General features: G+C 39.3%; 5 protein-coding genes across 5 annotated transcripts; 1 reads left to right on the plus strand and 4 right to left on the minus strand.

Annotated features, from left to right (window-relative positions):
- Positions 1–11,001: 11,001 nt before the first annotated feature.
- LOC137835266 (uncharacterized) lies at positions 11,002–16,763 on the minus strand. Its single transcript, XM_068643694.1, has 8 exons — positions 16,570–16,763; positions 16,307–16,362; positions 16,069–16,193; positions 15,093–15,252; positions 13,409–13,836; positions 12,812–13,300; positions 12,447–12,543; positions 11,002–11,371 (listed from the first exon to the last, which is right to left on the minus strand). The coding sequence occupies exons 1-8, from the start codon at positions 16,636–16,638 to the stop codon at positions 11,248–11,250; spliced, it is 1,548 nt and encodes a 515-aa protein (XP_068499795.1). The 5' UTR covers positions 16,639–16,763; the 3' UTR covers positions 11,002–11,247.
- A 483-nt stretch (positions 16,764–17,246) lies between these two features.
- LOC137835267 (gamma-glutamyl hydrolase 2-like) lies at positions 17,247–23,824 on the minus strand. Its single transcript, XM_068643695.1, has 10 exons — positions 23,160–23,824; positions 21,846–21,932; positions 21,425–21,514; positions 20,911–21,005; positions 19,022–19,082; positions 18,703–18,792; positions 18,517–18,579; positions 18,319–18,407; positions 17,805–17,897; positions 17,247–17,728 (listed from the first exon to the last, which is right to left on the minus strand). Exons 1-10 carry the CDS (start codon positions 23,478–23,480, stop codon positions 17,689–17,691), a joined length of 1,029 nt encoding a protein of 342 aa, XP_068499796.1. The 5' UTR covers positions 23,481–23,824; the 3' UTR covers positions 17,247–17,688.
- Positions 23,825–25,800: 1,976 nt separating this feature from the next.
- LOC137835268 (gamma-glutamyl hydrolase-like) lies at positions 25,801–30,142 on the minus strand. Its single transcript, XM_068643696.1, has 10 exons — positions 29,649–30,142; positions 28,536–28,622; positions 28,035–28,124; positions 27,783–27,877; positions 27,542–27,602; positions 27,289–27,378; positions 27,107–27,169; positions 26,899–26,990; positions 26,048–26,140; positions 25,801–25,969 (listed from the first exon to the last, which is right to left on the minus strand). Exons 1-10 carry the CDS (start codon positions 29,982–29,984, stop codon positions 25,936–25,938), a joined length of 1,041 nt encoding a protein of 346 aa, XP_068499797.1. The 5' UTR covers positions 29,985–30,142; the 3' UTR covers positions 25,801–25,935.
- An 8,976-nt stretch (positions 30,143–39,118) lies between these two features.
- Positions 39,119–39,963, minus strand: LOC137834105 (uncharacterized). Its single transcript, XM_068642170.1, has 2 exons — positions 39,659–39,963; positions 39,119–39,569 (listed from the first exon to the last, which is right to left on the minus strand). The coding sequence occupies exons 1-2, from the start codon at positions 39,961–39,963 to the stop codon at positions 39,119–39,121; spliced, it is 756 nt and encodes a 251-aa protein (XP_068498271.1).
- A 13,500-nt stretch (positions 39,964–53,463) lies between these two features.
- Positions 53,464–56,578, plus strand: LOC137834107 (uncharacterized). Its single transcript, XM_068642171.1, has 3 exons — positions 53,464–53,847; positions 54,671–55,020; positions 55,987–56,578. The coding sequence occupies exons 1-3, from the start codon at positions 53,464–53,466 to the stop codon at positions 56,576–56,578; spliced, it is 1,326 nt and encodes a 441-aa protein (XP_068498272.1).
- Positions 56,579–63,364: the final 6,786 nt, after the last annotated feature.

A 63,364-nucleotide genomic window follows, 5' to 3' on the forward strand; every position in this document is an offset into this window, starting at 1 on the left:
TCCAATAGAGGGGAAATCTCGACCGGCCGGCCGAGTCAAATAAACAAGTCGTGGCTTCGGGCCGAATGATAACCTTCACAAACCGCTCCTTAAAACGCTTATAGGAAAGGGCGAAGGAATCAAACAACACGTTGCCCGGCCGGCCGACCAAAGAATGCCAAGCGGCCTTTTTTGGCGGGGTGAGAGGTATAATAAGAAAGAAAGCAAGAGGGTGTGGGGTGAAGACGCATAACGTTACACAATAGGCGAAAGGCCTGAAGGTACGCCAAGGTGTTTGGGTGAACCTAGGTGGGAGCCACATTGAGCGCCTGAAGGACGCCCATTGTAAACTCATCGAAGGGGAGCGAGACATGGATGATGGAAGAGGCCCAAGCCCATGATAGAAAAAGCCCAAGCCCAAGCCCAAATACAAGTTCAAGCTTCAACTCAAGCCCAACAAATAGAAGATATGGGCAAACTAAGCATCATTGGATGTCTTTCTTTTGTAATTACTTTTGAGTATTTTTAGTAGAACATAAAGGGAGGTGTATATATAAATATAAGAGGTGCAAATGTATAAAGCTAAGTCACACCTTCCATGTGACACAAAAGAAGGTGTAGGTATAGATTTAGGAGGTGCCAAAAATAGAAACCAAGTCACACTTCCCTTGTGACTAGGAATTGGCTCCAAATTCAAATGCTTCTCATTTGAATTTCCCTCCACTTTCTTTTGAATTTCCAGCCCTCTAAACACTATAAATAAGAGGGTTTGGCTCATGTATTTGGGAAGATTAAATTGAGTAATGTTATGTTGCCCATTTAGTGCCATACTTTACTTCTTTCCTAGCTTCTAGGTTTTAATCTTCCTTTCACCACCTACAAAGGGGCTGGCCGAACCTCCCCATGTCCATACTCTTCATGCACCTTCAAGGTCACCACACCTCCTAGGAGGACTTTGTCCACTCTCATCCATAAGCTTCCACACCATCTTCAACCAATCATCCAAGAAGAGCTCAAATGAAATCCATCAATGGAGGTCCGCGAAAAAACAAGCATACATATAAAAGAAAGGGGGGTCGGTTCCCGACCGCCCCAAGCAAACACTCTCGGTGGCTCCGCAGGGCAAAACGCTAAAGTAGCGAGAGTACTTGACCGCCTTTAGAATCGGGTGTCTGGCCAAAAATTTGGTTACAGACGCCTCAGTCTTGTAGAGGGACGAGATCTCGACAACCTTAGGGTCCACCCAGCTAAGGTCCACGAGTGGAATGGCCGACGGGGGAGAGTCCGACCGGTCAACAGCATTGGCCGGATCGTCCCCCCTAAAGACCTCTACCTGGGGGGACCCCTCGGCCACCCCGGTCGACACAGAGTCGGTGGTAGATGAAGAAGAGTATGAAGAAGAAGAGGAAGATTGCCCTAGGGGAACAGATGGGCGACCGGGGGGAGACAAAGGATGACCGGAAGAAGATGTCGGTCGGGAAGGCGTCGACATAACTAACCTTGTAAAAGGGCGAAACTGAATCTAAGGAAGTGGGCGAGATGTCACTCGGATCTCAGAGCTAAGGCGAGAGATTGCTCGGCTATCACTTAACTCACAGGGAAAAAACACAAGGTCTCGGCACTATTTATAGGGCCCATGGGCCTCGGATTCTGAAACGACGCATCAATCTCAACCGTTGGATCCAAGAGATCCAACTATCCACAACACTTCTCGCCCGAAAAACCCCTCATTATTGACAGTCACGTCACACTGCCTAGGGTCGCGTCACGCCGCTTGGGGTCACGACATGCCTCAACGAATGGGACAGCCGCACGACCAGGGAGACCGACCGACACCCACCATTGAAGACTCATCGGACATATCTGCCCTCAAGCCTGGGGGGCAAGTGTACCAATATGGGAGAGACTGACACTTGGTCTCCCTGACCGAGACCTACCTGGCTGCCCGAAACCTGGCCGGGACGACCGAGACCTGAGAGACTTGGCCGAGACCATGGAAGCTTGGCCGAGACGAGAGGAATCGCCATGGTCTGCCTGGCCGGCCGACCCATACTACCGTTAGCGCTCAAACCAAGGTCAGTGAAGCTAATTCGTCATTAAGGATTAGGTAATGCAACCCTAAGCGAGAGCCACTCCGCTAATCAGGCCCAATAAGGTAAGCCCATTAAAATAATATAAATTGCAAACATCCCAAGGAGAAAGGTACATCATTTATTATTGTACACATACCTGAGTATCTATCACCCGCTTTACTGACTTGGGCGTCGGAGTGCCTTCCGCAGGTACCCCCCATCCAGTGTTCACCCGAGACCGAGAGCCGAAGGAGAAGCACGGAGACGAGAAGAATCCTAGTTCATCACCCAAAAACTTGCCCGACCGAAGGAAAAAGACGAAGACTTCAATAGTTCTCTAGGTCCCATCTCCCTAGGAGGAACAAAATTCATTTTGATATGGACACCAACTAACTTGGCTCGAACTGGGCCTAAGCCAACTCAACCTGGACGCGGACCAACTCGGCTCGACATCGGCCCAGGTCCAGACGGCTCGAATACAGCCCAGGCCCGGACAACTCAACTACGGCCCGGGCCCAGACGACTCGACATCAGTCCGAGTCCGGATGACTCGACATCAGTCCGGGTCCGGACGACTCGACATCGGCCAGGGCTCGGACGACTTGACATCAGCCCGAGCCCGAACGACTCGACATCGGTCGGGGCCAGCTCGGCTCGACATCGAGTCGGGCCCACTCGTCTCAACATCAGCCTGGGCCCGGACAACTCGACATCGACCCGGGCCCGGACAACTCGACATCAACCCAGACGAATCAACATCGGCCCGAACTAGGACGAATCGACATTGGTCCAGACCCGCTCGACTCGACATCGGCCCGGGCCCGGATGACTTGACATCAGCCCAGGCCCATACGAATCAACATCAACCCAAAATAGAACGAATCGACATTGGCCTAGGCCTGGAGGAATCAACATCGGCCCGGGCCCGCTCGACTCGACATCGGCTTGGGTCCACTCGACTCGACATCGGCCTGGGCTCGCTAGACTCGACATCAGCCCAGGCCCACTCGGCTCGATGTTGGCCTGGGCCGCTCGGCTCGACATCGGCTTGGGACCGCTTGGCTCGACATCGATCCGGGACCGCTCAACTCGACATCAGTCTGGGCCCGGACGACTCGACATCGGCCCGGGCCTGCTCGGCTGGACATCGACCCGGGCCCACTCCATTCGACATCGGTCTGGGCTCGGACAACTCGACATCGACCCGGGCCGGGATGACTCAACATCGGTTCGGGCTCGCTTGACTCATCATCAGCTAGGGCTCGGAAGACTCGAGATCAGTCTTGGCCCGGATGACACGACATCGGCCCGGGCCCGCTCGACTCGACATCGGCCTGGGCCCGTTTGGCTCGATATCGGCCTTGGACCGCTCAACTCGACATCGATCCACAACCCCTCAACTCGACATCGGCCTGGGCCCCGAATGACTCAACATCGGCCCTGGCCAGCTAGACTCGACATCAGCCCTGGCCCGCTAGACTCGATATCAGCCCGAGCCCGCTAAGCTTGACATCGACCTAAACCCGCTCAGCTCGACATCGACCAAGGACCCCTCAACTCCCCGGACGACTCAACATCGGCCCGGGCGACTTGACATCGGCCTGGGCCCGGACGTCTCGACATCGACCTGGGATTGCTCGGCTCAACTTCGGCCCGGGTTTGCTCGGCTCGACATTGACCTGCTCGACTCGACATGGGTCCGGGCTCGCTTGACTCAACATGGGCCCAGGCCCGCTTGGCTCAAAATGGGCCTGGGCCCGCTCGGCTTGACATCGACCTAGGCTTGCTTGGCTCGACATTTGGCAGGTCCTGCTCGGTTTGACAATGGCCCGGTCCCGCTCGACTGAATATTGGCCTTGGCCCGCTTGGCTCGACATCGACCCGGACCTGATTGGCTCGACATCGGCCTAGGCCCGCTCGGCTCGACATCAGCCCTAGCCTGGTCGTCTGGATATCGGCCCAAGCCCGCTTGACTCAATATCGGACCCGAAAGACTCAGCTCGACATGGGCCTGGACCGACTCGACTAGACATTGGCATGGGCCAACTCGGCTCGATATCGGCCCCGACCGACTCGGGTTGACTCAATATCAACCACTTAGCTCGACTTGGCCCAGGGTTGACTCGACTCGACTCTGGCCCGAAATGACTTGGCTCAACTTTGCCCCATATCGACTCGATTCGACTTGGGTCCAGACGACTTAGCTCGACATGGTCTTGGGCCGACTTTGCTCAACCTAGGCCTGAATTGTCTTCTCTCAACCTGGATTGGGCCAAGTCAAAATCCAACCCAAAATGCAATTTGGATTATCCAAAAATGTATCCAATCTATATCTAATCCATATCCAATTTAATGGATTAAAACTAATATGAATTTGGATAATTATGGATTGGATTTTGTAATTTGGATTTTCTGCTCACCCTTAGTTAAAGAGTGGTATCTTTCAAGATTAATGCAATATAAACCAATCACCAAATATTTAGGCTCCATATCCAGGTTTACAATAACTAACTCAACAACTATATCACTCTTCTTTTACGCATTATCCAACAATCATCTTTTTAAATAAAAATTTCCACATATGATATGATTTATACCTATTTGAATATTTTTTAAACTTTTTATACAACGGTAAACCTAACCGTTTTGTTTTTAACATTGCAACGATTTCGATAGGAATTGAAGTTAGGGTAAAGAAGATGTAGAGGAGGAAGCACAAAAAAGAATATGAAAGTTGTATTGGACCAGAGCGCTCAAAGCTCAGCACTCGAGGGTCGAACCTCGGCACATGGCGTAGACAGGTCAATTCAACTATTGGGCCAGAATAGCGGGCCATGTAATTGGGCCTCAGATGTATGTATAAGTCCATTTTTGTATAATTAAGGTAGTCCTTCATACATAAGGACTAGGCGGCTGACGAAGGGTAATTATGGACCTAGGGTTGCGCTTAGTGTGCATGGGGTCTAGCTTAAGTAAATACTTTCTTTTAAACCTACCAAGGATCACATGGACCTCACCAAAGGAGCTTAGCATAAACCAGCACACCAACTTTTCTTTCTTTTGGTCCTCTTATAAGATACAAATATGTTGTAAATAATTTGGGCTCTCTTTAAGGGTCCAAATAGCAAAGATAGGCTATAATAAGGTGTCTTTAGCATAATAGGGGGTGTAGTTAACATTTTAGCTTGTTCCTAGCCCTTTAGTAATGGATTTTGACCTAGTTTCTAGAAGGACAAACCTAGGGTGCGGGTTTGACGTAGTCAAACCCTAAGGCTGACCCTTTTTTAGTGTTTCCCATCCTACCTTTCATGCTTGTTCTCCAAGGCTCCTTCACCTATAAATAGGAGGTCTACCTCATTATATTTTACGAGTTGAATTTGAATGAAGTAAAGAAACTCTGCACAAATTGTGTGAGCTCTTAGTGAGACTTATGTCCTCTTAGGTTTGAGGTCTTATCTCGAGTGATTTGGGAAGCTCTCAAGTGGCGGCCAACACACTCATCTTGGAGCACATCACACTCCAAGTAGCGTGACATTTCTCACCCACCATCATAAGTTTTCTCATTCCATTTTCCTTCCATTTCTCCATTCCATTTATGTTTTTGTCTCTTAGTTCTCTTATTTGTTGATCTTGGGTTTCACTCATAATTATGAGTATGGTGCATCATTTGGGAGGCCATGACCACCATTGATGTTTACCTTGTGCCCATTTCAATTCCTCAAATTGCATCTCACCCTCACCATATCTTGTTTTTCATTTTTTCCTGTGAAGTGAACCTTCACACTTACTTACCCACTTGGTTAAATTTGTGTCCAATGGGAATCTTCCTTAAGTCCTCACCATTAATTGCTAAAATCTCAACCTTAAGTAAAAGTGTCACCATAAATGAAAACATCTAAAAATTAATTCACATCAGATTCTCCTTCAAGGCCAGCAATAACCAGACTGAGTATGAAGCCCTGGTAGCTGGGATGCTGCTGGCCAAAGAATTGGGCGTTTGAAGTTTGTTGGTAAAAAGTAACTCGTTGCTGGTAACCGGGCAAGTCACAGGGCCAAAGATCCACAACTAGCCTCATACTTGAGGTATGTTACACTTTTAAGGGAAACTTTTTCCACGTTTGAGCTAGTGCATGTTCCAATGGAGTAGAATGCCCGAGCAGACTTACCGGCCAAATTGGCGAGCTCAGGCAAGGGAGGTCGACATAGGTCAGTTATCCTAGAGACCTTAAAGTCACCCAGGACTACTGCAGATAGAGCAGCAAAGGTCAATCATGTGGAGAACTTGGGGATCAACGTGGTAAAAGGAAATAGGCATCGATCGTTGACACAGGAAACGTTGAGGGTGCTCAAGATAAGCGTTTATGGTTTGTCAGGAGAAGAGTCATTGGAGGTCTTACAACTCGCCGTTGTGGAGACCTAGATGACGCCATACCAGCGCTACCTCGCTGATGGTATGCTTTCAGTGGAGCCCGTAGAGGCAAAGTGGTCAAGAGGAACGCAGGAAGGTATAGCTTAGTGGATGAAAAGTTGCTCCGTCATGGCTACACTCATCATATCCTCACCTGTGTAAGTGGGGATCAGTGTACCCATATCATGGCAGAGCTCCATGAAGGCATTTGTGGAAGCCACGTCGGAGGGCAAGCTCTTCCTTTGAAGGTCGTTAGAGTTGGGTACTATTGGCTAACTATAAGGGAAGACTGCATGAGGTATGCACAACGATGCGAGTAGTGTCAGAAGCATGCTGATTGGCATCATGCACCCCCCGAGGAGTTACGATCAATACATAGCCCCTGGCCTTTCCATACTTGTGGAATATACATCTTGGGTCCTTTCCCCTTGGAGATTCGTCAAATGAAGTATCTCGTGGTGGCGATTGAATACTTCACTAAGTGGATAGAAGCTGAACCAGTTGCTCAGATAACCGCCCACAAGGTTCAGCACTTCGTGTAGAGAAACATTGTCTGCCATTTTGGGATCCCAAGACACTTGGTGTCTGATAATGGTACCAGTTTGCAAGTCAGCAGTTGTGCAAGTTGTGAACGGAGCTCGGGATCAAACAGGTGTTTGCCTCGGTGGAACATCCTCAGACGAATGGTCAGGTCAAGTATGCCAATAGAGTCTTGCTTAGAGGTTTGAAGAGGAGGTTGGAAAAATCTAAGGGGACCTGAGCAAAAGAGGTGCCTCAAATCTTGTGGGCCTACCACACCAGTCCTCAATCCACCACGAAGGAGACACCCTTCAGTTTGGTGTATGGGTTAGATGCCATGATACCCGTAGAGATTCAGGAGAGCTCGTTACGATTCCAGAACTTCGTGATAGAAGAGTTTGACGAAGGGAGGAAGGTAAACCTAGACCTACTCGACGAAGTGTGAGAGCAAGCACGCATCAAAGTTGAAGCTTTGAAGAGAAGGGTGGAGCTGAAGCAAAAGTCCAAGCTGAGACATCGCAGTTTCAGGTCGTCGAGTGGTGGAGGTGCTCAGAAATGGAACCTACAAGCTTGAGACTCTGGAGGGTGTAGCTATACTAGAATGGGACTAATCTCAAGTTTTATTTCAGTTGATATATCTTGTCAATGTTTTATGAAGAATTTGAATATGAAAAAAAATGTTTTGTTCAAGTATGAAAAAAAAAAAAAAAAAAAACTCCATTCTTCAATTTTACACAATTCTTCTTTGAATTCTTTAAATAATAATTTCTCTTTTGTTTCGTCAAAATCCTATCGAATTATAAATCTTACTTTTCCCTGCTCCGTTGAAAAAAAAAATTATCCTTTTAATTTTTTTATAATCATTATGATTTCAAAAAGAAAAATCACCATGTTCAATGAGTTTTTCCTTCAATTTTTTTTTATCTTATTAGAAGATAATTTTCGATTATTATAATGACAACAGGGAACAATATTTATAATATCTTAGCTTATCCCCGCTACATTATGGAATGTAAATTTTACCTGGAACAAATTGGAATCTAGTGTAGAAAAGAACACTTTTTGGCCCACTTTTTCATCAGCTTTTCTGTCAATTTTACACTTGTTTGAAAATTTGATTATAAAAATTAAAGACTCGTTTGATATAGAAAGATGGACAAAGTTATTCGTGAGTGAATTTTTTTATATGTAAATATCTACAACACAATTTTTTGTATCAATCTTTCTCTGTATAAATTATTATACAAATAATATTTATCACTTTTTTATTTGCTTACAAACTTTTATACAAACTTCTGAAATTTGAACATCAAGTTGATTCAAATAAATGGTCATTCCTTTTATATCTGCATAAAAAAAAAATTGAAATTTTCTCCCGAGCCACGTTTATAAACCAGCTATACTATTGGAAAATAATAAAATTGGGCTGAATATATTCTGTAAGAGCTTTCAAGGCTTATTAAAAGACTAAATCCTTTAATATTATGTCATTTCCTGTTAAAATTCTCGTTACATAACCCTTGTTGTTGCTTTTAGCGAATTCGCACAGTTGTCTATTCCATGTAGCTGTCTAATGTAAAAGCAAATTATTTGTAATTAGGAAAACCGGGTTATGAAGCACAAAGGTTAAATTCGTCTTCCAATCTTCAGATTCTACTGTGACTGTACTGTGTTTAAAGCAAAACATTTGATGTAAAACTAGCTTCTTTTGGTTTTTTATTTTTAGTTTTGTATGTTGCAGAAGAATGGACTTGAAAATGATATCAATGGCTGAATGAAAGTGTGGAGAAGATGAAATGAAGAGGGGAAGTAGAGGCTTAGAAGAGGTGTGACCATCTTCTAAGAAGATGCAAGCAAAACACTAATAGAAGTGCAAACTTGAGAGTGAGAATCTGAAAACAAATGAGCTAGCAACTTGAGCTGCATTTCATTATAAATTCAAATCTCCTTTACTAGGGGGCTAGCACTTGTATTTATAGTGCTATGGGCAGTCAGGGTGCAAGTTTTAACCTTAAAAACTCTTCACTCATAGAAGGACAACTGACTCTCTCTAATTGGAGCAAATCCTCTTAAATTAGAGATTGACAAGTGTCCTCCTCTAATTGGAGAGAATCATTTCCATTCCCATGAAGAGAAATGTCATTTTGGCATTTGTGTGAATCCTCTCCATTAAGGAGATACATGTGGACCTTCATGCCTTCCTTGTCACCCCATGCTTTCTATTTGCACTCTAGTAATTTATTTGTGCGCCCTAGATGGTCTAGAGTTGCATTGGGTCCAAGGAGACCGAATTGTAACTCTAACTAGACTACTTTTTTTTCTAATTACACCCTACTCTAATTGGCCCAATACATGGCCCAGGAAAATTGGCCCAAAACATGGCCCAAGACAATGGCCGAAATACAAGCCCAAAATAAAGCCTAACTACTTTCTACAATGTTTATAAAACTAGATAAAAATGGAAGAGTAGACAACATTAATTCTCCCTAAGATGAAAGTCTTCTAAGATCCTTTTTCTGCTTCCAATCTTCTTAGCCAAATGTTGAGACAAGAAGGAATTAAAGACAAAGAAAAAAAGAAAGAGAGGAGAACAAAAGGAAAGATAGAGAAGAGAAAGAAAAGATAGAAAAAGTGATGATGGAAAAGAAAAGTACAAAAAACTCTTTTTCTAGAGTTGAATTAGATATCGATAACATTCTATCTTCTCTAGAAAACCCTTGTGAGGATGTGCTTGAAGAAAAATCTATGTCTGAATTTAAATCAGATATAGATATAAAGGTTTCCTCCATAGAAAATACAGAAGAATGTTTGATTGAAAAGGAAGAAAAGGAAACCAACAAAGAAGAGTCTTCTATGACACCCCTGCAAGCATAGCTGAGAAAGAATCCTTAAAGGGGGATTGCAATACTTTGAACTCTTCTTTTCAATTATATAATGCACATTCTTCTTCAGAAAAATCTAAAAAACCGCACTTTGTGAATTTGCCTAGCTTGGGCAATAAACAACATAAAGTGAACAAAAATATTTTTGAAAAGGGCTCTGTAGTTTTTTTTTCAAAACTTTTATAAAAATAAATGGTTTTATTTCTGTTCAGTTTTATGTTGTTTTAATTTTCTTTTAAAAAAAAATTATTTCATGTTTGTTTGATGTTTATGGTAGATTGACATTTGACCCAGGAGGAAAACATCAAATAAACAGAGATTTTTGTCATTAAGCATCATTCATATCTGAGGCAGATCCTTTTCAAGAGGGAGAGAATGATGAAAACCATCTGACCTCAAAACTTTCAGCTAAGAAGATAGACGAAGATCGAGACTTACTAAAGATATTGTAAAGTCTTTTTCTTATTCTTAGCCTTGTAAAAATTATATAGAGTAGTTAGGAAATTTTGGATCTTATATTTTGAGCCAAAGTAGAGAAAGATGTAAATAGAAAAGAAAGTAGGGTGTAAAATAGTAAAAGAGGGATCCAAATAGAAATGTAGGCAAGGAAGACATGATACTCTACATGTCTTCTCTTCAATGGAGATGATTTGTACCAATAAGATGGTGACACTTGCCACACTCTCATTTGAAAGGTTTTGAAAGACTTTCCCCTAGACATGATTTGAGTAATAAAATGTTGTCCAATTGAGACACTTTTACTTGTTCAAAGTTCTCTCTAGAGTTGTCTTCTTACTAGACAAATTTCTAGAATCTTTCTAGTAGTGACCTCACTTAGATTCACAATAATATTTTTTATCTCTTCTAAATTTGTACAATTCTTCATACTTGTGCAATAATCTTCATCATCCATAAAAGATATTCAAAACAAAACAATGAAGATCTACAAGTGAAGATACAACCTAGGATTGCATCATTAGTTATATCTTAATTCACATCGTTTTCTACCTACAGCAAACGAAAATAGTTAAATAAAAATGATGATATGGTTAGGCTTTGCTCTACCAAAAATGATTTCACTTTCATTGTATTTTTTACAGTTTCATTTGACGTTTAGAACCTAAGCTACCAAAACCAGTAGTTACCAATAACAGCCTCATTCATAGCGTCCAGACCTGTACCTTAACTACATATATTCAGAGAAGAAAGTAGCAGTCTAACAAATGGTGCGTAAGGAGAACACAACACGTCAAGGTTACAGTGAAATCAATCCTGCATCCACATTACAAACCAGTACATATGCAATTTCTTTACATCATGAAGGAACTAGCATTGATGAATGATCCTTTAAAAGGATCTCTTCTGAACATGTAACTCTGTCAAGTTCTCAAACTTTACTGAAAAAAGAGAGTATATTGCCCTGTTTGGGATCCTTTTTTCCTGCTTTCTTGTTTCCTCCTTTTCCATTAATAGCATTTGAATTGGCTGGTGGCTTCTTAGTTGCCGGAGCACTGGAATTGCAATGAATAAAGTTAGTCATGATCATCAAGCTAAACCTCATTTAAGTAGTAATATTGTGTTTTAAGAAAAAGCAAAATTTGAGTTTAAAAAATATAACCAGATTAAGGGAGGGGGAAGTCTAAAAGTGTTATTGGTGGCTAGAGAGGACAAGCATCTTGTAAGCATGTGCAGTGAATTCCAGGTAAAAAATTACACTACCCATTTGATTCCTGTAAGCAAATCAGTATTTTTTTTCTGTTGTTTGTTTTAAAAGGATGTTGGGTAGAATATGCCTATCTTCTTTAAAAAACGTTTCAAACTCAAAAAGTTAAATTTTCTTTACAATTACTGTTCTCAAATGTTCTAAGTACTGTTCTTGACTGGCGGCTATTATGCTAATAAGCCAGCCAGTGATCCTTTTTTCTGCAATTTGAAAATAACTTGAGTCACTGGTATTTTTTTATGGCAATAAAGTAGCTAAAACTACTACTAGAAGATAGGCCACTGTTCAAAAGGGCCAGTCATGGTTTTAGTTAACTACCTTTTTTCTACTCAAGTTTCTAGAGAACTAGGAAAATGGCCAAGGAAATGAGTACTAATTTACATAGCTATTGTGTTTTACCACCAAAATCCAAACAAACGTTTGAATCCTGGTTTTTGAAAACTACTTTGCTGAAAAAAAACTGAGACCAAAAGCAAACAGTAATGGTCTTAAATTGTTTCCAAAATTTAAATCAAAACCTAGCAATGTCTATTCCCAATATATGGAGGAGCAATGTCCAACAAGCATAAACCTTAAAATGCTTACAGGCCAAGTAACTCAGTCACTATTTTTGACACACAAGTCCTGGAAATATTTTGCATTAAACTTAAAAGAACAGGCTAAAGTACATATTTCAATACATGAAATCTTGTGTCAATGGGCGATGAAGCAGTTCAAAATTACTTAGCAAGCCTCAAAGCAAACTTAATGAGGTAACCCTTTATGCTTCATTGGACAACAAGTGTCATTTTAGCCATTGACGTATAGGCAGTTTCCAGTCATTCATTTCAAATGCATGAAGGATAAGGAAGATTATCACAAACCTATTGGCAGCATTGGTTTTACTGTCAGTATTCTTTGTTGTAACCTTGTCAGGTTTCTTCACTCCTGTCTCCTCCCCTTCCCAGACTACTTCAACTACTGAAGAGATCAAAACAACATTAACAAAAGAAAAATACGAACATATAGCACAAAAGAGCTTTATGTTCAACGAGATTCACCAAACATTTTTAATATGAATCACCCTCAAATCATGCCAGTACAGTGAAAAGTTGATGTTTATAAAGAACTAAGTTCAAAATAGAAGTTCCAAAGTAATCTATTATAGTTGTCATACATAAGCTTGTATGCCATACGGAAAATAAAGAAGCCCATTGAGTAAAAAAAATAGATTTCCAAATGTAAGTACCTTCTCTCCCTCGTTCATCAATCCTGGTTTTCATCACTTTTCTCTTCTTAGGTGAACAAGGATGGGCCTTGTTTACAGTATCCTCATTTACACTAGGTTCAGAAGCACAACTATGCAACTTCTCAGAAGATGATTTGCCAGTATTTGTGCACTTGCTGATAGCTGATACATTATCTCGAAGTGGCAGGTGAGCCTTTTGGTCAGTCCCTCTCTCTTCCTTAACCCTAGATTTATTTTCTTCCTGCGAGTCAAAATTCAAAGTGGTTTTCTCTGACGTGTTTTTGTCATTTTGTCTAGAATCTTGAGATGATTGTTTATTTGGGAAATCAGGTGAAGCTAAACTGACAACATCATCTTCATCTTCATCTGTGAAATCAAAGACAACCCTTCTTTTCCTGTTGGATGACCTTCTGAAGGAGACATTATGATTATCATCATTACCACTGTCACACTCTTCTTCACATGCAGTTTGGGCCTTTTCAGGAGATACTGAAAGAGGCAATAAATATATTGGAGAAACATTGTTAGGTTATTTTGCATTCACCAGGAGAAAAATGAAAATCAAAGCAAATGGAATAAACTGCAATGGAAACCAACCAGCAGGATTTGAAACTGTATTGTTATGTTCTACTAATGGGGTGCAAGGCTTGGGTTTTGCAGATGCACGGCTCCAAAAGCTAGCTAATGAACCTCCAGCAACAGAACCACTTTTATCAGCTGGTACTTTCTTTTTGCTTGTGGGCAAGGGAAGGGCCTTTTCTTTCTGTTCTGCAGGTTTGTTGATGTTATCAAGAGCTACAGTATTCCCTATACCATTGATTTCACTTTTGACTTCCTTTATCCCATTCTGTGGTTTGGCATCAACTTTGTCAATAGAATCACGTGCTATATTTTTAGGAGATTGCTGAACTGTGTTACTCTTTGTTGGTCCCTCACGTACTGCAGATTTTGATAGTGGAGCTGCAGAAACCACTGTCGAGCCATCCACATTCCGTCTTACAAAAGAATTGGAGATCCCACAGAACCTGCAAAGTAAACTAGTTAGCCACAAAGAAACCCACAAGCATAATCTCTATGTAGTAATGAAAATATTACGTCTTATTCATGACTAATATACTGATGCATGCAGGTCTCGTATATAGATATAACTATTTTCATTGACTACATTAGTGACCATTGAAGAGAGTCTGGAAATTAAATCTTGCAGTTAACTTAAAAGTGTTACAACACTAAAAGTGGAACTGCCTGCAGGTTGAAATCTTGGAACAGGCTAACTAATTTCACATCAATGCAAAAGAATTGAAGATAGCCAAATCAAATCACCCCTTTTTACCTAATAAAGAGTCAACATATTTTAATGCCAAAGATTCTCCAACTAGAAAACATATCTGAACCACTTGAAACAAAATCTTCAAGCCAAATTTCAAAGCAACTTTTTCCCCACTTTTAATGAGATAACAAAATCCAAGACATATAGAAGAAAAGAACACTGAGAGGGCAGGGAGTCTTCCTATCAACCAGAACATTCAAATTATCAATGGAAAGACTTCCAATCTTTCTTTATAATCCTAAACTAGTATTGTAGTTCCTGAAAAGTTTTCTTTTTGACAAAGTATATACTAAATAATATCGAGGATGCTAACTCGCTGAGTACTTCCCCTCAAGATTTTCACAGAAACCTTTATTAAATAGTTTCTAGTCTCAAATCAGGTGTACACATACAGAAATACGATTGGCACCAAATCTCTTGTACAATTTTCATATAGAATCAGAATAGTTAACGGAAAAGTATTCCAACTAATATCAAGACTTGCTTGCTTGACATTTTTTCCAAGCAACGTCTCAACCTCCATTTTTCTGCCCTTTGTTTCAGTAAAAAATATTGTATTTCTTAAGGAAAATAAATTATTGTGACCTGCTATAGCTATAAATGATAAGATTGATGCTCGAATCTTAAACCATCCAATATCATTTAACAGACCTTATATTCTACCCTTACTGACCCATTAATCTGAAAATAATGACACAACCAATCTAAACTAAAAGATTTTTTTATCCATAAACAGATCTATTTGATGTTTTAAATACTAATGCCAAACATCATACACAATTTCTTCAATCGACCCAGAAATAACTTGGAAACATCTTCATGTTGTAATGCACATAAACATATGTAGAAGATTCAATGAACTGAAATCAATAACTAACTCCAAACAGTTTAAAACTTTCACAATGTACACTTTCCATCACACAAACAAATTACATAGACATTCTGAAGTACCTATTATCCCTCAAACAATTGTCAACAGAGGATGGCTGCTTGAAGAGCTCCTCTGCTTGAATAAATTCAGCATCCCAAAGCGAAGCTGGGTCCTTTGGAATGCTAGCTTGCACACTATATACCTGAACTGAGCAATCCCCATCAAATTCTTGTTGGGCTTCTGCATAAAAAGTCGGAAGCAGTTTCATGCTACCCATATTATTTCTGTATGTAAGCAACTTCATATCAAAGAATTACTGGCAAAATTTTTGGAAACCCATTCAATAACAATGTTTGTCAAAATGTAAAACTAAATAGATTAACTGAAATGCACACATCATACAGAAAGTGAAACTTCCTGATTAGGGAATCTTCCAATGTACACAAACTGTTCATACAAGATAGCTAAGTCAGCAACACTTCAATTTGAGCATGTCCAAGTTTCAGATCAGATAATTACAAAACACGAAAAATACAGGCTTTGTAAAATGAGATACTAAATCAGAACTGCTATTTCACTCGAAAAACAGATATCTTCCAGTTCTGTTTGTTCTAAACTTAGCAATGAATGCTGGATACTGATTCTGTTTGGCAGGAGACTGAACTGCCCAAACAGACTTTACAAGTAAATATTAGAAGAAAGAACAAGAGGGAAGATTAGTGGGAAATCCAAAGTGAAAGGAGAGTGCTCCTTTGGGTACACTTGTGTACATTCTTTTGCTTGTTCCATACACATTTTTTCTCATAATTTGTTCTTGGAAATAATTATTTCCTTTTCTGAAGATAGGATCCTAACAGTTTCCATTAAATTAAATGAATAAGCACAAACTACACAGTGACTCAACTATGAATAAAATACACTAATCTTTTTCTGGATTTCCCATAGGTATCTCTTTTGGAGGAAATTTTGTTCGGTGCCAAGAGCAAACACTACTCTAGATCAGCCAATTTCTAATCATTGTTATTATTTTCACACAAAAAAAAAATACCAAAGTACCTGCAAGCTTTGGCCCAGTAACAAGCCTTATGTGGTAAATAGGATCCTTGCTCTTTAACCAACCAGACAAAGCATACACCATCTCCAACCCACCCTCATGCTTTTGCACAAACTCCTGAAGGATCCTATACATACAACAAAATTTGCAATTATTCATTAAACCATAACATAAAACAGAAACTAAACAGCAAGTCTAAGAGTAAAGCTTTTCACCAATTTCTTTTCAACAAACGCCTACCTCTTCGCTTCATCGGACGATACCATATAATTGCGACTCAACCATTTGTACGAAACCTGAAAGAGAAAACAACGCCATACGAGACCAATTATTTGGCTTGAAAAGAAGGGAATATTCCGACCAAAATGTCCGAAATTCAAGTGTAGAGAAAAAAACAAAAAATTACGCTGCCAAATAAAAGTAACAAATAACGGAGAATCGAATGTATGAAGTTGCGAGAGAGAGAGAGAGAGAGAGAGAGAGAGAGAGAGAGAGAAGTGTACCACTTGAAGTTTATCGCCGACGAGAGATTGGATCTCGTGCATGAAGTTTAGAGTTTTGCTCTGCGCCATGGGAAGTGAAAAATGAGAAGATTAGAGCTAGGGCTTTTTGTTCTTATTTCCCCCGTTTCGTTTTCCCGCCAATGTATCTCTCAGAATGAGATGAGAGATAACTCACAAATCACAATCAAAATCAGCACTCCTCATAAGTCTAGTTTGTTATTATTTAAAAACCTAACTTAAATTTAGTCACAAAATAATTAATTTATTTTCTAAAATTATGTAATATTAAGTTAGTTACTAAATTTAATAAATTAAGATTCTTAAAACTATTTTTTTATTTTTCACATCCTCCTTCATCTTAGATAATATTACATGTTATTTTAAAATATAATTTAAATTTTGTTTGCTATGGGAGGAAGGTAAGAAATAAATGGCATTTTGTTGATAAGATAAAAGGGAACAAATATAAAAATAGAAATTAATTTAATTTATTAATTTATTACTTTCAAAAGCTAATTTAAAATCGCCAGGACCAAATCCACTCCAACTTTATTCGCCTCGTGCAGGATAATAATTGATAGTTCTCATATTTTTATTTACAATGAATAAGGTATCCATTTTTATATATATATGTGAGTTGTGATAGAGAAAAAAGTGCTTGAAACACTGTTAACATCTTATTGCGTATTCAAACTCATTTATTTATGTTATAATCAAATACATTCCTTTAAATAATACACTTTCTTCTCTTAAACATCACTCTTTATTCCCCATTAGGTGTCTTCCAAAATCCAAAATGCAATGCTTTGCACACCCTTTATGGTGCATGTGCCAAATCATTCTGCAATGCAAATTTATACTTTTGGCCCGAGAAAATAGTCCTAAAAGCTCTACAAGTCATCTTCAACAGAAAATAGTCTAAAAAAAAGTTAGCAATTTTCGCTACAAGCCATCTTCTGCCATGTATTAATTCTAGCAGCGGCGAAGGCTAAACACCTGTTAATAATAGGATGCAAAGCATGAATGAGCATAGCTCTTGGAACAATGTTAAGCATTTTACTCTCATTACTCTGCATCAATAATGATATTTGCTCGTGCATACAATATATTTTCCAGCATTTAGGCTTGAGCAAATAAATAAACTTCATCATATCCTTTCCTACAAGAAGCATAAACACATCATCATCAGTAACTTCACATATAGACAAATTGATGTCAAAGTTTTAAAGGCATACCCAGCTTTCCCACCATAAGTGGGACTGTAATTGTAAACGAGATTGTCTAGCACTTCTTGAGTAAATGGTCTGTTTATGGATTTCCTTGCTTCACTGGCTCCACACATGTGAAAGTGGAAAAATGTTAGCCACTGGTAAGTTCACAAAGACAGAAAAAAGCTCAATCATTTCATTATTCGTAGGTAGCAACGACCAAGAGTGTCTTAAAAATTATTTTCTGAAATGTAGTTTAGTTGGGATTTGCAATAAGTAGCTATTAGGGTGATGAGACTATAAGGGTAATCATAAAAGCTTTCACTCCACTAGAATGGGTTAGATAATAGATACCTAGTGCTTATTGCATCATATTTCACACCAATATAAGCGGTAAGCAAAGATTGCTTCATTCTGTATATTCACAACTCTGGATAACTGATTAAACTTTTTAGATAGCCAGTTTTCAAATAATCATCTACAAGTGTTGCTGCACGAGGAGGAAGTAACGAACGACAATGTTATCACATTGAGCACTGACCTGACCAAAAAATTTGCAACATGCTGAGTTATCTGAACGGCATCCTCCGTGTGTGGAATTCTTGGTGAACCCCATTCAAAGGCATTTTTCTGCAGAATCATTTATGAAGGACATTACAAAGCTGAAATAGGAGTTTTGAATAATATTTAGGATAAGAAATGAAATTCACGATACTGCAACAGAAAACTTATCAATCACCTCTGGATGCCATTGGAAGCCAGTCACAGGATAGTTTCGTGAACGTACAGTGGAAACATAAACCTAGAAGAATTACACAGGCTATTAGATTTCTTTTACGAGGGAAGCCAATTAAATGCCATGATTATGCCAAAAGATTTATTTGTACCATCATTACTTCTAAAGATAGGATATAACATTGAGTACCTTGTCATCTTCATCCGAGCAAGTTGTCAAGATCTCGAAAAAACTAGATAACTTACGATTATCCAGAAGCTTTCCAGGAGAAATACCATACTACACATGTGAAATCAGATAAAAAATTACATTACCGAATTTCAAACATCTAGGTTTAGCATTTCTCAAATCAATTTTATCTGAAAATCCGGACCAAACATTTCATTTTGCCTATGGTCAGGTTGGTTAGAGTAAAATACTATAATTGAAGACAATTAAATTGTTGTCAGATCATAAAAATCAGTAAAGCCTCATGCTGAAGAATAATTTATTGACTATATAAACTCACACGATGGTTCTGCATGACAAGACAATCTGTAGTCATCTTCCTTAACAACTCTGGAGGAAATCTGCAGTAAAGAGAAAGTGTCAAAGTGATTATTACATATTTATTCTATGACAAATGCTTAATCTATAAATTTAACACTTTAAGATACACCACCATCATTTTGTAGAGGAAGAAAAAAATCATTAATGGACAGAGACTAAACAAGTCTGGAGGCAATCTTCAGGAACGAGAGAAATTCCTATATGGTGTCACTGCTCATCTTCTGCCTTCTCTTCCTGTCTCTCTCTTGCTCCCTCCTCTCAGTTTTAGTTATCCCTTGGTTCTCCATATTCATTCCTTTCATCAATTTTTGTTTTTGTTTTTAGATAAACAAAGATACGTAGTACAATACATTTACTTTGTCACTGTCATCTTCTCATGTTCCACTGCTTGTGAAAGAAAAGACCAAAAACTATCAGGAATGCGGTGATGCTTTATAAGGCAAGAACTGATTAGGCTTTTCACTAATGAACTTTAGAATTTCATAGTATAAAAACCTCTAGCTACAGTAGCATCCATCTTTGCCTTAAAGCCTTTTTTGCATTTGACTACAGAAATGTGCTGTCCAAGAGAAAGTAGTCTTACAAATTGGACAAACTTGATAGGGTACAAAGCAATCAGTGACGAAAGTAATGAGGTAAGGAATTCAAAATGTAAATTCAAATTTACATTAGTAAGAATGAATAAAATGAACAACATATATAGAGAAAGGACTACGAAACTTTTGTCTTAAAGTTTTAAGTTTGACGCGTGTTTTGATGGGAAGCGTGTTTTGATATCTTATACAGATTTATTCATGGTTCTGTTAGATCCGTGTCAATACAAGAAAATTTCAATCTCAAAATGAAAGTAGGTTTGATATATTCTCTCAGTGAAAGAGATAAAACAAAGATATGGAAATAACATTTTTTATTTTTATATATAAACAAAATTCATTTATGGTGAAGAAATGTACAAGAAATTTGAAAGAGAGATATTTTATGTAGAAAAAAATTGCTAAATGTTCTGGTTCAAGGAGTCTCTGATTATTTGTTTATCACTAATATCAGTACACTTGTATCACTAATATCAGTGCACTTGTATGACCAAATACAAATGACTTTTTTCTAGGATTTTTTATCAAAAAGTCTCTACTCCTTTCTTTCTTTCTCTTATTTGTACCCAAAATGGCCGATGTAACATTCATAACTAACTCCCATAGAGTTTGACTTATGTTGTGGGAATTCCGTCAAGAATATAAGTTAGTTGCATGTTGTGAGTGGTTAGGAGGAATCATCCTACGACCGACTTAATGTTATCACGGCATTCATACAAATGCCGACTATCTTGAATTACCCTTACAGGCAATACCCGAGTGTCCACACCTCCTCAAGAAATCGAACAGGATAAGACGGTACACAATTTCCAATCTCAAGTCGAGTAAGCGAAGAGACTTCAACTGTCATCGGACAACTCCTATGAGAGATATCCGAATACCTCTATGTCAGATACGTCATGATAGAACGGTTAAAAAAAACACTGATTTAGATCAAATATCAATGAAACAAAATTGTCCAATCCTCTACATAAGTTCTTAAGGTGACCTCACTTTTCCCTAACAGTAGATGGTCAACCAATTACCTTCTGTGAAGGCTCTGTATTTATCTTTCCTTCACTAACATAATGATAATTTTCTCTTTTTGAGCTTTTCTAAAATTTTGTTCGGCCCAACTTCTTTTAAAGAGAATACATGCCTAAAAATATTGGCCTAGTGCTACCTAAGTTCAAAGCTCAGTTCGCAACTTCATGATATGTCCATTTAGGGATCAAAGTGCAACTTCAGAAAAACACTATTAGCATAAATTGTTCACCTTTGAAAAAGACTTTCTTCGATATTTGCACTCTCCACAAATTGAATAGTACTTGCTTGATTTGAGGCAGTAAACTCTTCAAGAATATTATTGTCCTATTGTAAGGGAGAGAAACAAATAAGTAAAACTTGAAAAGAAACGAACAAAGATAATAGAACTAGAATAATACATTGTCAAAAAGTTCTCAATTCATCTCACGCTCTCAACACTCCATGAATATTGTTAAAATTGTTTAACATAGAATCAACAAATAAAATTTGCCAAATCGATATAACAGAAAAAATTTCAACTGTGCGTGTGGTGAATTTGAAATCCAAGAGAAATTATTAATGACAATGTTCGCAGTAGAATGCAACATGGTAAGATAACATAAATACTGTATTCACTTGAAGCAAATAATGCAGAAAATTATACTATGGTTCCTAAAAGTCATTCAACATAAAACTTAAAATACTAACAAGTGACAAGTACCGGATTTATCTGCAGATATTTCCTCTTGGGAAAAGAAGCTTACCTCACTTATGATCATCGTTATGAGTTCAAAACCTAAGCAAACTGCATATAATGGGAAATGATCTCCAGCATCATTTTTCTCTAAAATTTTCTGCAGAGAAAAAGATAACTTGATGCATAAAGTTCTAAAATTGAAAAAGTACATGTCTTACTAAAGCAATCCTCAACATCTCGAAAACAAATTTATCAAACAAAAAGTACAAATAAAATACATGCTAACAAGCAGCTAAGAAACTAACTATCCATTCCTCAGTAATCATACACCGATTATTCACATTCCAAATTCTACAAGTCTCAATTTTACTCGGATGCAAAGAGAATTTCCAACAAATACATATTTGTTAATTAAAAAAGAAACAAGTCACTCTGACATCTGCATCCATCACCCACATAATGAGCATTAGAAAAAGATAAACAGATACCTTAAATATTTTCGTAACAGTTTCAAAATATAAACCATTTTTAGCCCATCCACCAGTGAAGAGAACTCCATTTACCAATTCGAGTTTCTGCAAATGAGAGCAAAACATCACAAACATTTCTACATTGTTAGTGAAAGAAATAGGGGTAATGTTGCATACATCTATAACAATTTTTCTTTTCTTTCCCATGTTTGCAATTTCATACCATACTTAAAAATAGGAAGAAAATGTAAGTTGGCAGGTTTTTTTCTTGCCACAGAGAAGAGAAATGAAAGAAAAGAAAATGGACACATAAAAAGGACCGAAAAGATTAGTAAGATTTTTATTTCCTTTGCACGCTATTTTTTTAAATCCTCAAAATATCTTCTTATTCTTATTCTGAATTTTATTATCATGTTACTTTACTAATCCTATTATGACATTGACTTAATATAGTTCATTTGTTTGAGAAGTGTCTAAACCTCTTATTGTGATAAATTTTTTTAAATAGAAAATGCCTTTAAGACAGATTAATACTAGATCGTTAATTAATTATGAAATAGGCAACAAAGTTATTTAGCCTTGCATAAGCATGGCATTTACCCAATAATTTGTTTTTGATACAAACACATAGAAAAATTTTCCCAGCTCCATTTATTAATAAAGAAACTATACACATGATTTTGTATAGTTTAAATAAATTTTAATCAATAAAAAAACAGTACATTAAAAGTAGTTGTTAAAGACAGTATATTTCTGACGGTCCTTGTTATTAATTATTTACAATAAATAGTAAGGAGTGTTAATAACACTTATTTTTCATAAATTCTTTCTACTAAACTTTTTATTATTTGTTAAAATTTATTACAAACTTATAAGTCTGATTTATTAAATACACACAAATATGGGTAACTTTTAAGAATTTCACCCAATACCAAAAAATGTGTTGTCTTACTCACAATATTCATATATTATTATTATTGTTATCATCTTTATTAATTTAATCTTCAATCCTTTTAAATTTTTTCTTAATTATAACAAAGGCTCGCTTACAAATGTTCTTTTCAATCTGAATAAAAACAAAAAATAACAAGCTCAAATTAATTAAAAAAAAGTTGGTTAACATCGTATAATATACCGATCTTATTTGAAAATAAACATTTTCTTAAGAAATTTTTGTTTCAAACTTAATATCAAGAATAATTTAACAATAATTAAGGAAAAATATATGTATAAACTTGAGTACTATCCTGAAAGGAATAGTTATAAAAAAAAAGTGAGTGAATTTGTTGGTTAGGTTTTAAAGCGGTAAAAGTAACGACGATCAGCTTTTACCTTCAGAAGCTTCTCCGGCGGCTCGTTGTAGATGAGGGGAACAACTCGGGCTCCGGCGGCCTCCACGAACTTCACGTAGGAGGCGGCGATGTAGGAGACGCCGGTTTCATTGCTAAGGCGGCCGGAGGCGCCGTCTCCGGGGTGGCTGACGATTCCGATGACCGGCTGGTAGTAGAGATTTGGATCGGGAGCGGGGCAACTGGTCGTCGAGACACGGCGGAGTTGACTCGGGAGGACGATCTCCGAGCGGACACCGGCGGAGGGAAGAGGGCAGAGGGAGAAAGCGAGGAGGAAGAGGACCCAAACGGCGCCGCTTGACATGTTGGAGAAGCGAGTGAGTGAAGTGAGAAAAATGAAAATGTATTTATCTACGGAATACTCACGATGATAATAGGAACTCACTATTAAACTTTATTTAGTTGATGATTTTATTGTTTATTAAGTTAAATCAAAGGACCAGATTCGTGCGATTTTTTAATTATTGTAGATGATGTTGTTCAAGATCGGATTGATGTAGCATTTGGGGAGCGGAGAAGATGGTGAATTTGGTGGGGTCCACTTTGCAGTCTTCATGCCAATGGGAATGATCATACACTAACCAATGAGTTCTCTCTGCAACTCCTCTGAACAAAAGGTGTAATAAGGTTTATTCCTTCCCAATGGTTGGGAGTTTTTAATAAAATATATTTGTAAAATGGAATTAAAATTATTTTTAATTTAATTGTGTTTTCAGTGAATACTATTTTTCTTTAGTTTCATTATAGTAAGATTATTTATATGCCACGATACCCATAAAATTGATCCTGATGGACAATTTAAACGATATATTACGGTAAAATAAAATAGGTAAGTCAGGTAAACATGGAAACGGTTCACCTATTTTTATAATATTTTTTTATTTACATAATGATGGCAAATTTTATGAAGATCTTCTTGAATCATGTAAGATATGGTGCGAAAGCTATGTATAAGTGTGTGCAAGATCCTCCTAAGAGTGGTGTTGATCTTGAAGGTGCATGAGGTATATGAATATTGGGAGGTTCGGTCAGTCCAAGGAGAGGTGAAGGATGTGAAGTTTAGAGCCTAGAGTTCTAGGGAGAAGCAAAGCTTGGCACAAAATGGCAGCATAACTTTACTCACAATAAACTTGAAAATACAAGGTGTAGGCTCCTTCTTTTATATGCTAAGGAGACCCATAATGCAACCCTAATACTAGCCAAATGAAATGTAAATGTGAAGCACATGGGTGCACACGGCACATGGGTGCACAAATGATCACATGGGGAGGGGTGTGTCTAGTTTTTATGCTCACCCCCTCCATGGGCTTTCTAGACCGGCCTTGGTAAATTTAGAGGTTTTTTTAGAAACTCTTATCTAGGTTGGTGTTTTAGGTGCCAAAATTAATTCTAAGAAAATTACAAATAAAGTTCCTATGCTAATTTTGACAAGAAATTAAAGTCTACTCTACACTAAAGTTTATGGCATTTGAACATGTAAAAGAACGTCTTCTTGGATCCTCTTGCATAACTCTATGGTTGGCCCAAATCTACCCTTTGGTGGACTTGCATGTGGGCTTGTGCTTGAACCTCTTCCATCACATAATATATAATTCAAGTTGTCCTCTTACGTAAATTCCGTTACACTCCTATCAATAGGAACTTAGTTTCAACATAGAATCTACAAAATATTATTCACAAACTTTAAGTGTTACACTCCTATCAATAGGAACTTAGTTTCAACATAGAATCTACAAAATATTATTCACAAACTTTAAGTAATATATTATTTTTCACACATTAGTTTTTTGTTAAAATTTACTAAACATCACATAATTTGTAGTCTGGTTTCTTATGAAACAAATTTTATTAATTATTTCATAATTTTAATAATATTTTACCAATAACTCTTAGTTTTTATTTGGATTAAAGAGTGAAATAAGAAGAAAATAAAAAAAAAATAGAATAAAAGAATTAGAATAGTAAAAGAGATTTTTCTTGATATTTTTGTAAGAGATATAAGAAGATTAATACATTAAGGAGTCATGAGTCATGAATCAATAGTACATCATATAAAAAATTATGATATACATCTCTGAACTAAAACGTATAATTATATGTTTATGGGTCTTTTATTTTTATAATGTAGGACTTTAAAACATATTTGGGATTCCTAACAACTTCAAAAATATATAAAAAATTTAAAATATTACATGATTAATTTGATAGAAATGAAAATGGTGGGCAATTTTTTTCTTTGCAAAATCTTAAACGCATTTAGTATCTTTTAAAAACTCTTGAACATACAATACAAAAAAATAACCATGGTGGTGGTAAATAAATACTTCCAGAAATATATATTACACAAGAACAACTCACATCAGTGATAGATGATGTGCATATACAGAAAGTAAATTAATAATGTGTATTTAACTCCGTATAATTAATATTGGGTCTTAGATAATCAAATTTGTTGTTACATAATTATGTTGGACTAAATATTGGTTATTTGCTTCTTGTTTTGTATACAAACATATCTGATGTATTTGGAAAAGCATCAAAGACAACCCCTGTTTTCAAATCACCCAAGACAAGAATAGATAAGAAGATATAGACATAAGTTTAGACAGGAGAAAACACTAAGGTTTGGGGGCAATAACATATATATCTCATTGATAAGCAGAGCATTGCCCTGATATTAAACATATAACAAGCATCACCGTGCACAAATTTTTATTCCTCAAAATGCATCCACCCTTCATAATTTATGGTGCACAAAATCACTGAAAGAGATAAACTTGATCGTATCCTTTTCTGCAAGTTGCAAAATGAAACTATGTAAAAACTTTGCTATGTGCAAGGCAATGGATACTGTGAGAAAGATTAACTTACCCTGCAGCTCCACCATAAGTGGGTTGGTAATTGTAGATGAGATTGTCTCGCACTTCTTGAGCATTAGGTTTGTTTGAGGATTTCCTAGCTTCACTGCTCCCAAAATTCATCAAGATGACACACATGTTAACCATTCACAATTACATGTTCAAACACAACCACCAGACCAAAAACAAAACATATACTATAATACAAACTAACAAAAACAATGTAAATCATTACACTAACCTTGTTGGTGTAGGCATTGTCCAATGATAGTAGAATTATAAGTAAAGATATAATAGTTTTGCACTAAACAATATCATTTATCATATTGACATTATTTTTGTATGGAGTGATTCATTGTCTATAGTAAGATTTCAATCTAAAATCTTGTATAAATAACCAAAGTCATACTTCAGCATGACACATTGATTATTTTAGAAAAAACGTTAACCACTGTCGTTAAAATTTAAATCTGATTTTTTTTTTCTTAAAAATGTCATTTTTAATGTAATCTCACTTAATAAAGAATGTATTTTGTAAATTCCTTAACTAAAACTCTTATACAATTTCTGTTAGACAAAAATAATCATAAGGGGAAGAAAGTTTAACAACTATATTTTCTCTTCTTTTTTTTGTAGAGTGTAACAAAGCTTAACCATTTCACAAGTGGATGGAGTGTATAAAAATTGGATCTCAGACTCTTAAATGACCATTCATATTAAAACTAGTGGTATGAAGAAAGAGAGCAAAAGGGGTACAACAAAAGAAAGAAAAGTAGACATAATTGCTTCAACTTTCACCCTTCTAAAATAACCACTTATACTTGAGAGAATTAAAAAATGGAAGAAAATATCATGTGTCCTAACCTCACAAAAAAGTTTGCAGTGGACTGAGTAACCCGAACTGCATTTTCTGTGTGAGGAGCTTTCAAAGATGTGGCCCATTCAAAGGCATTTTTCTGCAACATTGTTTTGGTAGAAAGGTGCAATATAATTAAAATATAAAATTGTTAAATTATGAAATTGAGAATTACTAATAAAAAAATAAAAAAGTAGTAGCAAATTTATAAATTACCTCTGGTTGCCATAGGTTAACTGTCACAGGATAGTTCTTACCACGTGCTGTGGTAACAAAAATCTAAAATCATAATTAATGATAATGTTAGAAATTTTAACCAAAAGTAATGAGAAATTAGAATATGAAGAAAAATAGGTTTAATTAAGATGAGGAGAAGACAACACTAATTTAATAAATACCTTGTCATCTCTATCTGTGGATGTGGCCAAAATGTCAAAAAAGTTTCCTAAGTTTCTATTATATTGAAGCTTGCGCGGGGTTATGGCATACTGTCATGTAAAAAACATACTAATATTACATCACTGAATTTAAAAATATATAATAAAATTATAAGGAATTATTAAAAGTGTGTAGGAAACAAGAAAAAAAAACTCACTATGTCATAATTGAAGCCTCAAATATATAAATAAGTAATTGACAACAGAAACTCACTTTATGATTATGCAGCACAAGAGTTTCTATGCTCAGCAGTGACAACAAATCTGAAGGAAATCTATAAAAGAAAAAAATTGTTAAACTTAATCTTTCATTCTAAAAAAATGAAATAGTAGTAGATCAATGAATTTATTGAAAAAATTAATTTGTAATATTAAAAAGTTTATAGCAATTAATTCATATACTGTTATTTCCATGTTTCTTCATAGATTGAAAATTTATAATGTAGATAACTTACCTTTGATACAGACTTCCTTCATCATTTGCACTACTCCACAGTTGAAGATAACTTAGCAAACTCGATGCATTAAATGTTTCAAGAACATCACCTTGCTGTTTCCATGAAAAACTAAAAACATAAATACACCACACCACAAAAATGTAACAAAAATCAAGAGGGAAAATATTAGTAATAAAAAAATGAGAGAAAATATTAGAAAAATATACATTTCACACCCCTAATGTAAAAATGACAATGAAGATAACTTACATCAGCTACAATCTTTATCAGCAGGTTTCCACCTAAGTTGAGGCCTAGTACTGGGAAGTGGTCTCCAGCATCATTTCTCTCTAAAGCTTTCTACACACATAAATAAAACAAATTCCATTAATAATTTTTAAATATTAAAGTTTAATATAAAAAAAAGTTTAATTTACCAATATGCAACTTAGTAGAGGAAAAATGCAAAAAAGAATTATGGATTATTTTTGTTGAAAAAAAGGATAAAAAATGAACTTTTAAAAAAACTTTCCTCCCATGACAAGTTAGATTTTGTGAAAAATATGGATACAATTTTGTTAGCAAATATCAATGCTCATTAAGGGTACAAAATAAAAAAAAAGGTGCCATATTTTTGTTTTAAAATCTATTTCCACAAGTCCCTACTAGTGAAAAGGATTTGATCCAGGAATCTGAAAATTAAAATAGAAAATTATGGATGATATTAATTAATGCAGTTTAGAGAGTTATTAGGAAAATATAATGATGTACCTTGAAAACATATTGAAGAGTTTGGAGATATGGACCAGATGTAGCCCACCCACCAGTGAAGAGCACTCCATTCACCAAATCCAGTTTCTGCAACAAATCAAACAAAAAATGGAACTTAGCCTACAATATCTCAACTTTATTCTTCTCCTCCAAATACATCTATTCAAATACATTTCAAACACTTTTCATTACTCCATTTCAAGAAACTAAGATATAACCTAAATGCTAAAATCTTAAAATAATAATTTTATAAATCCTTTTACTAGTAAATTCTTCATCTTAAAATAATAAATTCTTTTGCTGTAAAGGTAAAGCTCAAAAGAAATAATTATTCGGACTTGATATTGGTCTAGATTTTTTTGTTAATTTCGTACTTTTCTTTTGATTTTTCTTAATAATAAGTTTTTATTTATATTTTAGATTTATTTTTCTTCATTTTGTTAAGAAGTGGACTTTAAAACTAACTCAACCTCATAAAACCGGCTCAATGAGATGAGGTTTGCACCCACTTATCTACTATGAAAGACTCTAATCTCTAATCGACGTGGGATCTCCAACACATTTTTATAGGTTTTATATCCCATAGATATTATTTTTATTTTTTAATAATATTTTTATATAATAGTAGATAATTGTTAGATCTGGATGTATCAAAGTGATATGTCATATTTTACAGTGATATCAAGATTCTAAATTTTAATTTTGTAACATTTTCTTAATTATTTTGTGTTATTATATAATTAAAATTTATAAAAGCAAGTCTCGTTACGTTTATAAAATTAGACTCTTTAAACAAACTTTATTATCCCAAATAATTAATATCCGACAGCCAAAAGGTCTTGAGTCTAAAAGAAAGAGTAGTATTATGCATACTTTTTCATGAATTAAAATAATACACAATAATCACGTGTTGGTCATTAGGAGACACTTTTATTATTAACTAAAATTTATATTTTTTTTTTGGTACAGATTTTATTTTTAAATTGATACTCCTACCTTTTTTTGTCGATTTTTTTATTATAATTTATTTGAAAGACGAATCACGTGAATTGTTTTTTTTTTGGTATTAATTATTCCTTATGTATTTTATAATATAATTTTGACAAGATTTACCTTGTTAAGGTTCTGAGGTGACTCGTTGTAGAGAAGAGGAATAACTCTAGCACCACCGGACTCCACGAACTTCACGTAGGAGGCCGCGATGTATGAAACGTCGCTGACGTTGCTGAGGCGGCCGGAGGATCCGTCGCCGGGGTGCGATAGGATTCCGATCACCGGCCTCTGGTTAAGCTTTGAGTCGGCTGCGGCGTAACTCGAGGACGAACTCAGTGAGTTGTCCTGGTTGAGCTGACTCGGCAAAAAAATGTGGCCATCCTGGGCAATAGCAGCGACAAGGCATGTGAAGAGGGTAACGAAAAAGAAAAGGCTGAAAACGTTGTCGTTTGACATGGTGTAGAAATGGACTGATGTTGTAGCTTGAAGGAAAATGGCTAAGGAGTGTGGCTATTTATGGTTGTAATTGGCACGTGTCAATGTAATTATTTACTTTTTCACTGTCTTTTAATATTATTTTTTCAATAGACCTGTCTGGAAAAGAAGATCGCAAATCAACATGTGACAAATAAATTTATTTATTATTTATCTTAAGAATTAAAAAAATATTTTTTTAGTAGTTGAAGATTTTATTTGAATTTAATAAAATTCATCGGATCTGGAATCCATTCCCTTTTGCAATAAAATATTAATAATAATCTTAAGATTATATTGAGAATTTAAATTTTGTATAATAGATTTCATAATAATAAAAACATGTCAAAATTCGGTTTTCAGAAGCTAAATTTTCAATTATGAAATGCAGAATACTAAAAATTCACTCAATACTTCATGTTGTAAATTTAACTCCCAAAAATCGAATTCCACGAGTAATGTTCTCACATGTTTATTTGTAGAATCTTTTTAAAATAAGTTTATTGAGGAAAAAAATTGGTTCTCTGCATGTAAAAAAATGAAATCTTAACATGTTACTGAAAAGAAAAGAAAAAGCACTATAAAAAGGAAATAATTTTGTGACCACATATAGAGTTATCCTGCTTATAAATTATTATTTTTTTATTTCTTTTAATAATGTTTCTAAATTACAACTCAAAATTTATATTTAAGGGTTCTGGTGAGAGAGAAAGTAGTAGAAAAAAAGTAGTACCTGTATTTACAGATTAGGATCCCAAATTTTAGAAGGTACGATTTTTTTTATATATGTTAAAAATCGAAAATTATAATTATTATTAGTGTTGTATATATTTATATTTATTTTTATTATAAAATAAAAATAATATTTATTAATATGTTTTTCATCTATTATAGACAAATATTATTAATATATTATATGAAGGAAAACTAACATATACAGGCTTTTACTTTTTAGTCCTAAACAAACTTTTCAACTTATTTTTTTTTTTAATTGTTATAATGCTTTATGAGATCTATTCTCGTAGTTATCACATTTGTTATAATAAGATTTATTGTGGCGATTTCAAGGTCGCCAAATTGTCACTTTTAACCACTTGTTTATTGCTGTAACATGTTAGCAATGTTAGATTTTTTCAATGCTTTGTATTTTGAAAGTGACATTATTTCGTATGTCTTTTATTATTAATGGATATAATTTTGGAAATGAAAATACATATTTGTTTTATTATTTAGATTCATGTTATCAATATATTTTCCTTCAATTATAGACCAATATTATTAATATATTATATAAAGGGAACCAAACATACATTTAACATAATACATTTACCTTATTTAACTCGATAACTAAGTACTTAATACTCAAACATTTATATTATTATCAACATAACAATTTTAGTGCTTCATCAATGTTTAATCGACAAAGATCTATAATAATGAATACTTTTCACAAAGTACTTACTCAACTCTATATACTCATTTATACTCATAAATCTCAAAGATTTGTACTAACTTCAACGTTAGAGAGTTTTTTGCATGTGAATCTCCCTTCTTTCTTTGTGATGGGTCAATATCGCAAAACTCGATTCATAGAGAAGTTACATCTTTTTTACATTGTTCTCACACCAATTCTCGGTAAGAACATTTGGTGTCCACTATGGGGGCCAGGTCAAACTTTTCCCTGGTCCACAAATCTTGAAAAACTAGACAAGATCTCAACCTATTCTACAAACTCGAGAAAATAAATCCTCCAACAAACAACACTTTGACAACCCAAATTAAGGTTCTCCACTTTGACGACCCAAATTGAGGTTCTCCACCGCAAAAATAAGGATAACATGTGAAAAGCAATGGAGAGAGCACTCGACCATATGTAGGACAAGATCGATAGGGACATAGAATCCCTGAAAGAACAACATCGAGTAGAGAAGGAACAACACCAAGTGAAAATGTAGGCACTACAAGAGCAACTCGCCACAACGAACAATGATTGCCAGACTACTCACGGTGAATAGGCCGAGCACACGACCAAATCCCAACCAGCTCTTTCTTTCCAAGCACCTACTCAACCCATCAATCCAAAATGCATGTTCGGTCCCGAGGTCATCATGGAGGGAAACTCAGGGTTATGATCAACAACCCTTCAAGGAAGTCTCAACCCCTGCCCTGAACAAGACGATGAAGGCGAACTTGGTGGGTTTTCATCCTTTTACGCCCAACCTTATGGGAACCCGACTGCCCCAAAAGTGGAAGTGGCCAAGTTTAAAGAAGTACAACGGGAGGTTGGATCCAAAAGCCCACATCAAGCCCTACTCGCGGCAAACCAACTTGTTCTCAGAAGATCTGGTCGTGCATTGTAGGCTCTTTCCAACTACATTTTCGGTAGCTGCCTTGAAACGATACTACTATCCACCACGAATTCTATAGATTCCTTTGAAACTTTTCGTGCAATATTCCTAACTCGATTTACCGATTGCAAAATTATAGTCGCCACCTTGGCTTCACTACACAATGTTGTACAAGGGTAGAATGAAACCTTGCGACAATACATGGCTCAATTAGCCAAGGCGTCGTTGAACATCCCTGATTTCCATCCAGTTGTGCCCATGCATGCTCTCCTGGTAGGACTTTGTTCGAGAAAGTTCCCAGACACTCTCTTCATGGATTCTCCCATCGACATGGACAAGGTTCACAATCTGCAGCCCGATACATCAACATTTTGGAGAATGCTGAAGCTAGAAGGAAAATCATGAAGTCATTGACCCCATCCACATCGACCCAACCTTTCAAGAGGAGATGAACGAGAAAGTTTAAAAATTACACCCCCTTGAATACAAGTTAGGACGCAGTACTTCGAGAGGCATGCAACCTCAAACTACTACGACTACCTTTTTCAGCAACCAACACCCCTCCGCTGACTCAACGAAGTGGTGTAGTTACCATCAAAATGTGGGTCACACGATCGAGGAGGATTTTATGTTTGATTTGATTGAAGAACTAGAGCAATCAGGCACTCTCAATCATTTTTATGCAGCAAGCACACCCCAATCTTACAACTCAACACAATTAGTGTGGTCAAGGTCACAACCAAGGCCAGTGGCGAGGAGGCCGAGGTAGGGGATTTCATGACGAAATTCAAGGCTGAGGTCAAGTTGTCCAACATGAGAAAGAGGTTGCAGAGTTTGAGCATGAGCAAGAAAATCAACCTTGATAAGATTTAGAGAGGCGAGAGAACAATAAACACCATTATAGGGGGATTTGCAGGTGGATGATCATCAAGCTTGACCAGAAGGAGGTACCTTCAGAGTATAAACTCTGTTATCAACCGCTCCGATCTCTACCCGCCTTCACTTTCACAAAGGAAGACTTCTTCATTCGTTATCTAAAACGGGATGACCTAGTTGTGGTGACAATCATAATAGACAGTTGGTGAGTAAGGAAGGTGTTCATTGATTAGAGCAGTTCAACTGACATTCTACATTATTCTATTTTCCAAAAGCTGGACATCCCTTCCTCTACCATACAATCCTACCCAGATTCATATTAGAGAGAGTGCACACAAGAGGATACGTTGACCTACTAATAATGTTCAACACGATCAAGGCACACCAAATCGTGCTTGTTTGGTACATACTCGTTGATGCAGACAAGTCCTACAATGTTATCATCGACAATAAAACTCTTAATCAATTGGGAGCCATTGTGTTGACTCCACACATGACCATGTTGTTTTCAGGCGATAAAGGGGAAATTATCACAGTGAGAGCGAATTCGTAAACTCAAAGTGTTATGCTCAGAGCCACAAAGTCAGCCCATATTATGTGAAGACCTCGATCACAAGGGCAACGGACAAAGACATAGCCCACTCAGAGGAGTACGGGGTGTTGGGTCTATTAGTGTCTAAGTTCAAGAGGGGAGGGGTGAATTGAAGTTATAAAATTTTCGCCAACACAAACTGGTTTACAGTATATCAGAGGAAAAATAACATATTGATTTTAGAATAAACAAATTGATTCTTCAAAACACTTTAACACAAAACCAGAACTTGTTCAGATTAGTATTAAGATCAAACAAGGAATCTGAAGAACAATTGAGTGATTTTCACAACAGCAGTATGAACAAAAATTGCAATATCAGATCAAGTACAAATCCTTTGATTAAACTCTTTTTAAAGAAGATAAATCTTTATCAAGAAGCTTATTAGGAAATAGTTTGTCCTTAACCCAGATAGCACGCAGATTCAACAAGCTTTATGTACGATTAAAAGAATTGTCCTGATCAAAGAAAAATAGTTTGAACAAGCCCAGAAATAACAGATTCAATTTTTAATGAACAAATTTATTTCTTAACAGATTTATCAATTAATCAAGAAAAGAAGTGCAGGGATGAGAAGATTTATGCAAGCACGGTTTATACTGGTTCACTCATAAAGAGCTACATCCAGTTTCACCTCACTCCAAGGTGAAATACACTATAAACCAATTCCAAACAATTATAACACAACAGTTCTTGAAACCTACAAGAACAATACAACCAAAGCTGAAAAACCCTATTTCAGTACACCTTGCACTCCAAGAAATCCTATCAAAGAGTGACTAACACTTACGCCTTTTACAAAGATTGAGAATGGAGGTCAAGGAGGAGTTGAAAAGAACCCTTGGCTCCTAGGAGTGTGAAGAGTGACATGTCAGGCCTAATTACTTGAAGAATTTGATAGAGAGATTAGAGAGGTGTATACCCTAGAGAGAGAAAACAAGGAAAGCTTAGCTTGCAGTATGGCTTAGCCAAGCACCTCCATTTATAGTAGAAGGGGACAACCAAGGTTATAAAGAGATAGGTGGGAAATTTGAATTCCAAAAATTTAAAATTGGTGCCTATTCTAAGTCACATGACAAGTGTGATTGTGTGTCAACAATATGACTAATTTAGATCCAATGATCGACCTAGGGTTTTAACGCTGGCTATAATTAAGCATAATTATACCCTAAGTAGGTTTTAGAAACCTAACCCTAACCTTAATTTACTTAAGGCCAAATACAAGCCAAAAATCTACACTACTTTTAAGCAAGAAAGTTTAAATCCTATTATAGGTTAAACCACTAGGTTATAGCTCCTTCAAACATGTATAAAATAATGTATCTGCTTGGAGTATGTCCCACTCTTCTTGGATTCTTCTTTCCGCTGCCCTAGTGGTTGGTCATTTGCTGAGGGTTCTGCCATCATCCCCTCTCTTGAAGAGGATTTATCCTCAAATCAATAGTTTCTGCCTCATCATCCGTGCTACCTGCAAAAGGTGTTAGATCAATAACATTGAAAGTAGCATGTACTCCATATTCCTCAGGCAAATCTAAGTGATATGCATTATTATTTATTCTTTTGAGGATCTAAAAAGTACCATCTCCTCGGGGACCAAGTTTAGACTTTCTCTGAGTAGGAGATCTATCTTTTCTTAGGTGAAGTCAAATCCAATCTCCCTCATTAAAAACTACCTTTGTTTTCCCCTTATTATATGTCTTATGTATTTCTCATTTGCTTTTGTATGAATTCTAATCCTCTCATGTAATTTCTTAATAAATTCAGCTTTTGCTACCCATTACTTATGCACAAATTCACGTGGATTAGGTCAAGGTAACAAATCTAAAGGAGTATGAGGATTAAAACCATATACAACTTTAAATGGAGAAATATTGGTAGTCTTATGGACCACTTGTAAGTAAACTCTATATGGGGAAGGTACTCATCCCAAGATTTGTGATTCCTGTACCGACCAGTTCTCGGTCATCGACGCCAGAGGAAGACCTCAGACATCGGCGCCAGAGAAAGACATCGGACATCGGACATCGGTGGACTGATAGTAATGGTGGGCCACATAAGCTGGGTCCCACAAATAGTATGAGTTGACATGAAGTCAACGCCCAGATACGAGAAAAGGCCTAAGTTACGAGAGGATCATGCATAGGGTGTGTATGGTACATTCGGGTACGACACAAGCAAGTGTTCCTTGAAAGCGCAAAGGCCCGTTAGGGTTAGGGTTTCCAAGAAAAGACTGCATGCATGACACGTGAATACTTAGGGCACCCATAGAACAGATGGCCCTACAACAATGGTAAATGAGTTGGTACCTTGGCGGTCATACTGTTAGTCGTTGCGCTCCAGTAACGGGAAGTCTTATGTGCCAGATTACGCTAAGATTGTGTAATAGCGGCGCAAGGACGTTCTCCCAAGAACCCTAGATATGGGTAACAAGGTACACCGTTTCTAAGATGGAAACTACTTTATACACTTACTGTTTCTTTGCCCCAGTAATGACTTGAGCGTTGGAGTGCAAACGACCACCAAGGCGCCCTTTTGTCTTTACAGGTGAGAAGTTTTTCAACCCAAGGGAGTTCGATTCTCAGGTGGAGACAGGCGGGCCAGAGACAGTCGTACGAGTCAACCGGCGAGAACAATTCCCTTTCATGACTAACCTAAGCATAGTTGATAAAGAGCTATTGATGACCTTTGTTTTTCCATCAGTTTGAGGATGACAAAAGACTGGAAAATTTAGTTTAGTTCCTAGTCTTTCCCAGAGAGTTCTCCAAAAACGACAAATAAATTTTGGATCTCTATCTGAAACTATAGTCTTAGGTAGTCCATGAAGTCGTACCACTTCTATAAGGAAGAGTTTAAATATGTTTTAAGCATAATCCACTTTATGGCAGGGTATAAAATGAGCCATCCTACTAAATCTATCCACTACCACAAAGATGGAATCAAAACCTCTTTGTGTCCTAGGAAGCCCTGAGATAAAATCTATGTTGATGTCTTCCCATAGGGCACAAACAAGAGGTAGAGGAGTATAAAGATCATGAGGCATTAGACTTAACTTTTAAACATGAAATACATCTATTACAATGTCTTTGGACATATTTTCTCATATGGGGCCAAAAGTATTTTTCTTTTAAAAGATGTAGAGTTTTATCAACTCAAAATGGTCCATGAGACCTCCTTCATGTGACTCTTTGACAAAACACCCTCTCTAGATCTGAATAGACATTTCCAATCATTTCTAGGAAATATTTCAGCCTTTGATGTTTGAGAAAGGCTCTATCTCCTGCCAAATTTTCACTCTTCAGCCATGAAAATTCCAACACTTTGGGTACAATTATTTGTTTCATGCTTGTCTCATGTATGAATTTTTTCATAGCTTCATAATCTCCAGCAAACCAATTTTCCAGAATTCCTTGGCTGCTATTAGGTTGCTCTCCGGATTTCTTCTTTCTGTGTGAAGAAGATGCCATTTTTAGATCTGTTTTATCTACACCTATTCAACAAGAAATAATACCAACTAAAGAAAATGTTAGTGCCGAGTTTATATGATGGAAGATAAAACTAATAAAGTAGAAAATGTAAACCTGGAAAACTTGTAAGAAGGAAAATGTGGGAAACAACTCTTTTAAAACCAGATTTATATAGAATAATAAATTAGGTTCAGGATTCAAATGTAGTACAGAAGAGTGCATTTTTAGGTGATGCAAGAATATATTGAAAACATGTTTCAAATATCAAATAAAATATGTTGCATAATCAATGTATCAAATCAGTTAGGATTTCCACACATCAATGTCATAAACCTACTGATCAATAACCATAATAGCAGTCAATGGTCAAAGAGAGAGAAATAATTATTTCTCTTTCCAAGTCATAACTGTGATTTTGAAACAGGAAAAACAACACGTTAAAGCAGGAAACAACAAATTTAGGTTTTACTGCAGTGGACAATTTATGCTAATAACACCCAATTCATTTAGCAAAAAATTAAATCTCTCTTTAGCCATGGGTTTTGGAACAGATCAGCTAGTTGTAATTCAGTACCAATAAATTTGATCTCACAAGTTCCATTTGCAATATGTTCTCTTAGGAAATTATGTCTAATTTAAATATGTTTACTCCTAGAATGCATCACAGGATTCTTAGAAAAATTTATGGCACTAGTGTTATTACAATGAATATGTATTTTATTTAAGAGAATTCCAAAGTCCCTTAGCGGTTGCCTTAGCCACAGTGTTTGAGCACAACAACTTCCAGTTGTTATGTATTCAGCCTCTGCTGTAGAAAGAGCAACAAGACTTGTTTCTTGCACGCCAAGAAATTAGACTTGATCCAAGCATGTGGCAAGTTCCACTTGTGATTTTCCTGTCAATCTTGCAACTTGCAAAGTCTGAATCTGAAAAACCAGTTAAATTCAAGGAAACATTGTTTGGATACCATAGTCCAACATCTTTGGTTCCTTGCAAGTACTTCAGGATTCTCTTGGCTGCATTGTAGTGTGATTCCCTTGGATCTGATTGGTATCTTGCACATAAACATACAACAAAGATTAACCCATTGCATTTTGATTGATTCACTGATTTTCCTGCATGATCCTAATCCTGTTGATAGCTTGTTGAGATTGGCGTGCTGATTGCTTTGCATTTGTCCATCTCAAACTTCCTAAGCAAGTCATTGCAGTACTTAGCTTGATTTATGAAGATTCCATCTTTGAGTTGTTTAACTTACAATCCAAGAAAGTAATTCATTTCCCCCAACATGGACATCTCGAATTCACTTTTCATTACTTCTACAAATGCTTCACACAACTCTTCATTTGTGGATCCAAAAATGATGTCATCCTCATAGACTTGCACAAGTATAATGTCTTCTCTTTTCTTCTTTATGAAGAAGGTTCTATTAGATGTGTCTCGGTCATAACTTTGAGATAGCAGAAAGTCACTTAGCCTTTCATACCATTGTCTAGGGGTCTGCTTAAGTCCTTAAAGTGCCTTCTTGAGCTTGAACACGTACTCTGGATGTTTGTGGTCTTTAAATCCTGGAGGCTGAGAAACAAACACTTTTTCATTAATATTCATTTAAGAATGCAATCTTTACATCCATTTGGAATAACTTGAATCCTTTTATGCTGAAAAGTGCTAAGAGGAGTCTGATTACTTCTAGTCGTGCCACTGGTGCATAAGTCTCATCATAATTTATTCCCTCTTCCTGGTTGTAGCCCTTAGCAACTAGCCTTGCCTTGTTCCTAGTGATAACCCCATGTTCATCCATCTTATTTCTGTACACCCATTTAGTTCCTATGATGTTCATCTCGGATATGCTTTTTTTCTTCTGCCTCTTTCACCCTTCTTGCTGGCTGGTTTTTCTTTATTTTGATTGTTTGGACAATCAATCTTTATCTGACCTAGTTTACCACAACCAAAGCAAGTGTAATTAGAAGAATTTGATTCATTGGATTTAGAGTACCTTTTGCTTTGTTGAGTTCTGTCTCGGTTTTTCCTTTTTAGGAATCTGCTGAACTTTCTGGTGAGCAGACTCAAAATCTCAATATGTTCAGGATTTTCTTCTTCATCACTTGTATCATGATGTATGCTAGTCTTCAATGCAATTTCCTTGGTTCTTCTCTCCACTGTTTCTTGTTCTTTCATTCTTTTGAGCTCTAGCTCATGCTCCATCAGTTTTCCAAACAATGCCGTAGTGGAAAACTTGAATAAATCTCTGGTTTTAGAGATTATTGTCACCTTAGGTTGCCAACTCCTGTCAAGACATTTCAGCACCTTAATGTTGAGCTCTTCCCTATAAAAACCTTCCCAAGTCCAGTGAGATGGTTTACAATATGTGTAAACCATTTCTGCACATCTGCAATGTTTTCTTCTAGTTGCATCTTGAAAAGTTCATATTCTTGAATGAGTGAGTGCTTTCTTGCTCTTTTCACATCATTCGTGCCCTCATGTGTTACCTCTAATATTTCCCACATCTCCTTAACCGAGTTGCACTGAGACACCCTGAAGAATTCATCTATATTCAAGGCAGAGGTGATGATGTTCTTTGCTAGAGAATCATATTGAGCCTTCTTCTTTTCACTTTCACTCCATTCAGACCATGACTTCTTTATAGTTTCTTCTTTGACCACTGCATCCCAAATTCCCATGTCAATAGATTCCGTGAAAATTTTCATCCTAATTTTCTAGAATGCATAATTCAATCCACCAAACATAAGAGGTCTCTTGATAGACGCACCCTCAGCAAAAGGCATTTTAAACTCATACATAATGCACAAAACTTGAGTAAAGTACAAGTCCTAGTTCTTGATACCAATTGTTGGGTCTTTAAACAACCAACACACAGATTCAGATATTTACAAACAACAAAGAACTTATTCAGAATCTTTGAAGAACAATATGAACAAGCCCAGAAAAAACAAATTTAATTTTGATTCAACAGATTTATTTTCTGGCAGATTATCAAATTATGCAGAAAACGAGTACAGGGATTGAGAAGAAAGATGGACACACAGTTTATACTGGTTCACTCATCAAGAGTTACATCCAGTCTCACCTCACACCAAGGTGAAATCCACTAAACAATTCAAAACAAATTACAAAACCTTGTGGTTCTTGAACCCTTCAAGAACAAGGCACACACAATGCTGAAAAACTCTATTTCAGCAGCAAGAACACTCCAAAAAACCCTATCAAGAAGTGTTTATACAACCACCTTTACACAAGAATGAATAAGGAAAGAAAGCACCGGAAAAGAAGTTGCAATTTATGCAATTCAACAATGACAGTGTTAGGATCGATGGCTATAACAAGAGGGGGGTGAATTGTTTACAAAAGATTTTCCAAAATACTTTGCTTAGAATGAAACTTTAACAATCAACTCAAAAAAGCAATTCAGAAAGCCAATCAAATTACCAAACAGAAACAAATATCAGAAATATAATCAGTTAAAATAACGATTTAACCAGTTGTTTATGACAGCGGAAAATATCAAACAGATATGGGGAAAAGAGATAGAGAGAATTACACACAAGGTTTATACTGGTTCACTCTATCCCAAAGCTACATTCAGTCCTCAGTCAAACCACTGAGTATTTCACTATGTAACCAATCAAAAATTACACACACACCACACAAAAAGGTGACTTTGAATCCCACAAAGCCTACTCACCCTCTTTGCACACAATCAACACCTCAAGCCAGAATCACACTGACTTTACAGGATTTTACAACAGTTTCACAGAGAGCAATATGAACAATTACAAGAAACTAAACAAGGGTAGAAAACACCTGGAATCACAATACACCAAAAACCCTATTGATCAGTTCTTGAATTACAACAAAGCTCAAAAGCAATCTTGCTAAAATTTGGTAAAACACCTTTTCACAAACAGTTGGTAATCTCTCAAATCAATCTCAAATCAAAGCATCAAACTTTTCTATTTTATCAATCTTTTCACGTTTGAAAGAAGACTAGTTTTATATTACTTGAGAAGCTACCGTTGAAGGCAGATTTGAACAACCAAATAAGTTAAAACAGGTTTTCAAAAAACTGTTATGAAAACTTACATTTAATCGGTTAAAACTGCGATTTAACCAGTTGAATGGTTTTGACAGTTATACAACTGATTCAAAAAACAATTTCAAAACACCTTTGCTAGCTAAGTGACAAACAACCGGTTATCTCAAAACTTTAATCAGTTGTTTTTTCCTTTGCATGGAAAAACACTTTAATCTTTAAAATAGATTGAAATAAGCTTTGTTTGAGAATCAAGACTGATCTTACAAAGATTCTAAACCCTATAACAAAACCTAAACCTAAAACACAACACAACTTCATGCTTCATGAGGATTTGATACATCAAAGCTTCCCATCTTCAACAGACAGAACCTCAACCCTTGACTAAGGCACACAATGAACAAGCACACTTGAATTTCTTTAAGAGAACCTTTTAAGAAAACATTTAAAGCTTTTATCTCTCATTGAAAACTCTTTGATCTGTGTTAAAAAACGTGAGCACTTAGTCATTTTTCATGTGAGATGTGCCTTTTTTAAATAGAAAACAGTTTATAACAGTTTTTCAAAATAGTTGAAAGTTGTTATAAAAAGAACATGTTGAAGTTAAAATAAACGGATTGTTTTTCTAAAAAGCAAAAAATGATTTTTAAACCACTTCCAGCTTATCTTAACTTTAATAAAGGGTTGCAATAAATTGTTTGGTGCCCTAACAGAATTTTGAAAAACTTTAACTAGTTCAGAAATAAATCTATTATTTCACAAATAAACAGATTTATTTTTTGTGCAGTAACCTGAAAAATTAAGGTAGTTGATAGAAGAGTTTTCAAAAAGTTTTTGTGCTTGATCTTACAACCTTGGTTAGGGATATGAAGTAGGTCACAAAGCAAAAGGCCACCTTAAACTCATATTAACCTACTATGACCACTAATAACATCATCATTAACTTCAAAGCAAACAATACAATTTTCTACATCAAACATAGACACTAAGACTTGCTGAGAAGAAGTTTCATCCATCTTCAATAAAAGGCACCGACTAGGTGGTGGTGGATGTGTTAGCCGCATCCCTTCTTTTCCTTTTCCAACCTCCGTCAGCAACAGTTGAGGGATCGACTGCCCCGGTAGCAGATGGGTTGCCTGCTGCAACCGTCTCAAGGCTACCCCTGCCTTTACCCTTCTCGAGAGCCTTGGCACAAAAGGCCGACATGACATTGTCGGACCGAGGAGCCTCTTTTGTCATAATTTATGCACCAAGAAAAAACATTTAAGTTAAAGAATCTTTGACCAACCGAGACTCATAACAATGTAAACATACCATAAAAATTGTTCCACCGTTGGGAAGACTTCAACATGGTTAACAATTTCTGTATAGGGAGCGTTCGAGGGAGGTTGTCAAAAAGAGAATAAATCTCCAGTTCCTCAGCGCTCGGAGCTGAACGAGACCATTCCTTGAACCAGGTGGGATTACGGGTCCAATATAGAGGAAAATTGGACCGACCATCTTTGTCAAAGAAACGCCCCAAACCCTCGAGCTCAATAAAATTTTTAAAGAACTTTCCTTTGAATTTTTTGTATGAGGTGGTGAATGGACTAAAGAGAGTATTATCCGCCCAACTGACAAGTGAAAGCCAACTAACAGGGTCGGCTGGGTGGGAGGTGTAATAACTTAAGAATGTAGAAGGAGTAGGGGAGAGGCGAAACATGTCGCAGATAAGGCGAAAGGCTTGGGTGGAGGCCCATGTGTTTGGATGGAGTTTTGAATGAGTCACATTAAGCGTCCGGAGGACACCCATGGTGAAGTCATCAAAGGGGAGAGAGACATGCAAGTCAGAAAAAAGACAAGCATAAATAAAAAAGAAAGGACCCTCTGAGGGAGACCGACCCATATATACGTTATCGGTCGGTCGACAATAGTCAAAAGCCAGAATATCATCACTGGCATCCAGATTCAAGATAATATATTTTCCTATAAAGGAAGAAATGGAAGGTTCATCCATATATACAGAGGCAAATCCAATTACCCTAGGGTCTACCCAGTCAAGCTCCGAAAGATGGGATGACTCTTCAAGGGGATCTGATCGACCGACAACACCTTCTGGATTGTCAGCCCTTACAACAACCTCCACGAGGGGAAACGTCTGAATTGCTTCGACCGACAAGGGCTCGGTCGCGGAGGAGTCGAGGGAAGAAGAAGACGAAGAAAGAGAAGAGAACAGGGAAGAAGATGAAGAGTTGGAAGAAGATATGACTAACCTCTTGAGGAGTAAGGAAAGCAGCGCACTAGAACAAATAGGTTTCAGTTTCGGATGTCGGAGCAAGGAAGTAATGACTCAAAACAATGGGGAACCACTATTTATAGCCTTTGAAGAGAACAAAAGACAAATCGTCACTCTCATCTCAACTGTTGGATCTCTTTCAATCCAACGGTCCAGACGATTGGCGTTAAAATCCCTGTCATAATTATGCGTCACGTCATGCCTTAGGCACCGCCAACGTCACGTCCCACCTCGGGAAGCCCAACCATCACTACGACCTCGGATTAAGACTCTTCGAATTAACCATCATCGAGCCTGAGGGCAAATGTATTGGTAGGGTTCGCAGGAGCGAGACTTTGACTCGACACCCGGTCCAAGCCCCGGTCCGGATCGACCGACGTGACCAACAACAAGATTGATTAATGACCCATTGTTTGTGAATCTCTTTGTATTAGGCCCATTAACGACAATAGGCCCACAATAATTGTTTAAATTAGCACAAATCCCAAAAGATCAGGTATGCAATTATCCAATCTTAAATACTAAGTGTCGAGTGTTAGAATTTATGGCCTTAAACGAGAGGGGGGGTGAATTGTTTAAGAAAGATTTTAGTAAACTTTTAAGCTTAGAATGAAAAATACTTCAAGAAAACCTTGATTAAGAATTCAGTTTTTCAAAACATAAAGCAAAAGCACAATACTGGAAAAACAATCGGTTGTTTTACCGAAACAATTGGTTGTTTATACCAGTTATTAATTGACAAAACTGAATTTAAAGAGATAGGGATAGAGAAATTGTACACAGTTGTTTATACTGATTCACTCCAAATCCAGAGCTACATCCAGTCTTCTCAGAACCCTGAGGAAATCCACTAAGCAATCACCACTTGATCACTTACACCACAACCAAGAGTACCTTGAACACCTCAAGAAACGCACTCTCCTTGGCCAACACTAAGATTGCTGATCTTGAACACCTCAAGAACACACAGCTAATCTCAACAAACACAGAAACGAATTGTTCAACAGAGTACAAGGATTACACTTGTTACAGAAGATAATCTGAAATCAATACAAGCAGAATCCTATTCCAACACTTTGATCAATCACAAACTCTTAGCAATCTCAGCACTTTGAAAAACTCTTTGGAAAAACTTTGTCAAAGATTCTTAATTGTCAAATCTGTTTTTCTGAATTTATTCAAAGATGCAGTTTGTTATCAAATCTTAACAAACTCTTAAATTGCATTAAAAGATTGGTCAAAGCATTTAATGACTGGAGCGTAAGCAGTTAAAACATTTAAAGCTCAGTCAAAGAGAAAACAATTTTTCTGTTATGGTCCCAAAACAAATAATTGGTTGTTTCCTCGAATCAATCGGTTGTTTTGGTACTTTAACAGTTCAACCATTCAAAACAGTTTTCAATCTTTTTCTCAAAACACCTAAGTATAAACAATCGGTTGTTTCGACAAAACAATCGATTGTTTTAACTTAGTTTGAAAACATTTTACTTTCACAAAGATTGAGAATGCTAATGCTTTAGATTTAATCACAGGATGAATTACAACATATAAAATACCCCAGAATAAAGCTTAAACCAGCACAACAACATCAAGCATAGCAGAGACTTCAACATCCTTCAAAGGATTTGGATTCTTCAAAACTTGAACACCACAAGGTTCAACAATGCTTAAGTATGACTTGAGCGTCGAAGTATCTTTTGCAGGTACCATATGAGTTTGGAGTGAGCGAAGAGGAGGGGTGAAAAAGCAAAAATGTGAGAGTTCAATTGAAAGGAAAGAACAAGGTTCGGACTGACTAACCAACCGAAAGAGTGCTCAAATCGTTCTCTTGGTTCTAACTTGTTTGAAAACAAAAATAAATATAATTTATTTATTTATAAAAATTTAATAATATATTGATTGTTCATAAATTTATATTACTATGAATTTATATATATATATATATATTTTGTAAGTATATTTAAAATAAAATAAATGAATTATAGTCACATCTACTGTAAGAGTGACATTAATAAATGTGGTGAATGAAAAATAAAGGATATCCTAGGATTAGGAGAGACTGAAAATGTGTCCAAAAACTTTTTCTTTAGTGGTTGAAAATCTGTACGAAACTACTCTATTGCAAAAAAATTATGACACGTTTTCTTTAACCAGAGACTGGTTTTAGTCTAGGTACATCGAATCATTATTGTATAAAATGTTGAAAAGAAAAAATTAAAAAAAAAACTAAATAATTAATTTTTAATTAAAATTTATGAGGGTTCAAAAATAATTAAAAAAAATTAAAATTATTATTACTAAATATTTAATTTTCTGCAATTGTGCACAAAAATGTTGAATAAGCAGGTCTATTTTTATTATTTTATACTTACTAACTATTTCAATAAATAATTTTACAATCTTTTTTTAATTTAATAACTTTTAATTAGATTTTTAGTCTTAAGATACTAGTCTATTTTAACAAATATAACCTTAATATATGAAAAATTTAATAAATATATGAAATAATATTCTCACGCTAAAAAAGGCCAAGCGTCATAAGAGATTTTGTCTTGTTTAAATAAATATATCTTGGCAATATAAATTCTCTTGTTTGTTAGGGAAGATATCTCATCAAATAGAAAGTGGACATTGGTTTGTATTTTAAAAATATTAAAAATACATTTAAAAATAATTTATTATAAATCTAAAATTAGATAAGAAAAAGGATTGTAAGTTTAAAATATTAACAATAATATCAGAGTACTAAATAACTTAGTTTTTAACTAATTTAGAGATTTTTTTAATATATTTTTTAAGTGACGTAAGGTCATCTTTATTAAAACAATTGCATTGCAATATTATATTTTAATTTATTTTTTATAAGTCTTACTATATGATTTATTTACTTCTAAAATTTTATGATATTTTTTTAAATATAAAATTCTTATTTTAACATTTTTATAGAATTTTTTTTTAAGATGAAAATTATTTTTTTATTTCCAAAATTATAAATTTTATGTTATATTTTTATAAAATTTAGGTATTAAAATCTAATAGACTGTGCCACTTAAAAGGAAAAAAATAAGAATAAATAAAATAAATATAAAAAAGGGTAAAATAAAAAACTCTGTATGGTACAATCAGATTATAAGATAGAGAGAGTGGAAAGGAATCTTCTGTGCGTGCAGCAGCTCTTAACAGTGAGTTGTCAATTCCTGTATCAGAGTACAATCTTATCTTATTACAGAAAAATAAATTATTTATTAACTATTGTTTTCAAATAATAAATACACCCGTAACTATCAAGAAAATAACTGGTTTTTCAATATATTATTTAGTAATAATTTTTATATTTTGTTAAGTTTATTGACAATAGTTCATCTATCTTATATAAAAGTGAACATGAATGCATTCCTTACATTATTAATAATTCAAGTGATTCTCATAAGTGAAAATGTATATTCAGCAATATTATTAAATATTATAATTATTTAACCTAATTAATTTTATAACAATTTTGGAAAATAAAATTTAAAAGTTATGACATTGTCAATTCAAATAAATTTATCTGAATAGGAAAATTATTAAAAAAAATTAATTTTAAAAATAAAAAGAACTAATTATTTATATTAATATTTAACTAACTACTCATACTCATGTTTTAACTACTGTTTTTACTATTAATTTTAGAATTTAAAGTAATTAATAGTTGAAATTTAGATAATTAATTAAATATTATTCTTTAAAAGTTATTTTAAATAAAGAATTATTTTATTTTTTAAAATAATATTTAAATTAATCAATATAATAATTAATATTTTATTAAAATTATTTTTTTAATAGTTTTCTTGTAATATTTATTAATTAATTATTATTACAATATATAAAAGATAGTATATTAAAAAAATTAAAATAATTATATTTAGAATCTTCAAAAATAACAATGTTTTTTACGTGTTATCTAACGTGATGGTTTTCGAATGATTTAAATATATATATATATATATATATATATATTTACAATATATAAAAGATAGTATATTAAAAAAATTAAAATAATTATATTTAGAATCTTAAAAAATAACAATGTTTTTTTACGTGTTATCTAAGGTGATGGTTTTCGAATGATTTAAAATATATATATATATATATATATATATATATATATATATATATATATATATAGAGAGAGAGAGAGAGAGAGTGGCAGCCTTTTATGAATGAACTTGAATGGCTGGAGTGGGTGTCCAATTCACATAAAAACATATAAGAGGACCACATGGAGATAGTATTAAATATATTCTTTATAAAGTATTGATTTTTTTTTTCTTTTTATCGGTTTCTTGTCGAGCATCACACATAATTATTAGAATGCTGAACCACACCTTTTTATTAATATTTTGTTAACTTTTGAATGTAATTTTATTTTTATTTTTTCAATTATTTAGAATATGGGAATTGGAATTTACATAGAATTGAATGATAACAACTCAAAAGTTTTATAGACTTAAAGTAAACAAAATTGTAAAAGGATTATAATAATAAGATTGCAAATTTAAATAATAATAATAATAACTTAAAATATGATATATATATATATATATATATATAAATTAATTAAGATATCATTTTTCTATTTATTACAAAAGTCCAGATACTTGATAAAGATTATGATTTATCCTTGTTTTAATAGTTGAGAAGATCTCTAACTTTCATGTATATTTTTTTTAAATAAATTTTATTTTATAGTTAATAGTTAATTAGTAGTTTTCAATCCTTGTTCATTTTGTAACCTTTTATTTGAGTAATTTTCACTTTTATAGTATTAGAGAAGTTTTTGTTCGTTGTTTAGCATCAAGTAAGTTTGTTTTCTTCTTGAGTTTTTGAAGGTTATTTAGGTTTGATGAGTTTTTAGGATTAATTGTTTGAAGTAGAGTGATGCAAATATAGTGGATAGCTAAAGACCTGTGGTTTATTTTGTAAGGAATCTAATGATCAAAGTTCAAACCCAAATGACACTAAAGATCTATGTCCTAATTTGAAAAAAAAGGAAGTCTTTGAAGCATATTAAGGATGACTTACATTAATTGGTGGATATATCTTATGTCAAATAATATTTTTGAAAATTATATCGTGTGTATTCTAGAGAAAAAAATTCTTGGTGTTATGCCACTGACAATATTTTTTATTGTCCAGAGGACTCATGAAATAAGATTTTATTTATTTATGCTTGTCAATATTTTTATGATGATGAAAAAAATCAAGTTCTTAATTTATTGATAAAAAAATCTCGTTAGGTATCATATGTGCTTGAGGTTGTTGAATGAGGGATTTGAGGCGTTGTGGATATTAGGTAAACTTCATTGAAAACTTCTCATTGTTGATAAGAACATGACAATATGTTTCCTTCTTGTTAATTTTACTTGTTTTGATGATTTTAATTTAGTTCTTTTTCTCTTTATTGTAGATATCATGGCTATCACAAATCCAAAAACAAATATTACTTCAAGAAACTTAAAATGAAGTATCTCATTGTTATTGTCGAAAAGAAGAAGAATAAGTTTGAGGAAGGAACGTCTTGGTTCCAAAAAATTTACATCCTCCGCACAACCAGAGGCACAAAAAGAGGAGGTCTTCCTAAAAACATCATTTTGATAAGTCACTCTCTCTTAGGTCGTTGAAAAGGTTTCATAATCCTATTGAGACTGAAACAAGTTCCTCAACAAGTGGTTTCCTTGGTTGAAACCTTTAGCTATAAAAAAATTAGTTTTTCATTAAGTTCATCCAACAAATAGAGCTTTACATATCGACCCTCCCCAAGAATTACTAAGTACCTTTGTGGAGTTATGGGGAAAGAATGGGCTTTTAAATGGTGGAAGATGGTGCCTTGGTAGAGGTGGAAAAGCTAATAAACAAGTATGATAATTGTAGAAGTTCCTTGAAAGATGTTACAAATGTTAACACTTTCTTCACTAACAAGAACAAGGAGTTGGAAATAGTGTGCTCAAATGATTGATAGTCAGTTGTCTTGGCATGACCCTAACTTATATCATCCTCTCTCATCACACCAAGCAGGAGAGGACATAAAAGGAAGATGAGAAATTCTTGAAGGCACAACAACATGTTCTCGACCAACATGAGAAAGATTTAACAAGGTTATTCGCCAAGGGGCCTTTCCACATGATTCTCTTAAATAAAGGGAATTTTGATGTCAACGAGGATATTTAGTTAGCATTATGTCATTTAAGATGATTTTTGGATATGTAAACATAGTTAACACCATATCATTCAAGTCAATTTAGTCATTGTACCGACCTGTCCTCGGGCGTTGACCAAGGTCAACACTTGGTAGGACCCATCAGGGACGCAATGAGGTGAGAAGGGAGGTCGACCAGGTCTCGGGCGTTGACTGGCCTCGGGCATTGACCGACCTCAGGCGTTGATTGGCCTCGGGCTTTGACCGGCCTCGGGCGTTGACTGGGTTTGGGCCAAGAAGTGCTTACAGCTGGGTGGTGCCACCCCCCATACCCACGGGTGAGAGTGACCGTGGAGGGGGCGTGGAGGTCTCGGGCCTCGGTACCCCGAAAGAGTAATAATAGAAGAGAAAAGTGGTTTCCAAGCCACACCCCCAGTACCAGCAGGGAGAGACCCAACTCACGGAGTATCTGTGCATGAGGCATGGGAACGCGTAGTACGCGCCACCGTTAGAAAACCACTGGGACAGATACGGCCCTTGAAAGGACCACATCCCAGGGGGTAATCTGCATGTATGGTACGTGAGGAGGGCAGAAATACTCGCAGGGCGAGTGACTAAGAAGCTGGGGCGCATGAGTTGGCACCTAGGTAGTCACCCCCTGCGCCAGATGCACTTCGAGAAGGGAGATTTACACGCTGGGATTACCCTAAGTTGGGTTACAGCGTCGTAAGGCCACCCGCGCAAAGTTACGCTTAAGTCAGAAGGAGACACGTGGCAAAAGCACTGGAAAGGTATATAAGCTTTCGTTGTCAGCAGACTAAGGTACCTTTGCACCTTTTACACTTTTGACATGTTTTGAGTCATTTGCGCTTACACACTGTACGCACGAGTGACTTGAGAACAAGAGAGAAAATAGTTAGAATTCAGTTACGCACCTTCTGAACACAGTGTCTGTGGTGTTTTGATACGGAGGTGCACGGTGTTTTCTGCCAGTACTGACTTGAGCGTCAGAGTGCAAATGGCCGCGAGGGCGCCCTTTGTTCTCTCTATTTCAGGTATTCACGACGGCGAAGGGTGAAGATTTGGAACGAAGACGAAGGAGTCCTTGATACGCAGCTTGAAGCTACGCACGAAGAACAATCTGGTCAACCGGCAGGAACATTTGGCGCCCACCGTGGGGTCTGATCTAAAACAACAGTCCCACCGCAAGAAGTTCGAGTTTCAGTAGCGATAGCGAGGTTCGTGGAAGTTTTTCAAGATTCTTGCAAGACTCATTGATAATCTTCAAGATTCGTTCAGTTCCATCGAAGAAAGTTCTAAGATCTGCAGAAACAGTTCAAGATTCTCCAAGAAACCGTGAAGAATGAGGACTACGAGGCAGAGTTCAACAATGCGCGCAGAGAGTGATGGCATGACCTTGCAGCAGGTCATGGAGGTGATGCAAGGCCTTCAAGAGGCGATGGCGGCGTCGAAAGCAAAGCAAGAACGCATTCAGCTGGATCTTGCGGCGTCGCAGGCGAGAAATGAAGAGTTCTGCCGCGTGAACGAAGATTTGCGCCGCGGGATGCGCAACCACCCTGGGAATCGCGAAACAGAGGATCGTGAGTGTTTTACACCGCCCAGGGAGTTTCCCATGCATTTCTCGCAGTATATCATGGAGGTAGTGATCCCCCACACGTTTGTACGTCCTAAGGTGATGTTCACAGGAATGGAAGATCTAGAGGCGCACCTCACTGTGTTCCACACGTAGATGATGCTTGTCGTCGGTTCTGACGCCGTGAGGTGCAAGCTCTTCATGAGCACGTTGACAGGTATGGCAATGGACTGGTTTATTAGCCTTCCAGATGGTCACGTGACCTCCTTTGCGCAGCTTTCACAGCTGTTCAGGGAGTAGTACATCGTGAACCGGGCTCCCCCGCCGGTGTCGTATGACCTCTTCGATGTGAAGCAGTATCAGGGGAGACGTTGAAAGAATACATCAACCGTTTTTGGGCGCAGGTGGTGAAGGTTGGAACCACGGAAGAGCCAATGATCGTGTATGCATTCAGGAAGGGGATCTGTCCTGGGCCATTCTGCGAGTCAATCATTAGGAATCGCCCCAGAACTTTTGCAGAAATCAAGCGTCGCGCGGTGGAGCACATCACAACGGAAGGTGAGGTGTGCGAGAAACGTGCAAGTGTCGCACCCGCACGCCTTAGAGCATAGTCGCATGCACAACCCGCCAGGGTGAATGAAGCTGTGACAGGGAGGAGAGGCCAAGAGAGGAAGCGCCCCTACGAAGAGAGGAAGCCCCCTTACGAGGCGAGGAAGCCCCTGGCGAGGGGGCACTCAGGGGAGAACAGGCCAGTCAGGCACGACTTTGTGGTGGAGTTGAAGGACCTCATTGTTGTGCTTAACATAGCAGATATGTTAAGGGTTTCTCTAACGATAGATAAGGTGCTGGGACCATACAAGGACGCGTGGTGTGAGTTCCATCAAGCGTTTGGGCATCAGATCAACAACTGCTTGGCTCTGGGCCATCAGTTGGACGAGCTAGTCAAGAGCGGGTTCTTGAATGACTATCTGGTGGGGTCATCCGCAGCTGCGGCCTTGGCGGTACCGGTAGAAGATCAGGCTCATGAGATGCCTATCCATGGGGAGGTTCACACCATTTCTGGTGGTTTTTTAGGCGGAGGATGCACTGCCTCTCAGCGCAAGAGGTATGTGCGGTCAGTGAATTCGGTGGCTGAGCAGGGGGCGGATGATTCGCTGGACATCGACCTTGCGTTCACGAGGGCTAATCTTCACGACGTCGTCCCCCACGATAATGACCCTGTGGTGATTTCAGTCGTAACTACTGGGAGGAAGGTGCACCGCGTGCTCGTGAACCAGGGCAGCTCTGCGGATGTAATGTTCTGGTCCACGTTCAATAAGTTATAGATGTCCCCTGATCTGCTGAGGCCATATACAGTGTGCTTGTATGGCTTCGTAGGGGACCAAGTGGAGGTGCGCGACTATCTAGAGCTGAGGACGACTTTCACGGATGGTACCGCGTCGCGCACTGAGAACATAAGGTATCTAGTTGTGAATGCCAATTCGGCGTACAACATTCTGCTGGGGAGGCCAGCCTTGAACAGATTGATGGGGGTGTCGTCCACACGACACATGAAGCTGAAACTGCCTTATCTCAGTGGCAGAGTGATCGTGATCAAGTCCGATCAGCAGGAAGCGAAAAAGTGCTATGAAAATAGCCTAAAAATAAAGAGAGGCGTGTTTATGGTGGTGGAGTGCCCACCCAGCGCGGATATGCCCATGGAGGTAGAGCCCGTGGAGGAGACGCCCGCGGAAGCAGTGCCCGTGGAGGAGGCGCCCGCGGGGGCGGTACCCGTGGAGGAGACGCCCATGGAGGAGATGCCCGGGGTGGCATTGCCCATGGGGGAAGCGCCTACTGAGGAAGCATCTAGAAGGCAAGGCCTCGAGGGTGTAGCTCGCGCGGAGAACTCTCGGGATAGGCGTCCCGAGCCGGTCGAGAACATGGTGGAGAGGCGGATTGGTGGGAAGACCTTTAAACTGGGACGACTGCTGGGTCAGGAAGAGCAGGACCAGGTGGCGGCAGTAATCTCATGCTGGACGTCTTTGCATGGTCCGCCTCGGACATGCTCGATATCGACCCAAATTTTTTATGCTACCATCTCACCATGGACCCTAAGGTCCGCCCTGTGCGACAGAGGAAGAGGAAGTTCAACGAGGAAAGGCGCCTCGTCATGCAGGAAGAGACCAGAAAGCTGCTGAGTGCCGACCACATCAGGGAGATCCAATACCCTGAGTGGTTGGCCAACGTGGTGTTAGTGAAGAAGGCAAACGAAAAGTGGAGGATGTGTGTGGACTTCACTGACTTGAATAAGACGTGCCCCAAGGATTTGTATCCCCTGCCCAGCATCGACGCGTTGGTGGACAGCGCCTCGGGCTGCAAGATGCTGAGCTTTCTGGATGCGTTTTCGGGGTACAACCAGATCAAGATGCAACCCCGCGACGAGTGCAAAACGACGTTCATGACCGAGACGTGCTGTTATTGCTACAAGGTAATGCCGTTTGGTTGAAGAATGCAGGCGCCACCTATCAGAGATTGATGGATAAGGTCCTTGCACCCATGTTGGGTAGAAATGTGCAGGCCTACGTAGACGACATGGTGGTGACCTCCCAAGAGCGGGGGCGGCACACAACTGATCTGGAAGAGTTGTTCGCCACAATAGGCAAGTACCGCCTGAAGCTGAACCCTGAGAAGTGTATCTTTGGGGTCGAGGCGTGTAAGTTTTTGGGTTTTCTCCTCACTGAACGGGGGATAGAGGCGAACCCCGACAAGTATGTGGTGATTCTGGCAATGAGGAGTCCCGCCTCGGGCGGTGAAGGAGGTGCAGCAATTGACGGGGCGGATGGCCGCTCTGTCCAAGTTCGTGTCCGCTGGAGGAGACAAGGGGCACCCTTACTTCCAGTGCTTAAAAAGAAACAGTAGGTTCGTGTGGACTTCCTCAAGCTCAAGGAGTATCTGGCGGCTCCTCCCGTGCTTTGTAAACCACGAACAGGCGTGCCCCTCCGGTTATACTTTGCGGTGACCGAGTGGGCGATCAATGCTGTGCTGGTTCAGGAGTAGGACCAGACCTAGCAACCTAAATACTTCGTAAGCAAGGTCTTGCAAGGGCCGGAGGCGAGGTATCAATCTTTAGAGAAGGCGGCTCTGGCGGTGGTGTTCTCGGCCAGGAGGCTCCGTCACTACTTCCAAAGCTTTACGGTGGTGGTAATGACGGACCTCCCCATCTAGAAGGTGTTACAAAAGCCAGATGTCGCAGGGAGGATGGTCCGTTAGGCGGTGGAGCTATCTGAGTTTGATATTCTGTATGAGCCCAGGGGGTCCATCAAGGGACAAGTGTACGCGGACTTCCTGGCGGTGCTCTCGCCAGGAAGCACACAACAAGAGGAAGAGGTTGGCTCCCAGTGGGTGGGTCCTCAAATCAGCAAGGGAGTGGAGCCGGCGTGGTCCTGGAGGGGCCAAACGGTTTGCTGATCGAGCAAGCCTTGAGGTTTGCGTTCAAAGCAAGTAATAATCAAGCAGAGTACAAGGCCCTAATAGCTGGGATGCTCTTAGCCAAAGAGATGGGTGGGTGGAGCGTGTTGGCCAAGAGTGATTCGCAGCTGGTCACGGGGCAGGTGACCGGGGAGTACCAAGCCAAAGACCGGCAGATGGCTGCATATTTGAGGTATGTCCAAGTGCTGAAAGGGGCGTTCGTGGCGTTCGAGTTGGTCCACGTCCCAAGAGAGTAGAATGCCCGTGCTGACCTGCTCGCCAAGCTGGCCAGCTCAAGCAAGGGGGGAAGGCAGAGGACGGTCATCCAGGAAACCCTCAAAACGCCGCGAACGTTTGTGGCGGATAACAGGGTGGACGTCCTTCAGATCAGTGCGTTCAAGGGAAGGCCGAGGAGCCATCGGTCCTTGATTCAGGACACGGCGAGGGCCCCCAGTATAAGTGTCTACCCGGCCTCGCCAAAAGAGGAGGACCCCATGCAGGTGTGCGTCCTGGAAGAAGGGGACACGTGGATGACGCCCTATAGGCGCTACATTGCGGATGGGATCCTCCCAGCAGAGCCCGAAGAGGGCAAGAAGATAAAGAGAAATTCCGCGTGGTACCCTCGTGGATGGAGCACTGTTCAAACACGGGTTCACGCACTCGATCTTGACATGCGTAAGCGGAGATGAGTGCACGAGGATAATGTCTGAACTCCATGAAGGAATTTGTGGGAGCCACGTAGAAGGAAGGTCTTTGGCGTCCAAGGTGGTGCGTGCAGGCTTCTACTGGCCAACAGTGAGGGAGGACTACGTAAGGTACGCCCAGCAGTGCAAGCAGTGCCAATTGCATGCCGACTGGCACAAGGCGCCCCCGGAAGAGCTGAGGTCAATTTACAGCCCATGGCCTTTCCACACATGGGGGATTGACATTTTGGGGCCCTTCCCATTAGAAGTAAGGCAGATGAAGTACTTGATAGTTGTTATTGAGTACTTCACAAAATGGATAGAAACAGAGCCAGTGGAGCAGATCACCGCACACAAGGTACAACACTTTGTCTGGAAGAACATTGTGTGTCGCTTCGGTGTACCTAGGCACCTTGTCTCGGATAATGGTACTTAGTTTGCAAGCCAGTAGCTGGGCAAGCTGTGTACTGAGGTAGGCATCAAGCAAGTGTTCGCATTAGTCGAACTCCCCAGACGAACGAACAGGTGGAGTCCGCCAACAGAATCTTGCTGAGGGGGTTGAAAAGGAGGCTTGAGAAGGCCAAAGGAGCTTGGGAGGAGGAGGTGCCCAGGATAGTATGGGCCTACCACACCACGCCCCAGACTTCCTCCATGGAGACGCCGTTCAGCTTGGTATACGGATCGGATGCCATGATCCCAGTAGAGATTCACGAGAGCTCACCGCGCTTCCCGAGTTTTGTGGCTGAAGAGTCCAACGAGGAGAGGAAGGTAAATCTAGATCTGTTGGACGAAGCCAGAGAAGAAGCAAGAATAAAGGCTGAGGCCGTGAAGATAAGAGTAGAGCATCAGTATAGTTCCAAGGTGAAGCCTCGGCAGTTCCAAGTGACTGACTTGGTCATGCGGAAGGCTCATCAATATGAGTTGGAAAACAAACTGTCCCCTAAGTGGACCGGGCCCTTCAGAGTAACCGAGGCTCGGGGGAACGGGTCGTATAAGCTTGAAACTCTGGAGGGAGGCCCCATCCCGCGCACTTGGAATGCGACAAACTTGAAGTTTTATTTCAGTTAAAAACTCTATACAGTGTACAGTTAAGGGGACACTCTTTTTCCCTTTCGGGGTTTTTTTAATGAGGTCACCCAAGTAAAAATCAGTTTAAGCATACATTGTCTTAACTTTTCCTTATTACGATGTAAAGAAACGCTGAGAAGGAATGACGCGGTTCAGTGCGAAACAAAATCGTCACGTTGGTGTTTAGACACCTCAGCATGAGTGATGCAGATATCTCCTCTGGGTGTGGGCACCAAGCGAGCAAACCGCCTCGAACGTTTAGATACCCCGAAGGGGAGTGACGGGGGGCGCACTCTTCGGGCATGGACGTCAAGTGCGAAAGATAAGTATACCCCAGTTAAAATCTGGGTGTCTTGTCCCTGGGAAGGAGTTAACGGATTCCTTCAGGACGCCTCCTCCCCAGGTGAGAGCGACAAACCCCCGGTAAGGTAAGTATAACCCAGTTAAAATCTGGGCGTCTTGTCCCTGGGTAGGAGTTAACGGATTCCTTCGGGACGCCTCCTCCCCAGGTGAGAGTGACAAGCCCCCGGTAAAGTAAGCACAACCCAGTTAAAATCCAGGCGTCTTATCCCTGGGCAGGAGTTAACGGATTCCTTCGGGACGCCTCCTCCCCAGGTGAGAGCGACAAGCCCCCGGTCACCCTGATGTTTAGACACCTCGCAAGGAAGTGGCGGGGGCGCCTACTTCGAGCGTGGGCATCAGGCAGAAAGGAAGTTCGGAGAAGTGGAGAGCCATGTGCCTTGGTGCAGATACACGCCAGATAGGAGAAGCGCCATCCTTCGGGAAACCTTCTCCTTGGGCGTAAACGCCAAGTTCCTTCGGGAAACCTTCATCTTGGTGTTTAGACACACCGGGGACGATACGACACTACTTTTAGCAGGTCTCTCCTCAGGCGTGGGCACCAAGTACACTAACCGCCTTGGTGTTTTAGACACACTGAGGACGAAACGACACTCCTTCCTAGCAGGCCTCTCCTCGGGCATGGGCACCAAGTGCGAGAGATAAGGACTAGTTGCCTTGGTTTTAGACACACCGGGGACGGTACAACACTGCTTCAGTAGGCCTCTCCTCGGGCATGGGCACCATGTGTAACTTTGTCCCAGTGTCTAGACACACTGAGGATGAAACGATTTTGTTTTTAGCAGGTCTCTCCTTGATTGTGGGCACCAAGTACGAGTAAGTAGGCTTCGGCCAAGATAAGTCCTCCTTCACCTTTGAGCGATGTCGAGGCCAGTAACACCTTCGAGGGTAGGCGCCTCAGGGCCACGAGGGTTAAATGAAGATCAAGATAAGAGATTCCTATGAATTTGGAAGAGGCAGGGATCAAGCGAAAGGTATGCACGTTCGAATTAGTAAGAAAGATAAGAGGAAGAGCGCGTACTACCTATAGTTCGAGAAAGAAAGTAAGCTAAAGCGAAGTAAATCAAAGGTAAACAAGCAGAAACATCTTTGAAGCAGTAAATAGAGGCAAGTAGAAGTAAATCTTTAAAGTTAGAAGATGAAGGTCATTCAGAATGTGAAGAGTAGATAACAAAGTTTTAAAGTTACAAAGAAAAGGAAAGTCAGTCGTCTTCGGAAAATTCCAGGGGCACGACTTTCCCCTCGACGACATGGTTAGTAGGGGCATAGTTGGAGATGTCCATCTCAGGGTGTTTGCAGACCACCTGAGACAGAGCTTCCCCAAACCCTGCAGCAAAAGCATTCACAGCGTCGTCAAAGAGCTCTTTCTCAATCTTTTGAGAGTCCTCAGCTTGGGAAACCAGCTTTTTCTCCATATCCGCCAAGGCTTTAACCTTCTCAGCAAGCTGCTTGGTGAGTTCATCTTTCTCTGTTAGCTGTGTGGTGAGTTCAGTCTTCATCAAATCAAAAGCTTCATTCTTGGCAGCAAGTTCAACCTCCACCTTGCCCAGGTTTACCTCTTGAGAAACACAGCGCTCCTCAAGGGTGGTTATTCTGGTTTTGGAAGTATCGGCGGCTGCTTTCAGCTCAACGATCTTTTCATGAAGGGGCACTACTTTGGCAAGAAGTTCAGTATATTTTTGGCCTGCTTCATGAAGCCTTTTGTTAGCTGCTTCCTCAGCTTTTTGCGCCACCTTTAGAGCCTCTTTGATAGCGGCCTCTTGGTTGAACCAGCGGCAAGCCTGGTCGATTGTTTGTTCTTTCAGCAAGGCCAATTAATCTGCCAGAGCCTGGTACTCCGTGGCCTTGGTTTCAGTTTGTTGCCGCCAAGAGCTGACGCGTGAAAGGTATCCCCCAAGGGAACGAATAACACTCTCCTCCATGGCCTCGTCAGTTGAGCCTTCCGGGAGCACTTGCTGGAAGCCATTCAACAAGTGTTGGACGACCCGAGGAAGCTCTGGGGCTGGTGCAGAAGTGGGCTCAGGGGCAGTTTCAGCTCCCTCTCCCAGTGCTCTATAGTTAGGAGTTGTGAAGACACTTGGAGGATGCTCCCTCAGAGACTCAACATCCTTGTTGGAGGTGGAGTGGGATGTGGCCACTGTGGTGGTCCTCCTCCTTTTGAAGACTGGTCCCTCAACAGTATCCTCCTCGTCGCTCGAGGGAACAATCACCACCCCTTTGCCTTTGTCTAGGGGGGCTGGTGGAGATGAGGCCCCAACCATGGCCAAGGGGATGGCCGCGATGGGAAGTGGAGAAGTAGGGGTTGGTATGGTATGAAAAGAAGGGGGGGTTTTGGGTGGTTTGAGCAGGTGCAGGTGTTGGTGTGTTTTGGGCAGGGGAAGTTGGAGAGGTGGCAGCAAGAGCATCAGGGGCTGGGGGTGTAGAGGCACCAGCCCCACCAGAAGTGGCCTTGCCACGAGTGGACAAGACCTTGGCAAACCTCTTCCGTTTCTCCACGCCTAGTATCATGTCTGCACCAGAGAAAAGCATTGTGAGTCAAGCATGCCAGGAAAATAGTATAAGAACAATTTGTAAAGTGTGCAAGAAAAAGCAGTATAAATAAAGATGGAGAGTTGAGGTTAGTAAAGAAGGGATTACTCCTGATCCGATCGGTCATCGGTAGTCGATGACGTCAGCAGCAGAGGACCACGTGGACCACTCGCAGGGTGACACGTGGACCAGGTGACAGAGAGATCAGGGAGACGATCGCCAAGAGCGGTGATCGGGGGGTCCGTAACCAAGGGACCACCGACAGATCAGGCAGCAGAGAGGTCAGGGGACAGATCACCCAGTACGGTGATCGGTGGTCAGTAACCGAGTGGCCACCAACAGACCAGTTCCCATACGAACGCCTGGGGGCAGAACGCGAGAAGCAATAGAGCACTGATCAGTCATCGGGGTCTCGTGTTACACGCAGTTAAACTGGGACTGAGGTTCCCAGCGAGAGCGTTACGCATGGACCTCGCATGAGCACATCTCAGGGAATCATGCACGAGAGTGGCCTGAGGGAACTAGTAAACCAGTCAGTGATTGGTGATTCCCTCAACCCATTACGTGCGTGACACCGCGAAGGGTAAGCCGTTTACGCAGAGAGCAACGTTTGGTGAGTGTGCCTAGACCAGCCACACCTGGCGTTCTCCTAAGAGTATGCGATTTACCCAGATGGGAGAAATATCCTAAGTTACTCCGCAAGGGCGTAACTTAGGCACACAAAGAGAAGCGCTAGAGCCCTTCCAGTAAGTGACACGTGTGTGGTTAGATGTGAGTTGCAGGCCTCCACGTGTCATCATCTGAGAGGGGTGCGGTCCAGATAAAAGTGCACTCCGTACCACTAAGGGTACAGACAGGCGCAGCCAAGCGCAGAGACGCGCAGACACGCACAGACTCTCACGCTCTCACTCTACTGATTCTAGAGGTACGTTGTCGCAGAAAAGCATAACAGGGTTCTGACACATGCCAGAAAGCATAACAAAATTCTGTTAGGCCCAGATACAGAGAGAGACATAAAAGAGAATCAGGGAGAGATTGAGAGGGGGGATACGAACGAAAAAGAGAGCAAGAGTTTTTCACACACACTACTAGTTTTTCTCATTTGGTGGTTCTGTGGTCTAACTTGATCGTCGGAGTGCAAACGGCCGCTAGAGGCGCTGTCTGTGTGTGTTGCAGGTCACGTTTGGAGATCCGAGAGAAGGTTCTGAGGGTGATTTTGCAGAGAACACAGTCGCGTAGACGGGTCAGAGAGTGCTACAAAGCGATTCCTCCACGTTCGAGTTTTCGGCAGGACCATTTGGCGCCCACCGTGGGGCACGAGTGAATCGTGGTCCCATATACACCATAGTTTTTGAAGCTTACCAGAGTTTTACCAAGTTCTTTGCTAGGGAAAGATGCCAAGAAACAGACAACCATCACCTGCGCCATCTGCTGACGAAGGAGCTGTGACAATGGCGCAGGTCCTGGAGATGGTGCGTACGCTGCAGGATAACGCCGCAACGTCAAAAGCTGAACAAGAAAGGATGCAGACGGAGTTGGCCGCGTCGCAAAGCAGGAACGACGAGCTGAATCGCGTCAATGAAGAGTTGAGGAGGACGCTGCAGGCGCAGAGGGAGCACGTGGTTGACGAAAGGATGTCTAGGCAGCCGTCACCTCCAAGAGCGTTCCCCATGCCATTCTCCCCTGAAATCATGGGAACCATGGTGCCTCCCAACCTGGTGGGGGTGAAGGCGTCGTTCAAGGGGGTAGAAGACCCGGAGGCGCATCTGACGGCGTTCCACACCCAGATGATGTTGTCTGGGGGCTCAGACGCTGTGTACTGCAAAATGTTCATGAGCACGCTAAGCGGAATCGCCATGGAGTGGTTCGTGAGCTTACCAGAAGGGCATATCACGTCTTTCTCTCAGTTTTCAAAGCTCTTCACTGAGCAATACATCGTCAACAAAGCACCTGCAGTGGTGTCATTCGATTTGTTCGACGTGCGTCAGTACCAGGGCGAGACGCTGAAGGACTACCTCAACCGCTTTGGGGCACAAGTGGTTAGACTGCCCAGCAAAGACGAAGATATGCTGGTGCACGCGTTTAAGAAGGGAGTGCTGCCTGGCCCCTTCAGCGAGTCTCTCATCAGGAGCCATCCCAGCACCTTTGCAGAGATCCGACGACGCGCGGTGGCGCACATAGTGGCAGAAACAGAGGTTTCTGAGAAAAGAGGAAGTGCTGCGCCACCAAGGCCGCGTGGAGGGTAAGGGAAACCGCAACAAGCAAGGGTGCATGAGGCCAAGGAGAGGAAAAAGGTGCGGGAAAAACCTCGTCTCTATGCACCAGGCAAAGATCAGAGCAGGGGGCGTGCAAGGGAGAATAACGCACCCCCAAGATACAATTTCATGGTGGGATTGGCGGATCTCATCGCCCTTCCTGCTGTAGCAGCAAGACTGCGCGTACCGGAGAAGACTGATAAGGTACTTGGTAGAAAGAAGAATGAGTGGTGTGAGTTTCACCAGGCCTTTTGCCACACACTTCACTCCTGTTTGGCGTTGGGACACCAACTGGCAGAGTTGGTGAAGTCTGGGTTCCTAGCAGATTACCTGCGTGAGCCGCAGGGTGATCGTGCGTCGGGATCCCAGGCTGGAGAACAGCAGCATGAAGTCCCTGTGCACGGGGAAGTGCAAACAATCGCGGGAGGCTTCTCTGGTGGGGGATGCACAGCGTCACAGAGAAGGAGGTACGTTCGGTCGGTGATGGCGGTAGATGCGGAATGAGAGTCATTACCCTGAAGTAGATATTGTCTTCAGGAAAGATGATTTACGGGACGTTGTCCCGCACGACAACGACCCTGTGGTCATCTCCCTTATCACGGCTGGAAGACGAGTGCACCGAGTGCTCGTAGATCAAGGAAGCTCGGCAGACGTCATGTTCTGGCCGACGTTTAACAAGTTGCAGTTGTCCCCTGATCAACTGAGGCCGTATACCGGGTGTCTTTACGGTTTCGCAGGAGATCAGATAGAAGGTGCGGGGATACATTGAGCTGAGGACAACGTTCACTGATGGGACGACAGCCCGCACCGAAAGGATAAAGTACTTGGTGGTGAACGCCCCTTCTGCGTACAACGTCTTGTTGGGGAGGCCAACACTCAATAGGTTGGGCGCAATACCATCAACGAGGCACATGAAGTTGAAACTGCCGTCGATGGAGGGAACCGTGATAACCATCAAGTCGGATCAAGCTGAGGCAAGACGCTGTTATGAGAACAGCCTGAAGCAGAAGAGAAGTGTATGCCACGTCACCACGACACCACCCCCAGGTGTGCGCGAAGAGCGATCTGTGGTTAGGGAGACACAGGGCGCTCAGAGGATGGAGAACGCTGCGGTGGAGGGCTCCCAAGTAGCCCAAGTTGAAGAAGAAGAGGAAGGCGCGATCGCTCCTCGCGAGTCAGGAATCGCGAGGGCGGTCATCGCCAGCGAAAGAAGGCCCCACCAGTTGAAGGATGGGTCGAAGTAGACATCAGGGGGAAGAAGTTCAAATTGGGGGGATCCCTCGTTGAAGAAGAGCGAAAGCTGATCGTTGGTGTGATCGAGAAGCACATGGGTGCCTTTGCATGGTCAACGTCCGACATGCCAGGAATCGACCCCGACTTCCTTTGCCATCGTCTGTCGATGGACCCTAAGGTTCGACCTGTGCGACAAAGGCGAAGGAAATTCAATGAGAAGAGGAAGGTGATCCATGACGAAGCGCAGAAGCTCCTTGCCGCAGGGCACATCAGAGAGATCCAGTATCCCGAGTGGCTGGCGAATGTGGTGCTGGTTCAGAAGGCAAGTGGCAAGTGGATAATGTGCGTGGATTTCACTGACCTCAACAAAGCGTGCCCCAAAGATTCTTACCCCTTACCCAGTATAGAC

The sequence above is a fragment of the Phaseolus vulgaris genome, chromosome 5 (genome assembly GCF_000499845.2).
Source record: "Phaseolus vulgaris cultivar G19833 chromosome 5, P. vulgaris v2.0, whole genome shotgun sequence".
Lineage (NCBI taxonomy): Eukaryota > Viridiplantae > Streptophyta > Magnoliopsida > Fabales > Fabaceae > Phaseolus > Phaseolus vulgaris.

What these genes read in the sequence shown, in the direction of transcription:
- LOC137835266 (XM_068643694.1), bottom strand. Translation starts at nt 16,638, where the DNA reads ATGGCGCAGAGCAAAACTCTAAACTTCATGCACGAGATCCAATCTCTC. An exon ending in TCGTCCGATGAAGCGAAGAG is followed by an intron (nt 16,194 to 16,306) that starts GTAGGCGTTTGT and finishes TTGTATGTATAG; the next exon opens with GATCCTTCAGGAGTTTGTGC. An exon ending in AAAACCAATGCTGCCAATAG is followed by an intron (nt 11,372 to 12,446) that starts GTTTGTGATAAT and finishes TTGCAATTCCAG; the next exon opens with TGCTCCGGCAACTAAGAAGC.
- LOC137835267 (XM_068643695.1), bottom strand. Translation starts at nt 23,480, where the DNA reads ATGTCAAGCGGCGCCGTTTGGGTCCTCTTCCTCCTCGCTTTCTCCCTC. An exon ending in CGCCGGAGAAGCTTCTGAAG is followed by an intron (nt 21,933 to 23,159) that starts GTAAAAGCTGAT and finishes TCTCATTTGCAG; the next exon opens with AAACTCGAATTGGTAAATGG. An exon ending in TAACGATGATCATAAGTGAG is followed by an intron (nt 21,006 to 21,424) that starts GTAAGCTTCTTT and finishes CCCTTACAATAG; the next exon opens with GACAATAATATTCTTGAAGA.
- LOC137835268 (XM_068643696.1), bottom strand. Translation starts at nt 29,984, where the DNA reads ATGTCAAACGACAACGTTTTCAGCCTTTTCTTTTTCGTTACCCTCTTC. An exon ending in CACCTCAGAACCTTAACAAG is followed by an intron (nt 28,623 to 29,648) that starts GTAAATCTTGTC and finishes GATTTGTTGCAG; the next exon opens with AAACTGGATTTGGTGAATGG. An exon ending in GAAGGAAGTCTGTATCAAAG is followed by an intron (nt 27,603 to 27,782) that starts GTAAGTTATCTA and finishes TTTCTTTTATAG; the next exon opens with ATTTCCTTCAGATTTGTTGT.
- LOC137834105 (XM_068642170.1), bottom strand. Translation starts at nt 39,963, where the DNA reads ATGGGAATTTGGGATGCAGTGGTCAAAGAAGAAACTATAAAGAAGTCA. An exon ending in ATTGCAGATGTGCAGAAATG is followed by an intron (nt 39,570 to 39,658) that starts GTTTACACATAT and finishes ATGTCTTGACAG; the next exon opens with GAGTTGGCAACCTAAGGTGA.
- LOC137834107 (XM_068642171.1), top strand. Translation starts at nt 53,464, where the DNA reads ATGGACCCTAAGGTCCGCCCTGTGCGACAGAGGAAGAGGAAGTTCAAC. An exon ending in CGTGCTGTTATTGCTACAAG is followed by an intron (nt 53,848 to 54,670) that starts GTAATGCCGTTT and finishes GTATGAGCCCAG; the next exon opens with GGGGTCCATCAAGGGACAAG. An exon ending in CAGATGGCTGCATATTTGAG is followed by an intron (nt 55,021 to 55,986) that starts GTATGTCCAAGT and finishes GTACTGAGGTAG; the next exon opens with GCATCAAGCAAGTGTTCGCA.